The 72,089-nt window shown below is 43.9% G+C and overlaps 2 non-coding genes across 2 annotated transcripts; one reads left to right on the top strand and one right to left on the bottom strand.

Annotated features, from left to right (window-relative positions):
* The first annotated feature begins 37,364 nt into the window (after window positions 1–37,364).
* On the top strand, window positions 37,365–37,483 carry LOC138358493 (5S ribosomal RNA). The gene has a single exon (XR_011225421.1). It is a non-coding gene; the product is annotated as a 5S ribosomal RNA (ribosomal RNA).
* Window positions 37,484–53,858: 16,375 nt separating this feature from the next.
* Window positions 53,859–53,977, bottom strand: LOC138358495 (5S ribosomal RNA). The gene has a single exon (XR_011225423.1). It is a non-coding gene; the product is annotated as a 5S ribosomal RNA (ribosomal RNA).
* Window positions 53,978–72,089: the final 18,112 nt, after the last annotated feature.

The following is a 72,089-nucleotide window of genomic DNA, read 5'->3' as shown; positions in this document are numbered from 1 at the left end:
CAAACTGGCACACACCTCTTTTTCAGGCAACGACGGCTCTTCCTCTCGGCGTGTTCACGGTTTATGTTACAGCTCTATCAGTGATATAACGTGCAAAGATACATTACCCTAGTGGGCCAACCCGTACTGCCACCCTGAATAAAACCAGGGACAGCTGGATGGCCTAACTTACGTAATGTGTATTGCCGTGTATAGCACTCTTTCTCTCCTCTGCTAAACATTTCTTCCTCTTCAGGCCGGGACCTACCCCCTGTGCGGTGAAAGTGCAGTGGGGTATTCGTCCTTTCCTCCCAGGTGGGGTCACAGCACGTGCTTGCGCCCTGTGTCTCCCTGCCTGGCTTGTTTGCTATGCCGATCCAATGCTAGAACCTCGTGATAGTGCGAGTCAACTAGCAGTGGGGGTTGCCCTTGAGTAACACCTTCAGGACTCACGAATACTTTGTATTTGTGCCGAACCGGGTTCAATTAGCCTGCTAGGAACCCGGAATTACGCCTCTGACAACCGAGCTCCAACCCACAGCTCACGAGCACACTGACCCCCCCACTGAGCTAATGGAATCGCAGTGATTGGCACAAGACACGGGACTGTCAGTAGACAGTGAGTCACAATGGCTCACTGTCTACGGATGACCTACACTGGGAATACACCCATAGCCACAGTTGACTGCATCACTACCTTTTACAATGCCACTGGCACACCAGCCACTAACCATATAAAACATGCCAACACAAACACCATCAAATTTCTCATTGCCTCTGAAGACGACCTTTTTGCCTGTTTCAAGGAACCTACTTTCAGAAAACTCACACAAGCTTCACTTACTCCTGTTCTCACTATTGAACAAAAAACTAAATGCTCTGTACTTGTAAGAAATGTCGACAGCTCTGTCCTTTCAGCACCTACTACTATCAATCTCTCTCAAGACATCTCTCACAGGAATGCTATTACTGTAATGGAGATATACCCAGTGCCCAATACAAAACACCTCAAGATCCAATGTTCCTCCCCTACAGAAGCTCAAAAACTCTTGCACCATGGAATTAAAATCCTCAACACCAGCACTCCTCCCTATTTCATTAGTCCAGTTGACTATCTTCCTTTGCTGCAATGCTTTAAATGCTACAAATACAGTCATGAAACCCGGAAATGTAAAAGCCCACAAATTTGTTCAAAATGTTCTGCAGAAGGCCATTTTTACACTCAGTGCTCTGCCAACACTTTAAAATGCATCAATTGCCAAGGAGGTCATTCAGCAGTTGACAAATCTTGCCCTTTGAGAAAGCAAACCCTAAAATCTCTTCGCAATAACCAACCTCGCACTCAAGCACACCCTCATTCCTCTTCTTCAACCTCCCATAACCTATCTCATCACCAAACAGCATCAGCCACCTCAATGTCCTATGCCAGTGTCCTTAATGCTTCACCTCACCAGCAACATCATCATAATACTGCACAACAAACTCAGTCCTCTCCACCTCTCTTCCCTCACCCACCACCTCCACCTTATTCTCCTCTTCAGAACCTTGCATATGAACGAGTCACTGCCTGTGTACAAGCTGCTTACTTGAAGGCCAAGGACGATGGCCGTGACTTTGCTGACTATCTTCCAATCTTTCTCACTCATAACGGCCTTCCTAGTATCTCTGTTCCTCCTACTCAACTATTGCGCTCTGCTCCATTCTCTCCTACAGTCCTCACTCCACAAAACACCATGACTTCAGCTGAAGAAAATACTACAGTTCCCCCACAATCTCCTACCAACCCACTCCTGACTGCCACAGAAAACGGTGCCACTGACCAAACAGCACATCCTGGACTATCCCAAACTGAAGCATCCATGTCAAAGGCACTTTCAACCTCTTCTCCCAACATTGTCCTCTCCACTTCCAATCTGACTACTAACACCACAACCTCTGATACCTCTCACCCGGTCCCTGTCAACAAGCCTTCTGTCTCCCTCCATCCCCCAACAACTTCAGTCATTTCTTCTGTAACTCATCTTGTCTCGTCCCGAGCCCGTTCAGCAACCCGTTGTCTTACTCCCACCTCCCGCTGTAAATATCCTACAATTCCTACCACCATCCTCCAAGATGCACCCTCCTCAATAACTGCCCAACTCATTGAATCACGCAACCCTCATGCTCTTTTACATGCACAAAACCCCACCAACACCCCATCAAAACCTAAAAATTCATAAAGATCATACAGTTTAATGTGCGGGCATATTTCAACATTAGACACATGGTGTCAGATTTTATTGAGATCGAGAGACCTGATGTGCTATTATTAAATAGCACATATATCACGAACTCATATAAAATCAAACATTATGGCTACACCTCTTACCAGTCACCAGATGAAGCACATGAAGGAGTTGCAATACTCATCCGTTCTTCATACAAACACGAACTCTTACACACTCATTGGCTTCACAAACATTTCCTAGCCATTAAAGTTCATACACAAATGGGGTCTCTCATCATCTGCACAACCTACACCCGTCCTAACACCGACATTCCCATGCAAGATTTCATAACTCTCTTCAACAACTCTCACTTGCCTGTTTTTCTGCTTGCAGACCTCAATGCACAACACCCTACATTCCACCACAATACCACAAATCAGCATGGCAGACAGCTTCACCAAATATACACCCAAAAACATCTATTCTTTCTTGGCCCTGATTTCCCCACTTGTTTCACACATACAGGTTCTGGCCGGCCTGATCTCATATTCACCAACAGACACGGCAGCAACTTGCAACACTTCATTTCACCAGGGCCCATTACGGGCTCTGATCATATTCCCTTAATTCTCACAGTCTCCACAAATCCTATTCTCATCCCCAGCACTCCTCAATTCTCATACCATAGGGCAAACTGGGACATGTTCAAACAACACATTGATGACACTGATCTCACTTATGAATACAATGACAAACATCACACTGACATCGACACACAAGCACTCAACATACAAGACACCATCATTCATGCAGCAAACATCTCCATTCCTAAAACAGCACACAAACCACATTTCACTTTCACCCCCTCCATTCGCTCCAAACGCCTCTTAGCTTGCTATCACACTTGATTCTTACAAAACATACATCGACATGGACAAATACTATGGGACCTAACAGCATTAAAAAACCATATCCTTAACAGCCTAGATGAAGATCACACAAAACATTGGAAACACCTTATAGAACAAGCAGAACAATACAGAAAACTGACACCTCAAGAATTCTGGAAACGAATCAAACGATTACAAGGATCAACTCACACACCGTTTAAATACCTTCTACATAATAACAACAAAATCACTGATCCTGAAGCAGTTCTCAACATTTTTAAACACCACTGGGAACAAATCTTTCACCCACATCCTCCTGAACCATTTGCACGCCCCAACATTGAAATAGTCGAAGACTGGATACACCAAAATAGACAAGCAACTACACCAGACGACCTCATTCACCTTGAAAATCTCAATTCAAACACTGAACTACAGACTCCCCTAACTCTAGCTGATGTCAAGACAGCTCTCATGGGCACTCGTCGTAGAGCCCCTGGTGCGTCTGGCATTGGACATATCCTTCTTAGACAACTCCCTGCCTCTATCATTACTGCTATCACTAACCTATTCAACGCCTCCCTTGCCTCTGGATACTTTCCACTCAACTTTAAGTCTGCCACAGCCGTTCTTATTCCAAAACCTGGGAAACCCCACACTGACCCAAAGAACTATAGACCCATCAGCCTTCTAGAGACACTTGGCAAAGTCTTTGAAAGGCTGATCAACCAGAGACTTAGAACCCACCTTGAACACAATGACTTACTCACTAACAAACAGTTTGGATTTCGGCCTCACCGGTCCACTCACGACGCCTTAAACATCATGACTAACTACCTCAGTATCAATCAGCACCAAAGACTTAAGACTGCACTCATCACTAAGGACGTTGAGAAGGCCTTTGACACTGTTTGGCATGACGGCTTAAAATTCAAACTATGCAACAACTTTAATCTTCCTCTTATCACCACCAAACTTCTTTCGAACTACTTAGACAATAGGACAATGAGAATTAAGTTCCTCCAACAACACTCTGACTACTTCAACTTACACGCCGGTGTTCCCCAAGGCTCTGTTCTTGCCCCAACACTCTACATCCTATACATAAACGACATTCCTGACCCTGTTCATCACACTTCATTAACCATATGTTATGCTGATGATGTCTCTCACCTTGTCACCAGCAACACCATTGATACACTAACAAACAGAGCACAAACAGAACTTGATGTTGTCACTGAGTGGGAGTACAAATGGCGTATAAAAACCAACTCCAGCAAATCTAAAATCACCTACTTTTTCTGTAAAAGAACTATTCGCCCAATTCCTCTCAAACTCTATTCATACACTCAAAATCCTACTTATATCTCTGTATCTCCCTCCTCCACAGTCCTGGGACTCACATTTGATCGACAACTACTCTTTCACACACACATAACACAGAAACATGCGATAGCTCTTCAAGCCATGAAGAAACTATACAGACTTAGATTTGCAAAACCTGACACAAAAATGCACCTTTACAAAGCACTTATTAGACCTCTCCTAACATACGCTCCACTAGCTCTTTCTCTATCTGCACGCACTAACAAAATAAAACTTCAAAGAATACAGAACAGAGCACTAAGATGGGTACTCAACACCCGATGGCAAGAGTTAAATACCAGTCAAAGTCTCCATGAAAGTACTAACATTCCTGCCCTAAATACCTACTGGAAAACTCTATCAGACAAACAAATCGATAGACTACTCACTCATCATGAACAACATATTGATTTTCTCCTACACACTCTCAGACTACCACGAAACAATCATGACCTCTTCTCTACCATCCATGATCCTCTTCCTAACTCTGTATTTCGTTAAACTTTAGCTCTCAACACCCAGCATCCACTATCATTACATATTCAGCTCTCAACAACCAGCACAAACAATCCGTAAAAAAGTTCAGCCCTGACGCTCTTGAGCCAATCACTGTGATGTTGTGAGTTTGTGATGTCCCGATGTTGTCACTGAAAACACCCGACTGAGTCCCTGCCTCGAAAGCCGCAACCTAACGACACGCAGCTGGGTTTAGCCCTGGCACTTTTTCTCTTACAAATCTTCTTCCTCTCACCCCCCCTTATCTTCTTCTGTCCCCACTTCCAAGCTCGCCCCTATGGGCATCTTCTCCTGTATTATTCTGATTCTGAAACGACACGATCTTTTCATTGGCAACGGAAGCAGCAGCACGTCGCGCTCGCAGTGAGATCTAGGCGATACGCTGTTTGAGCGCCCCCGCACCTGCAACCACCTGCCTCTGCATTATTGCAGTTACATGGGACCACCGTTTTGAGGCATCTGACATCACAACCACCACAGTGATCCAACAGCATCGATTTAACAACAGCCAGAGATGCAGAGCGCTAGTAGCACCTGTTGCTAACTTGCAAGGTCAGGGCCGCTTGGTCGGCCCAGACGAGCATACTCTCGTGGTAACCCTACCTGGGGCCACATCCTTATCACAGCCATCTTCCATCCAAGGCAACACCCAGGCAAACTGGCACACACCTCTTTTTCAGGCAACGACGGCTCTTCCTCTCGGCGTGTTCACGGTTTATGTTACAGCTCTATCAGTGATATAACGTGCAAAGATACATTACCCTAGTGGGCCAACCCGTACTGCCACCCTGAATAAAACCAGGGACAGCTGGATGGCCTAACTTACGTAATGTGTATTGCCGTGTATAGCACTCTTTCTCTCCTCTGCTAAACATTTCTTCCTCTTCAGGCCGGGACCTACCCCCTGTGCGGTGAAAGTGCAGTGGGGTATTCGTCCTTTCCTCCCAGGTGGGGTCACAGCACGTGCTTGCGCCCTGTGTCTCCCTGCCTGGCTTGTTTGCTATGCCGATCCAATGCTAGAACCTCGTGATAGTGCGAGTCAACTAGCAGTGGGGGTTGCCCTTGAGTAACACCTTCAGGACTCACGAATACTTTGTATTTGTGCCGAACCGGGTTCAATTAGCCTGCTAGGAACCCGGAATTACGCCTCTGACAACCGAGCTCCAACCCACAGCTCACGAGCACACTGACCCCCCCACTGAGCTAATGGAATCGCAGTGATTGGCACAAGACACGGGACTGTCAGTAGACAGTGAGTCACAATGGCTCACTGTCTACGGATGACCTACACTGGGAATACACCCATAGACACAGTTGACTGCATCACTACCTTTTACAATGCCACTGGCACACCAGCCACTAACCATATAAAACATGCCAACACAAACACCATCAAATTTCTCATTGCCTCTGAAGACGACCTTTTTGCCTGTTTCAAGGAACCTACTTTCAGAAAACTCACACAAGCTTCACTTACTCCTGTTCTCACTATTGAACAAAAAACTAAATGCTCTGTACTTGTAAGAAATGTCGACAGCTCTGTCCTTTCAGCACCTACTACTATCAATCTCTCTCAAGACATCTCTCACAGGAATGCTATTACTGTAGTGGAGATATACCCAGTGCCCAATACAAAACACCTCAAGATCCAATGTTCCTCCCCTACAGAAGCTCAAAAACTCTTGCACCATGGAATTAAAATCCTCAACACCAGCACTCCTCCCTATTTCATTAGTCCAGTTGACTATCTTCCTTTGCTGCAATGCTTTAAATGCTACAAATACAGTCATGAAACCCGGAAATGTAAAAGCCCACAAATTTGTTCAAAATGTTCTGCAGAAGGCCATTTTTACACTCAGTGCTCTGCCAACACTTTAAAATGCATCAATTGCCAAGGAGGTCATTCAGCAGTTGACAAATCTTGCCCTTTGAGAAAGCAAACCCTAAAATCTCTTCGCAATAACCAACCTCGCACTCAAGCACACCCTCATTCCTCTTCTTCAACCTCCCATAACCTATCTCATCACCAAACAGCATCAGCCACCTCAATGTCCTATGCCAGTGTCCTTAATGCTTCACCTCACCAGCAACATCATCATAATACTGCACAACAAACTCAGTCCTCTCCACCTCTCTTCCCTCACCCACCACCTCCACCTTATTCTCCTCTTCAGAACCTTGCATATGAACGAGTCACTGCCTGTGTACAAGCTGCTTACTTGAAGGCCAAGGACGATGGCCGTGACTTTGCTGACTATCTTCCAATCTTTCTCACTCATAACGGCCTTCCTAGTATCTCTGTTCCTCCTACTCAACTATTGCGCTCTGCTCCATTCTCTCCTACAGTCCTCACTCCACAAAACACCATGACTTCAGCTGAAGAAAATACTACAGTTCCCCCACAATCTCCTACCAACCCACTCCTGACTGCCACAGAAAACGGTGCCACTGACCAAACAGCACATCCTGGACTATCCCAAACTGAAGCATCCATGTCAAAGGCACTTTCAACCTCTTCTCCCAACATTGTCCTCTCCACTTCCAATCTGACTACTAACACTACAACCTCTGATACCTCTCACCCGGTCCCTGTCAACAAGCCTTCTGTCTCCCTCCATCCCCCAACAACTTCAGTCATTTCTTCTGTAACTCATCTTGTCTCGTCCCGAGCCCGTTCAGCAACCCGTTGTCTTACTCCCACCTCTCGCTGTAAATATCCTACAATTCCTACCACCATCCTCCAAGATGCACCCTCCTCAATAACTGCCCAACTCATTGAATCACGCAACCCTCATGCTCTTTTACATGCACAAAACCCCACCAGCACCCCATCAAAACCTAAAAATTCATAAAGATCATACAGTTTAATGTGCGGGCATATTTCAACATTAGACACATGGTGTCAGATTTTATTGAGATCGAGAGACCTGATGTGCTATTATTAAATAGCACATATATCACGAACTCATATAAAATCAAACATTATGGCTACACCTCTTACCAGTCACCAGATGAAGCACATGAAGGAGTTGCAATACTCATCCGTTCTTCATACAAACACGAACTCTTACACACTCATTGGCTTCACAAACATTTCCTAGCCATTAAAGTTCATACACAAATGGGGTCTCTCATCATCTGCACAACCTACACCCGTCCTAACACCGACATTCCCATGCAAGATTTCATAACTCTCGTCAACAACTCTCACTTGCCTGTTTTTCTGCTTGCAGACCTCAATGCACAACACCCTACATTCCACCACAATACCACAAATCAGCATGGCAGACAGCTTCACCAAATATACACCCAAAAACATCTATTCTTTCTTGGCCCTGATTTCCCCACTTGTTTCACACATACAGGTTCTGGCCGGCCTGATCTCATATTCACCAACAGACACGGCAGCAACTTGCAACACTTCATTTCACCAGGGCCCATTACGGGCTCTGATCATATTCCCTTAATTCTCACAGTCTCCACAAATCCTATTCTCATCCCCAGCACTCCTCAATTCTCATACCATAGGGCAAACTGGGACATGTTCAAACAACACATTGATGACACTGATCTCACTTATGAATACAATGACAAACATCACACTGACATCGACACACAAGCACTCAACATACAAGACACCATCATTCATGCAGCAAACATCTCCATTCCTAAAACAGCACACAAACCACATTTCACTTTCACCCCCTCCATTCGCTCCAAACGCCTCTTAGCTTGCTATCACACTAGATTCTTACAAAACATACATCGACATGGACAAATACTATGGGACCTAACAGCATTAAAAAACCATATCCTTAACAGCCTAGATGAAGATCACACAAAACATTGGAAACACCTTATAGAACAAGCAGAACAATACAGAAAACTGACACCTCAAGAATTCTGGAAACGAATCAAACGATTACAAGGATCAACTCACACACCGTTTAAATACCTTCTACAAAATAACAACAAAATCACTGATCCTGAAGCAGTTCTCAACATTTTTAAACACCACTGGGAACAAATCTTTCACCCACATCCTCCTGAACCATTTGCACGCCCCAACATTGAAATAGTCGAAGACTGGATACACCAAAATAGACAAGCAACTACACCAGACGACCTCATTCACCTTGAAAATCTCAATTCAAACACTGAACTACAGACTCCCCTAACTCTAGCTGATGTCAAGACAGCTCTCATGGGCACTCGTCGTAGAGCCCCTGGTGCGTCTGGCATTGGACATATCCTTCTTAGACAACTCCCTGCCTCTATCATTACTGCTATCACTAACCTATTCAACGCCTCCCTTGCCTCTGGATACTTTCCACTCAACTTTAAGTCTGCCACAGCCGTTCTTATTCCAAAACCTGGGAAACCCCACACTGACCCAAAGAACTATAGACCCATCAGCCTTCTAGAGACACTTGGCAAAGTCTTTGAAAGGCTGATCAACCAGAGACTTAGAACCCACCTTGAACACAATGACTTACTCACTAACAAACAGTTTGGATTTCGGCCTCACCGGTCCACTCACGACGCCTTAAACATCATGACTAACTACCTCAGTATCAATCAGCACCAAAGACTTAAGACTGCACTCATCACTAAGGACGTTGAGAAGGCCTTTGACACTGTTTGGCATGACGGCTTAAAATTCAAACTATGCAACAACTTTAATCTTCCTCTTATCACCACCAAACTTCTTTCGAACTACTTAGACAATAGGACAATGCGAATTAAGTTCCTCCAACAACACTCTGACTACTTCAACTTACACGCCGGTGTTCCCCAAGGTTCTGTTCTTGCCCCAACACTCTACATCCTATACATAAACGACATTCCTGACCCTGTTCATCACACTTCATTAACCATATGTTATGCTGATGATGTCTCTCACCTTGTCACCAGCAACACCATTGATACACTAACAAACAGAGCACAAACAGAACTTGATGTTGTCACTGAGTGGGAGTACAAATGGCGTATAAAAACCAACTCCAGCAAATCTAAAATCACCTACTTTTTCTGTAAAAGAACTATTCGCCCAATTCCTCTCAAACTCTATTCATACACTCAAAATCCTACTTACATCTCTGTATCTCCCTCCTCCACAGTCCTGGGACTCACATTTGATCGACAACTACTCTTTCACACACACATAACACAGAAACATGCAATAGCTCTTCAAGCCATGAAGAAACTATACAGACTTAGATTTGCAAAACCTGACACAAAAATGCACCTTTACAAAGCACTTATTAGACCTCTCCTAACATACGCTCCACTAGCTCTTTCTCTATCTGCACGCACTAACAAAATAAAACTTCAAAGAATACAGAACAGAGCACTAAGATGGGTACTCAACACCCGATGGCAAGAGTTAAATACCAATCAAAGTCTCCATGAAAGTACTAACATTCCTGCCCTAAATACCTACTGGAAAACTCTATCAGACAAACAAATCGATAGACTACTCACTCATCATGAACAACACATTGATTTTCTCCTACACACTCTCAGACTACCACGAAACAATCATGACCTCTTCTCTACCATCCATGATCCTCTTCCTAACTCTGTATTTCGTTAAACTTTAGCTCTCAACACCCAGCATCCACTATCATTACATATTCAGCTCTCAACAACCAGCACAAACAATCCGTAAAAAAGTTCAGCCCTGACGCTCTTGAGCCAATCACTGTGATGTTGTGAGTTTGTGATGTCCCGGTGTTGTCACTGAAAACACCCGACTGAGTCCCTGCCTCGAAAGCCGCAACCTAACGACACGCAGCTGGGTTTAGCCCTGGCACTTTTTCTCTTACAAATCTTCTTCCTCTCACCCCCCCTTATCTTCTTCTGTCCCCACTTCCAAGCTCGCCCCTATGGGCATCTTCTCCTGTATTATTCTGATTCTGGAAACGACACAAATCCTACTAGCAAACAACTTCCCTCCAATAGTCATCCCTCCCAGCTTGGCGTCACAAACAGTACAACCCCTAACACCTCACCCCATCACCCCACAAGCACTTACACCACCACCACCACCACCCCTTATTACTCCCCAGACACCAAACCCAGTATCACCCCCACCCCCTATCACACTCCAGGCATCAAACCAAGTGCCACCCCTACCCCTCATCACCTCCCAGACAAAAAACCCAGCACCACCCCTACCCCCTTCCCCACCCCCTATCACCCCCCAGGCATCAAACCCAGTACAACCCCTACACTGGCCCCCACCCCTCACCACCTCCCAGACAACAAACCCAACCACCTCCCAGACAACAAACCCAACACCACCCCCTCCCCCCATCACCCCCCAAACACCAAACCCAGAACCATCTACACCCTCCCCTGACACCCAGGCCTCTAACTGCTTCTCACAGACCATGCTCCCCATGACAGCTACCCCTCTTCAGTCAAAAAGATCAAGTTCACCAAAACACAAAACAACTCTTCAAGTGAAAAGAACAAACTCACCTAAACAAAACAAAAAATTTCTGCATGCAAGACGAACAACCCCAATACACAAGAAAACCAACCCATCAATTAAAAAGAAATCAGATACCAAGAAACATGTAACCTCCCTCACCTTAGCCCACACGCCCAACACGTCAACTCACCTCACGCCCAACACGCTAGCCAACCTCACGCCCCTAACCCAATACCACACAGGTACAAAGCCCAAAATCCCACAAAATTTGCCCCAAAACGTGTCTTTCTCAGCCAAGAGGACTAACACCTCCCCAGACCACTCCCTCACCCCTACACCAAAACTTCCTAAATTCATACCAGACACCATGCAAAACGGACGCCATACATATCTCCTACCCAAATCTATAATTACCAAATCTGTCTACACAACGAATCAATCCACAAAGGAGAACCCCTCCGGTTCAAATGCCACAAACACTCCCCCAACAAGTCAATAAATATGAAAATCACACAATTTAACGTTAGAGCATATTACAACATCAGACACCTAATTGCTAACTTTGTGGAGAATGAAAGACCGGATGTGCTGCTACTAAACAGCATATGCGTGACGAACTCTCACAAAATTAGACATTTTGGCTTCACAACATACCAATCTCCTGATGAAGCTTACGAAGGGGTTGCTATTCTAATAAAGAACACCTATAAACATGACCTCCTCACTACCAACTGGCAACACAAACACTTCCTAGCAGTCCGCATTCACACTCAACACGGGCAGATGATCATTGGTACCACATACATTCGTCCAAACTTGGGTCTCCCCCTCCAGGACCTAAACACTCTCTTCAACCACACACACATACCAGTCTTCCTCCTAGCAGACCTAAATGCAAAACACCAAACATTCAACCATCGCCAACACAACATGCACGGTCAACAACTACACCAACTCCACCAAAACAAACACCTCACCTTCCTTGGCCCTGACTTCCAAACAACCTACACACACAATGGAACTGGGAGACCAGATCTAATCCTCACCAACAGAGCAGGCACCCACCTACAACACTACATCACACCCGGACCCCTCACTGGCTCAGATCACATACCCATATCACTCACACTCTCCAGCAACCCCATACTCATCCCAGCCACCCCACAATATGACTATTAAAATGCAGACTGGGAAGCCTTCAAACAACACCTAACTGCCAGCACACAGCCCTACAACTTCCAAGACAAACCACACACAGACATAGATTCCCAAGTCCTCACCATCCAGAATAACATCATACAAGCAGCTGATGCTACCATTCCAAAAACAACCCACAAAACTAGATACTCCTTTTTTCCTTCGATCAGAACAAAAAGGCTACTCTCCTGCTATCACAACAGATTCACCCACAACCTTCACAGATACAATCAAGTAAACACAGACCTCACTATACTCAAAAACCACATACTCAACAGCCTTGACCAAGACCATGCTAACAACTGGGAGAAACTCATACATAAAGCTGAAATACAAAGAAAAACAAGTCCACAACAATTCTGGAACTTCATAAAGAGGATCAGAGGAAACTCCTCCTCTTCTGCCTTTACATACATCACTCACAACAATCAAAACTACACCGATCCCTCAGAAGTAATAGGCATATTCAAACAACACTGGCAGGACATCTTCAATCCCCACCCCCCATAACCAACAGCAATACAAAACATAAACAGAGTAGAAACATGGATACGACACAACCCTCATGCCATCACACACTACCCTACCATTGACCTCACGACACTAGACGACTTAGAAAGTGACCTCACAGAATCAATACTACCTGAAGAAGTTAAACTCATGCTCAAGAACACCAGACGTAAAGCCCCAGGAGCCTCTGGCATTGGCCAAGCTCTCCTCAAGCAACTTCCAGACCCCCTAATCTTTGCACTCACAGACGTCTACAACGCCTCACTAGCATCAGGATATTTCCCAAGCCCATTCAAAGAAGCCACAGCAATCCTCATTCCAAAACCCCAAAAATCCCCGACAGACCCTAAGAACTACAGACCGATCAGCTTACTAGAGACATTAGGAAAAGTATACGAAAAACTCATTAATCATAAACTCAGGAATCACCTAGAACACAAAAACATATTGACAGACAAACAATTTGGCTTCAGACAACACCGCTCAACACAAGACGCACTGAACATAATAACAAACTACCTCTCCATAAATAAACACCAAAGGGCCAAGACGGCCCTCATTGCAAAGGACGTCGAAAAAGCTTTTGACACCGTATGGCACGACGGCCTGCGTTACAAACTCTGCACTCTGTTTCAACTATCTGATAACATGCAGAGGCTACTTTGCAGCTTTCTAACAAATAGAAAGATGCAGATCAAGTTCCTCAGCAAGCTGTCGGGTTATTTCAACCTAAATGCAGGTGTCCCTCAGGGCTCAGTTCTTTCACCAACCTTATACATACTCTATATAAACGACATCCCTGACCCAGTATACTGGACATCAATGACCCTTTGCTACGCTGACGACGTAACCCAACTGATCACAGACTATACGATTAACGCCCTCACACGGAAAGCACAACAAGAAATAGACAAAGTCACCCTCTGGGAACACGACTGGCGAATAAAAACAAACCCCAACAAGTCAAAAATAACATACTTTTTCTACAACAAACGACGTAACCCTGACCCAGTAAAACTCTACTCTCAATCACCAGATGCAACCCAGATCCCAAGAGTCAACAAAACCACAGTACTTGGACTCACACTAGACTTTAACCTTCGCTTTCACACACACATAACACCCAAGAAAGCTATAGCCTCAAACGCCCTATCAAAACTCTACCCACTTAAACATGCCTCCCAAGCCACCAAGCTCTACTTATACAAAACACTTATTCTCCCACTCCTAACATATGCACCGATCCCACTCACACTTGCAGCACCAACAAATAGGAAGAAACTCCAGCGTACCCAGAACAGGGCTCTGAGATGGGTGTTCGATACCCATTGGCAGGACTTCACCACCAGTGAGGCCCTGCATGAAAGGGCGAACATCCCACCTCTGAACATAACCTGGGATACTATGGGGAAGAAACAGATTGACAGAATTCTCACCTATCATGACAACTACGACACGTTCCTCAGAAACGTCCTAAGCAGACCCAGACATACGCACAACCTCTTTAACCTGATCGACGATCCACCTCCTGCTCCGTCCTTTACATAACCCCTCTCCTATAATATCACTACTCAAATCACCAAACTTCCAACTATAACCTCCTAACTCTTCTCCCCCCTCTTTAGGGGGGGACCAACTAGCTCCCGTTTTCTGGTGCCTTGGGTGGGCCGCGATGCTGATTAACAGATCAAAGACCACATCTGGTGTGAGCCTCCAGGGCACACCCAGCTGAGGACTGCTGTCTCCGTGGGTGCTCAGAAAAGACGAAATGTTGTCACAGATCCGATTCCTTGCCTTCACTGCCTAGTCTGGTCATAACGTTTTCAATGCCATGCAGCTGGGTCTAGCCCTGGCACTTTACCTCATACTGAAAACCCTTCCTCTCACCCCCACTAATTCTTCCCCTATCCCCACTTCCACGCTCACCCATTAGGGTATCTTGACCTATATTTAAATGGAATGGAATGGAAACGACATCCCTGATCCAGTATACTGGACATCAATGACCCTTTGCAACGCTGACGACGTAACCCAACTGATCACAGACTATACGATTAACGCCCTCACACGGAAAGCACAACAAGAAATAGACAAAGTCACCCTCTGGGAACACGACTGGCGAATAAAAACAAACCCCAACAAGTCAAAAATAACATACTTTTTCTACAACAAACGACGTAACCCTGACCCAGTAAAACTCTACTCTCAATCACCAGATGCAACCCAGATCCCAAGAGTCAACAAAACCACAGTACTTGGACTCACACTAGACTTTAACCTTCGCTTTCACACACACATAACACCCAAGAAAGCTATAGCCTCAAACGCCCTATCAAAACTCTACCCACTTAAACATGCCTCCCAAGCCACCAAGCTCTACTTATACAAAACACTTATTCTCCCACTCCTAACATATGCACCGATCCCACTCACACTTGCAGCACCAACAAATAGGAAGAAACTCCAGCGTACCCAGAACAGGGCTCTGAGATGGGTGTTCGATACCCATTGGCAGGACTTCACCACCAGTGAGGCCCTGCATGAGAGGGCGAACATCCCACCTCTGAACATAACCTGGGATACTATGGGGAAGAAACAGATTGACAGAATTCTCACCTATCATGACAACTACGACACGTTCCTCAGAAACGTCCTAAGCAGACCCAGACATACGCACAACCTCTTTAACCTGATCGACGATCCACCTCCTGCTCCGTCCTTTACATAACCCCTCTCCTATAATATCACTACTCAAATCACCAAACTTCCAACTATAACCTCCTAACTCTTCTCCCCCCTCTTTAGGGGGGGACCAACTAGCTCCCGTTTTCTGGTGCCTTGGGTGGGCCGCGATGCTGATTAACAGATCAAAGACCACATCTGGTGTGAGCCTCCAGGGCACACCCAGCTGAGGACTGCTGTCTCCGTGGGTGCTCAGAAAAGACGAAATGTTGTCACAGATCCGATTCCTTGCCTTCACTGCCTAGTCTGGTCATAACGTTTTCAATGCCATGCAGCTGGGTCTAGCCCTGGCACTTTACCTCATACTGAAAACCCTTCCTCTCACCCCCACTAATTCTTCCCCTATCCCCACTTCCACGCTCACCCATTAGGGTATCTTGACCTATATTTAAATGGAATGGAATGGAAACGACATCCCTGATCCAGTATACTGGACATCAATGACCCTTTGCAACGCTGACGACGTAACCCAACTGATCACAGACTATACGATTAACGCCCTCACACGGAAAGCACAACAAGAAATAGACAAAGTCACCCTCTGGGAACACGACTGGCGAATAAAAACAAACCCCAACAAGTCAAAAATAACATACTTTTTCTACAACAAACGACGTAACCCTGACCCAGTAAAACTCTACTCTCAATCACCAGATGCAACCCAGATCCCAAGAGTCAACAAAACCACAGTACTTGGACTCACACTAGACTTTAACCTTCGCTTTCACACACACATAACACCCAAGAAAGCTATAGCCTCAAACGCCCTATCAAAACTCTACCCACTTAAACATGCCTCCCAAGCCACCAAGCTCTACTTATACAAAACACTTATTCTCCCACTCCTAACATATGCACCGATCCCACTCACACTTGCAGCACCAACAAATAGGAAGAAACTCCAGCGTACCCAGAACAGGGCTCTGAGATGGGTGTTCGATACCCATTGGCAGGACTTCACCACCAGTGAGGCCCTGCATGAGAGGGCGAACATCCCACCTCTGAACATAACCTGGGATACTATGGGGAAGAAACAGATTGACAGAATTCTCACCTATCATGACAACTACGACACGTTCCTCAGAAACGTCCTAAGCAGACCCAGACATACGCACAACCTCTTTAACCTGATCGACGATCCACCTCCTGCTCCGTCCTTTACATAACCCCTCTCCTATAATATCACTACTCAAATCACCAAACTTCCAACTATAACCTCCTAACTCTTCTCCCCCCTCTTTAGGGGGGGACCAACTAGCTCCCGTTTTCTGGTGCCTTGGGTGGGCCGCGATGCTGATTAACAGATCAAAGACTACATCTGGTGTGAGCCTCCAGGGCACACCCAGCTGAGGGCTGCTGTCTCCGTGGGTGCTCAGAAAAGACGAAATGTTGTCACAGATCCGATTCCTTGCCTTCACTGCCTAGTCTGGTCATAACGATTTCAATGCCATGCAGCTGGGTCTAGCCCTGGCACTTTACCTCATACTGAAAACCCTTCCTCTCACCCCCACTAATTCTTCCCCTATCCCCACTTCCACGCTCACCCATTAGGGTATCTTGACCTATATTTAAATGAATGAATGAATGGCAATCTTTTCATTGGCAACGGAAGCAGTAGCACGTCGCGCTCGCAGTGAGATCTAGGCGATACGCTGTTTGAGCGCCCCCGCACCTGCAACCACCTGCCTCTGCATTATTGCAGTTACATGGGACCACCGTTTTGAGGCATCTAACATCACAACCACCACAGTGATCCAACAGCATGGATTCAACAGCCAGAGATGCAGAGCGCTAGTAGCACCTGTTGCTAACTTGCAAGGTCAGGGCCGCTTGGTCGGCCCAGACGAGCATACTCTCGTGGTAACCCTACCTGGGGCCACATCCTTATCACAGCCATCTTCCATCCAAGGCAACACCCAGGCAAACTGGCACACACCTCTTTTTCAGGCAACGACGGCTCTTCCTCTCGGCGTGTTCACGGTTTATGTTACAGCTTTATCAGTGATATTGCGTGCAAAGATACATTACCCTAGTGGGCCAACCCGTACTGCCACCCTGAATAAAACCAGGGACAGCTGGATGGCCTAACTTACGTAATGTGTATTGCCGTGTATAGCACTCTTTCTCTCCTCTGCTAAACATTTCTTCCTCTTCAGGCCGGGACCTACCCCCTGTGCGGTGAAAGTGCAGTGGGGTATTCGTCCTTTCCTCCCAGGTGGGGTCACAGCACGTGCTTGCGCCCTGTGTCTCCCTGCCTGGCTTGTTTGCTATGCCGATCCACTGCTAGAACCTCGTGATAGTGCGAGTCAACTAGCAGTGGGGGTTGCCCTTGAGTAACACCTTCAGGACTCACGAATACTTTGTATTTGTGCCGAACCGGGTTCAATTAGCCTGCTAAGAACCCGGAATTACGCCTCTGACAACCGAGCTCCAACCCACAGCTCACGAGCCTAAGATCCACAGCTCCACGGAGATCGCAGCTACCCAGCTGAGTCAACCCACACCACCTCCTCCACCAGACCACTACCTCACCTAAAATGCACTGCCTTCGCCTCCTCTCTGCTCTTGATCCCCCCCTTGACCCTGACGGAATAGGACAGAAAATCTACATGATCACCCAGACTCCTTACACCTCCATCACCCCCATTGACAAAGGAATAAAGCTCTTTCTACCCTCTGAATCTGACCTCTATGCTTGCCTCACCCCCAAAGCCCGAACAGGACTACAGACACTTGGACTCACCCCTGCACTGACACTGGAACAGAAACATAATTGCACTGCTGTTGCCTTCAACGTAGACACCACCCTCCTCTCCACGATTACAACTTTAGACAAACAACGTACTGCCGACATCGGAAAAGCCAACAACATCATCATTGAAGATCTCTTCCACCCACCAAACACAAAGATCCTCAGAATCCGATGCTCCTCCCCCACTGAAGCTGAATCCCTCCTCACACATGGCTTTAAAGCAGACCACATTTCCATCCCACATTATAACTTCAAGATGAGCACATACCAATCCATTACACAATGCTTCAGGTGCTATGGATTCAACCATACCACCAGGCAATGCAAGGAAAAGGAACAAGCCTGCTCCTTATGCGCCAACAAAGGACATTTCTGGAAAGATTGCACAGAAGGTTCACGATGCTGTATAAACTGTGGTGAAAACCATCCTGCCACCCACCACAATTGCAAAATCAGAGTGCAACTCATCAAGGCAATGAAGAATAAGACCCAAAACACACTACCCCAATATCAGGCCCAGACAGCACGCCAGCTCTATCCCCAAAACCTCACTAACCAGCTTCACCGCCCCAACACACTTCCCCAAAACGCTCAAACAATACCCATCAACCCTCAAGGTAGAGGTGCCCTGCTCCCCACCCCCCCAGGTTTCCCACCTCTCCAAACCCACACCACCAGTGGACACCATCTCGCAAACCACCATACTCAGGCCCCCCCTCCTCCCCCTCACCCACCAACAGACGACACCCCGAGAATAGTGGCAGCTATCATAATAGCGCAGATATCAGCACAAGGAGACACGAGGAAGGCAATTTCCAACATCCAACAAATCCTACTAGCAAACAACCTCCCTCCAATAGTCATCCCTCCCAGCTTGGCGTCACAACCAGTACAACCCCTAACACCTCCCCCCATCACCCCACAAGCACTTACACCACCACCACCACCCCTTATTACTCCCCAGACACAAAACCCAGGATCACCCCCACCCCCTATCACACTCCAGGCATCAAACCCAGTACCACCCCCACCCCTCATCTCCTCCCAGACAAAAAACCCAGCACCACCCCCACCCCCACCCCCTATCACAACCCAGGCAGCAAACCCAGTACAACCCCCACCTCTCATCACCTCCCAGACAAAAAACCCAGCACCACCCCCAATCTCTTCCCCACCCCCCACCACCCCCCAGGCATCAAACCCAGTACCACCCCTACACTCGCCCCCACCCCTCACCACCTCCCAGACAACAAACCCAACACCACCCCCTCCCCCCATCACCCCCAAAACACCAAACCCAGAACCATATACACCCTCCCCTGACACCCAGGCCTCTAACTGCTTCTCACAGACCATGCTCCCCATGACAGCTACCCCTCTTCAGTCAAAAAGATCAAGCTCACCAAAACACAAAAGAACTCTCCAAGTGAAAAGAACAAACTCACCAAAACAAAACAAAAAATTTCTGCATGCAAGACGAACAACCCCAATACACAAGAAAACCAACCCATCAATAAAAAGGACATCAGATACCAAGAAACATGTAACCTCCCTCACCTTAGCCCACACGCCCAACACGTCTACTCACCTCACGCCCAACACGCTAGCCAACCTCACGCCCCTAACCCAATACCACACAGGTACAAAGCCCAAAATCCCACAAAATTTGCCCCAAAACGTATCTTTCTCAGCCAAGAGGACTAACACCTCCCCAGACCACTCCCTCACCCCTACACCAAAACTTCCTAAATTCATACCAGAAACCATGCAAAACGGACGCCATACATATCTCCTACCCAAATCTATAATTACCAAATCTGTCTACACAACGAATCAATCCACAAAGGAGAACCCCTCCGGTTCAAATGCCACAAACACTCCCCCAAAAAGTCAGTAAATATGAAAATCACACAATTTAACGTTAGAGCATATTACAACATCAGACACCTAATTGCTAACTTTGTGGAGAATGAAAGACCGGATGTGCTGCTACTAAACAGCACATGCGTGACGAACTCTCACAAAATTAGACATTTTGGCTTCACAACATACCAATCTCCTGATGAAGCTTACGAAGGGGTTGCTATTCTAATAAAGAACACCTATAAACATGACCTCCTCACTACCAACTGGCAACACAAACACTTCCTAGCAGTCCGCATTCACACTCAACACGGGCAGATGATCATTGGTACCACATACATTCGTCCAAACTTGGGTCTCCCCCTCCAGGACCTAAACACTCTCTTCAACCACACACACATACCAGTCTTCCTCCTAGCAGACCTAAATGCAAAACACCAAACATTCAACCATCGCCAACACAACATGCACGGTCAACAACTACACCAACTCCACCAAAACAAACACCTCACCTTCCTTGGCCCTGACTTCCAAACAACCTACACACACAATGGAACTGGGAGACCAGATCTAATCCTCACCAACAGAGCAGGCACCCACCTACAACACTACATCACACCCGGACCCCTCACTGGCTCAGATCACATACCCATATCACTCACACTCTCCAGCAACCCCATACTCATCCCAGCCACCCCACAATATGACTATCAAAATGCAGACTGGGAAGCCTTCAAACAACACCTAACTGCCAGCACACAGCCCTACAACTTCCAAGACAAACCACACATAGACATAGATTCCCAAGTCCTCACCCTCCAGAATAACATCATACAAGCAGCTGATGCTACCATTCCAAAAACAACCCACAAAACCAGATACTCCTTTTTTCCTTCGATCAGAACAAAAAGGCTACTCTCCTGCTATCACAACAGATTCACCCACAACCTTCACAGATACAATCAAGTAAACACAGACCTCACTATACTCAAAAACCACATACTCAACAGCCTTGACCAAGACCATGCTAACCACTGGGAGAAACTCATACATAAAGCTGAAATACAAAGAAAAACAAGTCCACAACAATTCTGGAACTTCATAAAGAGGATCAGAGGAAACTCCTCCTCTTCTGCCTTTACATACATCACTCACAACAATCAAAACTACACCGATCCCTCAGAAGTAATAGGCATATTCAAACAACACTGGCAGGACATCTTCAATCCCCACCCCCCACAGCCAACAGCAATACAAAACATAAACAGAGTAGAAACATGGATACGACACAACCATCATGCCATCACACACTACCCTACCATTGACCTCACGACACTAGACGACTTAGAAAGTGACCTCACAGAATCAATACTACCTGAAGAAGTTAAACTCATGCTCAAGAACACCAGACGTAAAGCCCCAGGAGCCTCTGGCATTGGCCAAGCTCTCCTCAAGCAACTTCCAGACCCCCTAATCTTTGCACTCACAGACGTCTACAACGCCTCACTAGCATCAGGATATTTTCCAAGCCCATTCAAAGAAGCCACAGCAATCCTCATTCCAAAACCCCAAAAATCCCCGACAGACCCTAAGAACTACAGACCGATCAGCTTACTAGAGACATTAGGAAAAGTATACGAAAAACTCATTAATCATAAACTCAGGAATCACCTAGAACACAAAAACATATTGACAGACAAACAATTTGGCTTCAGACAACACCGCTCAACACAAGACGCACAGAACATAATATCAAACTACCTCTCCATAAATAAACACCAAAGGGCCAAGACGGCCCTCATTGCAAAGGACGTCGAAAAAGCTTTTGACACCGTATGGCACGACGGCCTACGTTACAAACTCTGCACTCTGTTTCAACTATCTGATAACATGCAGAGGCTACTTTGCAGCTTTCTTACAAATAGAAAGATGCAGATCAAGTTCCTCAGCAAGCTGTCAGGTTATTTCAACCTAAATGCAGGTGTCCCTCAGGGCTCAGTTCTTTCACCAACCTTATACATACTCTATATAAACGACATCCCTGACCCAGTATACTGGACATCAATGACCCTTTGCTACGCTGACGACGTAACCCAACTGATCACAGACTATACGATTAACGCCCGCACACGGAAAGCACAACAAGAAATAGACAAAGTCACCCTCTGGGAACACGACTGGCGAATAAAAACAAACCCCAACATGTCAAAAATAACATACTTTTTCTACAACAAACGACGTAACCCTGACCCAGTAAAACTCTACTCTCAATCACCAGATGCAACCCAGATCCCAAGAGTCAACAAAACCACAGTACTTGGACTCACACTAGACTTTAACCTTCGCTTTCACACACACATAACACCCAAGAAAGCTATAGCCTCAAACGCCCTATCAAAACTCTACCCACTTAAACATGCCTCCCAAGCCACCAAGCTCTACTTATACAAAACACTTATTCTCCCACTCCTAACATATGCACCGATCCCACTCACACTTGCAGCACCAACAAATAGGAAGAAACTCCAGCGTACCCAGAACAGGGCTCTGAGATGGGTGTTCGATACCCATTGGCAGGACTTCACCACCAGTGAGGCCCTGCATGAGAGGGCGAACATCCCACCTCTGAACATAACCTGGGATACTATGGGGAAGAAACAGATTGACAGAATTCTCACCTATCATGACAACTACGACACGTTCCTCAGAAACGTCCTAAGCAGACCCAGACATACGCACAACCTCTTTAACCTGATCGACGATCCACCTCCTGCTCCGTCCTTTACATAACCCCTCTCCTATAATATCACTACTCAAATCACCAAACTTCCAACTATAACCACCTAACTCTTCTCCCCCCTCCTTAGGGGGGGACCAACTAGCTCCCGTTTTCTGGTGCCTTGGGTGGGCCGCGATGCTGATTGACAGATCAAAGACCACATCTGGTGTGAGCCTCCAGGGCACACCCAGCTGAGGGCTGCTGTCTCCGTGGGTGCTCAAAAAAGACGAAATGTTGTCACAGATCCGATTCCTTGCCTTCACTGCCTAGTCTGGTCATAACGATTTCAATGCCATGCAGCTGGGTCTAGCCCTGGCACTTTACCTCATACTGAAAACCCTTCCTCTCTCCCCCACTAATTCTTCCCCTATCCCCACTTCCACGCTCACCCATTAGGGTATCTTGACCTATATTTAAATGAATGAATGAATGGCAGGAACTTCATAAAGAGGATCAGAGGAAACTCCTCCTCTTCTGCCTTTACATACATCACTCACAACAATCAAAACTACACCGATCCCTCAGAAGTAATAGGCATATTCAAACAACACTGGCAGGACATCTTCAATCCCCACCCCCCACAGCCAACAGCAATACAAAACATAAACAGAGTAGAAACATGGATACGACACAACCCTCATGCCATCACACACTACCCTACCATTGACCTCACGACACTAGACGACTTAGAAAGTGACCTCACAGAATCAATACTACCTGAAGAAGTTAAACTCATGCTCAAAAACACCAGACGTAAAGCCCCAGGAGCCTCTGGCATTGGCCAAGCTCTCCTCAAGCAACTTCCAGACCCCCTAATCTTAGCACTCACAGACGTCTACAACGCCTCACTAGCATCAGGATATTTCCCAAGCCCATTCAAAGAAGCCACAGCAATCCTCATTCCAAAACCCCAAAAATCCCCGACAGACCCTAAGAACTACAGACCGATCAGCTTACTAGAGACATTAGGGAAAGTATACGAAAAACTCATTAATCATAAACTCAGGAATCACCTAGAACACAAAAACATATTGACAGACAAACAATTTGGCTTCAGACAACACCGCTCAACACAAGACGCACTGAACATGATAACAAACTACCTCTCCATAAATAAACACCAGAGGGCCAAGACGGCCCTCATTGCAAAGGACGTCGAAAAAGCTTTTGACACTCTATGGCACGACGGCCTACGTTACAAACTCTGCACTCTGTTTCAACTAGCTGACAACATGCAGAGGCTACTCTGCAGCTTTCTAACAAATAGAAAGATGCAGATCAAGTTCCTCAGCAAGCTGTCAGGTTATTTCAACCTAAATGCAGGTGTCCCTCAGGGCTCAGTTCTTTCACCAACCTTATACATACTCTATATAAATGACATCCCTGACCCAATATACTGGACATCAATGACCCTTTGCTACGCTGACGACGTAACCCAACTGATCACAGACTATACGATTAACGCCCTCACACGGAAAGCACAACAAGAAATAGACAAAGTCACCCTCTGGGAACACGACTGGCGAATTAAAACAAACCCCAACAAGTCAAAAATTACATACTTTTTCTACAACAAACGACGCAACCCTGACCCAGTAAAACTCTACTCTCAATCACCAGATGCAACCCAGATCCCAAGAGTCAACAAAACCACAGTACTTGGACTCACACTAGACTTTAACCTTCGCCTTCACACACACATAACACCCAAGAATGCTATAGCCTCAAACGCTCTATCAAAACTCTACCCACTCAAACATGCCTCCCAAGCCACCAAGCTCTATTTATACAAAACACTTATTCTCCCACTCCTAACATATGCACCGATCCCACTCACACTTGCAGCACCAACAAATAGGAAGAAACTCCAGCGTACCCAGAACAGGGCTCTGAGATGGGTGTTCGATATCCATTGGCAGGACTTCACCACCAGTGAGGCCCTGCATGAGTGGGCGAACATCCCACCTCTGAACATAACCTGGGATACTATGGGGAAGAAACAGATTGACAGAATTCTCACCTATCATGACAACTACGACACGTTCCTCAGAAACGTCCTAAGCAGACCCAGACATACGCACAACCTCTTTAACCTGATCGACGATCCACCTCCTGCTCCGTCCTTTACATAACCCCTCTCCTATAATATCACTACTCAAATCACCAAACTTCCAACTATAGCCTCCTAACTCTTCTCCCCCCTCTTTAAGGGGGGACCAACTAGCTCCCGTTTTCTGGTGCCTTGGGTGGGGCGCGATGCTGTTTAACAGATCTAAGACCACATCTGGTGTGAGCCTCCAGGGCACACCCAGCTGAGGGCTGCTGTCTCCGTGGGTGCTCAGAAAAGACGAAATGTTGTCACAGAGATCCGTTTCCTTGCCTTCACTGCCTAGTCTGGTCATAACGATTTCAATGCCATGCAGCTGGGTCTAGCCCTGGCACTTTACCTCATACTGAAAACCCTTCCTCTCACCCCCACTAATTCTTCCCCTATCCCCACTTCCACGCTCACCCATTAGGGTATCTTGACCTATATTTAAATGAATGAATGGCACACGCTAGCCAACCTCACGCCCCTAACCCAATACCACACAGGTACAAAGCCCAAAATCCCACAAAATTTGCCCCAAAACGTGTCTTTCTCAGCCAAGAGGACTAACACCTCCCCAGACCACTCCCTCACCCCTACACCAAAACTTCCTAAATTCATACCAGAAACCATGCAAAACGGACGCCATACATATCTCCTACCCAAATCTATAATTACCAAATCTGTCTACACAACGAATCAATCCACAAAGGAGAACCCCTCCGGTTCAAATGCCACAAACACTCCCCCAACAAGTCAATAAATATGAAAATCACACAATTTAACGTTAGAGCATATTACAACATCAGACACCTAATTGCTAACTTTGTGGAGAATGAAAGACCGAATGTGCTGCTACTAAACAGCACATGCGTGACGAACTCTCACAAAATTAGACATTTTGGCTTCACAACATACCAATCTCCTGATGAAGCTTACGAAGGGTTTGCTATTCTAATAAAGAACACCTATAAACATGACCTCCTCACTACCAACTGGCAACACAAACACTTCTTAGCAGCCCGCATTCACACTCAACACGGGCAGATGATCATTGGTACCACATACATTCGTCCAAACTTGGGTCTCCCCCTCCAGGACCTAAACACTCTCTTCAACCACACACACATACCAGTTTTCCTCCTAGCAGACCTAAATGCAAAACACCAAACATTCAACCATCGCCAACACAACATGCACGGTCAACAACTACACCAACTCCACCAAAACAAACACCTCACCTTCCTTGGCCCTGACTTCCAAACAACCTACACACACAATGGAACTGGGAGACCAGATCTAATCCTCACCAACAGAGCAGGCACCCACCTACAACACTACATCACACCCGGACCCCTCACTGGCTCAGATCACATACCCATATCACTCACACTCTCCAGCAACCCCATACTCATCCCAGCCACCCCACAATATGACTATCAAAATGCAGACTGGGAAGCCTTCAAACAACACCTAACTGCCAGCACACAGCCCTACAACTTCCAAGACAAACCACACACAGACATAGATTCCCAAGTCCTCACCATCCAGAATAACATCATACAAGCAGCTGATGCTACCATTCCAAAAACAACCCACAAAACCAGATACTCCTTTTTTCCTTCGATCAGAACAAAAAGGCTACTCTCCTGCTATCACAACAGATTCACCCACAACCTTCACAGATACAATCAAGTAAACACAGACCTCACTATACTCAAAAACCACATACTCAACAGCCTTGACCAAGACCATGCTAACCACTGGGAGAAACTCATACATAAAGCTGAAATACAAAGAAAAACAACTCCACAACAATTCTGGAACTTCATAAAGAGGATCAGAGGAAACTCCTCCTCTTCTGCCTTTGCATACATCACTCACAACAATCAAAACTACACCGATCCCTCAGAAGTAATAGGCATATTCAAACAACACTGGCAGGACATCTTCAATCCCCACCCCCCACAGCCAACAGCAATACAAAACATAAACAGAGTAGAAACATGGATACGACACAACCCTCATGCCATCACACACTACCCTACCATTGACCTCACGACACTAGACGACTTAGAAAGTGACCTCACAGAATCAATACTACCTGAAGAAGTTAAACTCATGCTCAAGAACACCAGACGTAAAGCCCCAGGAGCCTCTGGCATTGGCCAAGCTCTCCTCAAGCAACTTCCAGACCCCCTAATCTTTGCACTCACAGACGTCTACAACGCCTCACTAGCATCAGGATATTTCCCAAGCCCATTCAAAGAAGCCACAGCAATCCTCATTCCAAAACCCCAAAAATCCCCGACAGACCCTAAGAACTACAGACCGATCAGCTTACTAGAGACATTAGGGAAAGTATACGAAAAACTCATTAATCATAAACTCAGGAATCACCTAGAACACAAAAACATATTGACAGACAAACAATTTGGCTTCAGACAACACCGCTCAACACAAGACGCACAGAACATAATAACAAACTACCTCTCCATAAATAAACACCAAAGGGCCAAGACGGCCCTCATTGCAAAGGACGTCGAAAAAGCTTTTGACACCGTCTGGCACGACGGCCTACGTTACAAACTCTGCACTCTGTTTCAACTATCTGATAACATGCAGAGGCTACTTTGCAGCTTTCTAACAAATAGAAAGATGCAGATCAAGTTCCTCAGCAAGCTGTCAGGTTATTTCAACCTAAATGCAGGTGTCCCTCAGGGCTCAGTTCTTTCACCAACCTTATACATACTCTATATAAACGACATCCCTGACCCAGTATACTGGACATCAATGACCCTTTGCTACGCTGACGACGTAACCCAACTGATCACAGACTATACGATTAACGCCCTCACACGGAAAGCACAACAAGAAATAGACAAAGTCACCCTCTGGGAACACGACTGGCGAATAAAAACAAACCCCAACAAGTCAAAAATAACATACTTTTTCTACAACAAACGACGTAACCCTGACCCAGTAAAACTCTACTCTCAATCACCAGATGCAACCCAGATCCCAAGAGTCAACAAAACCACAGTACTTAGACTCACACTAGACTTTAACCTTCGCTTTCACACACACATAACACCCAAGAAAGCTATAGCCTCAAACGCCCTATCAAAACTCTACCCACTTAAACATGCCTCCCAAGCCACCAAGCTCTACTTATACAAAACACTTACTCTCCCACTCCTAACATATGCACCGATCCCACTCACACTTGCAGCACCAACAAATAGGAAGAAACTCCAGCGTACCCAGAACAGGGCTCTGAGATGGGTGTTCGATACCCATTGGCAGGACTTCACCACCAGTGAGGCCCTGCATGAGAGGGCGAACATCCCACCTCTGAACATAACCTGGGATACTATGGGGAAGAAACAGATTGACAGAATTCTCACCTATCATGACAACTACGACACGTTCCTCAGAAACGTCCTAAGCAGACCCAGACATACGCACAACCTCTTTAACCTGATCGACGATCCACCTCCTGCTCCGTCCTTTACATAACCCCTCTCCTATAATATCACTACTCAAATCACCAAACTTCCAACTATAACCACCTAACTCTTCTCCCCCCTCCTTAGGGGGGGACCAACTAGCTCCCGTTTTCTGGTGCCTTGGGTGGGCCGCGATGCTGATTGACAGATCAAAGACCACATCTGGTGTGAGCCTCCAGGGCACACCCAGCTGAGGGCTGCTGTCTCCGTGGGTGCTCAGAAAAGACGAAATGTTGTCACAGATCCGATTCCTTGCCTTCACTGCCTAGTCTGGTCATAACGATTTCAATGCCATGCAGCTGGGTCTAGCCCTGGCACTTTACCTCATACTGAAAACCCTTCCTCTCTCCCCCACTAATTCTTCCCCTATCCCCACTTCCACGCTCACCCATTAGGGTATCTTGACCTATATTTAAATGAATGAATGAATGAATGGGCATTCGTCTCCTAAAATTCTTCCGTTTCTGACACTGCCGAGCCAGTTGTGGAATCTCGTGATCGTGCGAGCCCACCATAACTGGGGGTTGCAACCTTCCGGAACACGGTGTTTGTTCGTGGTGAGACCCTTAGGCCAGGTCTTAGACCTGCCATACACACTGACCCCCACTGAGCTTATGGAATCACAGTGATTGGCACAAGACACGGGACTGTCAGTAGATAGTGAGTCACAATGGCTCACTGTCTACGGATGACCTACACTGGGAATACACCCATAGACACTATTGACTGCATCACTACCTTCTACAATGCCACTGGCACACCAGCCACTAACCATATCAAACACGCCAACACAAACACCATCAAATTTCTCATTGCCTCAGAAGACGACCTTTTTGCCTGTTTTAAGGAACCTACTTTCAGAAAACTCACACAAGCTTCACTTACTCCTGTTCTCACTATTGAACAAAAAACTAAATGCTCTGTACTTGTAAGAAATGTCGACAGCTCTGTCCTTTCAGCACCTAATACTATCAATCTCTCTCAAGACATCTCTCACAGGAATGCTATTACTGTAATGGAGATATACCCAGTGCCCAATACAAAACACCTCAAGATCCAATGTTCCTCCCCTACAGAAGCTCAAAAACTCTTGCACCATGGAATTAAAATCCTCAACACCAGCACTCCTCCCTATCTCATTAGTCCAGTTGACTATCTTCCTTTACTACAATGTTTCAAGTGTTATAAGTATAATCACGAAACAAGAAAATGTAAAAGCCCACAAATTTGCTCCAAATGCTCTGCTGAAGGTCATTTCTATACTCAGTGCTCTGCCCCTATCTTAAAATGCACCAATTGCCAAGGTGCTCAACCAGCAGTTGACAAATCTTGCCCTTTGAGAAAGCAAACCCTAAAATCTCTTCGAAATAACCAACCTCGCACTCAAGCACACCCTCATTCCTCTTCTTCAACCTCCCATAACCTACCTCTTCACCAAACAGCATCAGCCACCTCAATGTCCTATGCCAGTGCCCTTAATGCTTCACTTCACCAGCAACATCATCATAATACTGCACAACAAACTCAGTCCTCTCCACCTCTCTTCCCTCACCCACCACCTCCACCTTATTCTCCTCTTCAGAACCTTTCATACGAACGAGTCACTGCCTGTGTACAAGCTGCTTACTTGAAGGCCAAGGACGATGGCCGTGACTTTGCTGACTATCTTCCAATCTTTCTCACTCATAACGGCCTTCCTAGTATTTCTGTTCCTCCTACTCAACTATTGCGCTCTGCTCCATTCTCGCCTACAGTCCTCACTCCACAAAACACCATGACTTCAGCTGAAGAAAATACTACAGTTTCCCCACAATGTTCTCCCAACCCACTCCTGACTGCTACAGAAAACGGTGCCACTGACCAAACAGCACATCCTGGACTATCCCAAACTGAACCATCCATGTCAAAAGCACCTTCACCCTCTTCTCCCAACAATGTCCCCTCCATTTCTAATCTGACATCAAACACTACAACCTCTGACACCTCTCACCCGGTTCCTGCCAACAAGCCTTCTGCCATCCTCCATCCCCCAACAACTCCAGCGATTTCTTCTGTAACTCATCTCATCTCGTCCCGAGCCCGTTCAGCAACCCGTTGTCTTACTCCCACCTCCCGCTGTCAATTTCCCACAATTCCTACCACCCTCCTCCAAGATGCACCCTCCTCAGTAACTGCCCAAGTCATTGAATCACGCAAACCTCATGCTCCTGTACATGCACAAAACCCCACCAGCACCCCATCAAAACCTAAAAATTCATAAAGATCATCCAATTTAATGTGCGGGCATATTTCTCCATTAGACACATGGTGTCAGATTTTATTGAGATCGAGAGACCTGATGTGCTATTATTAAATAGCACATACATTACGAACTCATATAAAATCAAACATTATGGCTACTCCTCTTACCAGTCACCAGATGAAGCACATGAAGGAGTTGCAATACTCATCCGTTCTTCATACAAACACGAACTCTTACACACTCATTGGCTTCACAAACATTTCCTAGCCATTAAAGTTCATACACAAATGGGGTCTCTCATCATCTGCACAACCTACACCCGTCCTAACACCGACATTCCCATGCAAGATTTCATAACTCTTCAACAACTCTCACTTGCCTGTTTTTCTGCTTGCAGACCTCAATGCACAACACCCTACATTCCACCACAATACCACAAATCAGCATGGCAGACAGCTTCACCAAATATACACCCAAAAACATCTATTCTTTCTTGGCCCTGATTTCCCCACTTGTTTCACACATACAGGTTCTGGCCGGCCTGATCTCATATTCACCAACAGACACGGCAGCAACTTGCAACACTTCATTTCACCAGGGCCCATTACGGGCTCTGATCATATTCCCTTAATTCTCACAGTCTCCACAAATCCTATTCTCATCCCCAGCACTCCTCAATTCTCATACCATAGGGCAAACTGGGACATGTTCAAACAACACATTGATGACACTGATCTCACTTATGAATACAATGACAAACATCACACTGACATCGACACACAAGCACGCAACATACAAGACACCATCATTCATGCAGCAAACATCTCCATTCCTAAAACAGCACACAAACCACATTTCACTTTCACCCCCTCCATTCGCTCCAAACGCCTCTTAGCTTGCTATCACACTAGATTCTTACAAAACATACATCGTCATGGACAAATACTATGGGACCTAACAGCATTAAAAAACCATATCCTTAACAGCCTAGATGAAGACCACACAAAACATTGGAAACACCTAATAGAACAAGCAGAACAATACAGAAAACTGACACCTCAAGAATTCTGGAAACGAATCAAACGATTACAAGGATCAACTCACACACCGTTTAAATACCTTCTACATAATAACAACAAAATCACTGATCCTGAAGCAGTTCTCAACATTTTTAAACACCACTGGGAACAAATCTTTCACCCACATCCTCCTGAACCATTTGCACGCCCCAACATTGAAATAGTCGAAGACTGTATACACCAAAATAGACAAGCAACTACACCAGACGACCTCATCCACCTTGAAAATCTCAATTCAAACACTGAACTACAGACTCCCCTAACTCTAGCTGATGTCAAGACAGCTCTCATGGGCACTCGTCGTAGAGCCCCTGGTGCGTCTGGCATTGGACATATCCTTCTTAGACAACTCCCTGCTTCTATCATTACTGCTATCACTAACATATTCAACGCCTCCCTTGCCTCTGGATACTTTCCACTCAACTTTAAGTCTGCCACAGCCGTTCTTATTCCAAAACCTGGGAAACCCCACACTGACCCAAAGAACTATAGACCCATCAGCCTTCTAGAGACACTTGGCAAAGTCTTTGAAAGGCTGATCAACCAGAGACTTAGAACCCACCTTGAACACAATGACTTACTCACTAACAAACAGTTTGGATTTCGGCCTCACCGGTCCACTCACGACGCCTTAAACATCATGACTAACTACCTCAGTATCAATCAGCACCAAAGACTTAAGACTGCACTCATCACTAAGGACGTTGAGAAGGCCTTTGACACTGTTTGGCATGACGGCTTAAAATTCAAACTATGCAACAACTTTAATCTTCCTCTTATCACCACCAAACTTCTTTCGAACTACTTAGACAATAGGACAATGAGAATTAAGTTCCTCCAACAACACACTGACTACTTCAACTTACACGCCGGTGTTCCCCAAGGTTCTGTTCTTGCCCCAACACTCTACATCCTATACATAAACGACATTCCTGACCCTGTTCATCACACTTCATTATCCATATGTTATGCTGATGATGTCTCTCACCTTGTCACCAGCAACACCATTGATACACTAACAAACAGAGCACAAACAGAACTTGATGTTGTCACTGAGTGGGAGTACAAATGGCGTATAAAAACCAACTCCAGCAAATCTAAAATCACCTACTTTTTCTGTAAAAGAACTATTCGCCCAATTCCTCTCAAACTCTATTCATACACTCAAAATCCTACTTATATCTCTGTATCTCCCTCCTCCACAGTCCTGGGACTCACATTTGATCGACAACTACTCTTTCACACACACATAACACAGAAACATGCAATAGCTCTTCAAGCCATGAAGAAACTATACAGACTTAGATTTGCAAAACCTGACACAAAAATGCACCTTTACAAAGCACTTATTAGACCTCTCCTACCATACGCTCCACTAGCTCTTTCTCTATCTGCACGTACTAACAAAATAAAACTTCAAAGAATACAGAATAGAGCACTAAGATGGGTACTCAACACCCGATGGCAAGAGTTAAATACCAGTCAAAGTCTCCATGAAAGTACTAACATTCCTGCCCTAAATACCTACTGGAAAACTCTATCAGACAAACAAATTGATAGACTACTCACTCATCATGAACAACACATTGATTTTCTCCTACACACTCTCAGACTACCACGAAACAATCATGACCTCTTCTCTTTCATCCATGATCCTCTTCCTAACTCTGTATTTCGTTAAACTTTAGCTCTCAACACCCAGCATCCACTATCATTACATATTCAGCTCTCAACAACCAGCACAAACAATCCGTAAAAAAGTTCAGCCCTGACGCTCTTGAGCCAATCACTGTGATGTTGTGAGTTTGTGATGTCCCGATGTTGTCACTGAAAACACCCGACTGAGTCCCTGCCTCGAAAGCCGCAACCTAACGACACGCAGCTGGGTTTAGCCCTGGCACTTTTTCTCTTACAAATCTTCTTCCTCTCACCCCCCCTTATCTTCTTCTGTCCCCACTTCCAAGCTCGCCCCTATGGGCATCTTCTCCTGTATTATTCTGATTCTGATTTTCTGGCATTCGTCAATTCGATTCACACAACTACAACACCATGACTGGACGCGGCAAGGGAGGCAAGGGACTCGGAAAGGGTGGCGCCAAGCGTCATCGTAAGGTGCTACGTGACAACATCCAGGGCATCACCAAGCCCGCTATTCGTCGCTTAGCTCGTCGTGGCGGCGTGAAGCGTATTTCGGGTCTCATCTACGAAGAGACCCGTGGCGTCCTGAAGGTGTTCCTCGAGAACGTCATCCGTGATGCTGTAACCTACACGGAACACGCCAAGAGGAAGACCGTCACTGCCATGGACGTAGTGTACGCTCTGAAGCGCCAGGGTCGTACCCTCTACGGATTCGGCGGATAAGAGCTTGGCTAATCCATCGATTCCACCCACCACCACCTCAAAACGGGACCTAATTAGGTCCCTATACTTTTTTACTGAAGGGCTTAATAGACGATAACATAAATTGTTTTGATATCAGCTAGCACATTGGGTCTTATGAAATCTATTTTTTATCCTTGCATGCTTAAAGGGACTCTGATTGGGGAGGGAGGGGGGGGGGGAAGGTTTGTTACGTTATATACTAGCAGAGCAGGATCATTGGTGGTGGGGGTGGGGGGGTGAGAGAGAGAGAGAGAGAGAGAGAGAGAGAGAGAGAGAGAGAGAGAGAGAGAGAGAGAGAGAGAGAGAGAGAGAGAGAGAGAGAGAGAGAGAGAGAGAGAGAGAGAGAGAGAGAGAGAGACAGAGAGACAGAGAGACAGAGAGAGAGAGAGAGAGAGAGAGAGAGAGAGAGAGAGAGAGAGAGAGAGAGAGAGAGAGAGAGAGAGAGAGAGAGAGAGAGAGAGAGAGAGAGAGAGACAGAGAGAGAGAGAGAGAGAGAGAGAGAGAGAGAGAGAGAGAGAGAGAGAGAGAGAGAGAGAGAGAGAGAGAGAGAGAGAGAGAGAGAGAGAGAGAGAGAGACAGAGACAGAGAGAGAGAGAGAGAGAGAGAGAGACAGAGAGAGAGAGAGAGAGAGAGAGAGACAGAGAGAGAGAGAGAGAGAGAGACAGAGAGAGAGAGAGAGAGAGAGAGAGAGAGAGAGAGAGAGAGAGAGAGAGAGAGAGAGAGAGAGAGAGAGAGAGAGAGAGAGAGAGAGAGAGAGAGACAGAGAGAGAGAGAGAGAGAGAGAGAGAGAGAGAGAGAGAGAGAGAGAGAGAGAGAGAGAGAGAGAGAGAGAGAGAGAGAGAGAGAGAGAGAGAGAGAGAGAGAGAGAGAGAGAGAGAGAGAGAGAGAGAGAGAGAGAGAGAGAGAGAGAGAGAGAGATCTTTCCCAACTCTTCCTTTTTACATGAGTGAGCTACCCGTTTTATTCATTTCATCCTTCTCAGAGCTGTTTTGATAGTATCCAAATGATGGTAAATGAAAAGGGAGGAAACGAATATCTACCCAGAATTTAGGACTGGCAATCGATATGCATGTTTGAGTGCGAATCTTTTTCTCTCTCAACTTAGGTATACGTTTATGTCGTACCTAAAAGCGAGAACCACACTTTTGGGACAAGTATGCAAGGCCCAATTTTCCTAACAAGCACAGTTAATTTTGTTATTTTCGAACATTTCTTTCCAAATTGGTTTATCCAATTAACAGTATTATATTAAGATCATGAATTGCTGGGTTAGGTTAGGTTAGGTTAGGTTAGGTTAGGTTAGGTTAGGTTAGGTTAGGTTAGGTTAGGTTAGGTTAGCTTAGCTTGGATTAGCTTAGGTTAGGTTAGGTTAGCTTAGCTTGGGTTAGCATAGGTTAGGTTAGGTTTGATTACATTTCTATGTTAGATTTAACTCAAATTCAAAACAATTGCAGTCATTCGGCTTGTTAGTCAACTTGCCTCTAATAGGGGCAATTTGTCTAACAAGACTATTTAGTTTTGTGTGCATATATATATATATATATATATATATATATATATATATATATATATATATATATATATATAATATACAGAGTAAATCTACCCCAAAAGTAATGATTTATTTGTCTACAAAACTAAACTCTTTTTGGAATCATATGAGGCCCCTCCACTGAGGGGGGAGGCCTGGATGTTTATTGTCATGTGTATTCATGCTGCTTGCATGTCGTCGTTTATTTTGCCTTTGTTGTTTTCTTGACAGCTTTCTTTGCCTTGGGTGGTTTGGGAGATTTTGAAGCTCTCTTTATTTTGGGCTTTTTGTTCCCAACAACAAGCTGCTGCTGCTTCTTTTTCAAGGCTGTAGGTGGTTTGTTGCTTGTGGCGGCTTTCTTGGGAGTTACCACGGCCTTCTTTGCTGCTGTAGATGGTTTCTTGGTTGTGGTGGCTTTCTTGGGAGTTAGAACGGCCCTCTTCTCTGCTACGGCCAGCTTGAATGATCCACTAGCTCCACTTCCCTTGGTCTGAACAAGAATGCCGTCAGCCACTGCTTTCTTGAGAAATCTTCGGATGTAAATGGCGATCTTGGCAGCCTCGACTTTGTTGTTGGCAACAACGTACTTCTTGATTGCTTGTAGAGACGAGCCCTTACGGTCTTTGAGTGCTGCGACCGCGGCTAGAACCATTTGACTAGTTTTCGGGTGAGCAACCTGGACGCGAGGTTTCCTGGTGGTGGCTACCACAGCAGCAGCAGCCGCAGCCTTCTTGGTAGGCTTTGCTTCTACCATGATGATGATGAACCAACCAAGGTGATGAGAGACGCTCAGACAGTCACGGGGGAATGATGCTGCCGCCGCTTGAGCCGAACCTATTTATGTGCCGGCACGGTACAGAAGCTGCAACCTGGCAACTCGTCCACCAATCACGACGGTTGGTTTTACGGCTCCGAAACCTGGATCCCATATCTTCTCTAAAATAGATGCATTTGTTCATGTTCTTTGTAAAAGTATCATAAAGCAGGACAGATGAGACAAATATCATAAAAACTGAAGAGCAGATGAGCACACACATGTTTGTATTACAAAAGAAAATCCACAAATTCATTAGAAATTGGCAGGGCAGGCTGAGGAAGTAGGTAGATGTAAAATGTCTGTAAATGGCGAAAGAACATAAACCCAAGACTGAATAAACGATGTTAAATATCCATGCCAAGGAGACAAAAATATGTTAGGATACAATTACCATTAAGACACCACAAGCAGGTCCGTATCCTGCCGCGATGACTTAAAAGAGTTGGTTATTAGCCACAATGTGTAGGCAGTCTCATGCCAACGGTCATACCACGTTGAGAACACCGCTTCTCGTCCGATCAGCGAAGTTAAGCAACGTTGGGTTTGGTTAGTACTTGGATGGGTGACCGCCTGGGAACACCAAATGCTGTTGGCAATAATGTTTTTTGTTTTGTTTTGTTTCGTTTGTTTTTGTTTGAATGGCTGGCTCCACGGGAAATTCACGGAGTTGTGTGGAATAAGGCATGGTAAAATGAATTAATATGTATGTCATGTTTAAAACAAACTCGCTTAATATAGATAGTGTGTGAGGCTTTATACAAAAACCAACAACCAAAACCAAACATGTTGTATATATATATATATATATATATATATATATATATATATATATATATATATATATATATATCTTAATCCGGGTTTGAACTCGCAACTCCAAGAATACGCATCACTTATATAAACTTTACCACTGGACCACTGCAGGACACTAGCTTGATGCTGAGGTATCAATTTAATGACGTAAATGCCATTTCCACAAATAAATGATAATTAAAAAGTATTTGTATGTACAAATCTTTTCTGTTTAAAAGGCTACAATATCAGTTACTGATATAATTTGTGTTAATGTTTTTATACCCACAGGAAGGCATATTTTTGCTTATATGTAAAGGGTACGGAGAAGGAATCCACAGACCATCATTCCCCTCCCCCCCCCCAACTCCCACCTACTACCACTACCACCACCACCACTCACCACCAATCACCACCAATCACCACCACCAATCACCACCACCACATCTAACCGAAAACCCCCCTAACACATCAACCCTTCCCCCAATCAACAGGCGAAATAATAACCCTCAAATGCCTGCCTGCCTGCCTGCCTGCCTGCCTGCCAGCCAATACTAACGGTCTTCTCAGAAAAAAAATCTCTTTGTATCTGTATTACTTGATGAAATGTATGATTCTAATAATGAAAATAAATTTTGATGTCGGTTGTATGAGCATAATGACCAATATGCACATGATATGAATGAATTAAATAGTGTAGTTTTAAGTAATTAGGTTGTAGACACATTAAGCGGATATGATATTTGACGCGTCCAGAACTGGTGATTTTTGGTTTAGTTTTAAATGCACCACCACCACCACTACCACCATTGCTTCCCCAGAGCCTAATTAAGGACCGGTAAAAGGAGTCAATATGTATGTCATCTATAAAACTAAAGAATGAATAAAAAAACACACACACAAACCTACATAATAGTATTAGGAAGATTGAATGGCAAAAAAAAAAAAGTATTATTCCCATTGGGTCGTTTGAACTCGCGACTTCCAAAACACCAGCCACACACCTTACCACCCAGCCACCATAGAGTTGATATAATTGTGCAACTTTAGTTATAGAAGTAAAGTTTTCTCAAATTGTATTGATAACTTAAAGGATTTTTTTTTTTTGCATGTACAAATCTTATTGTCTGTTCTATGAAAAGGCTTGATGTAAATTATGTATTTTTTGAATGATTGAATTGTAGGCACATTAAGCGGATTCGATATTTGATATATCCAGAAAAGGCGATTTATGTTCAGTTTTAAAATGCATCACCGTTAACGCTAAAGGACTGGTAAAATGACTCGATGTTTGTCATTTTTAAAATAAACACTAAAACAAGGCCCTTAACATAAATAATGTTTGAATATAAATTGAATGCATATAAATACAAAGTGGGAGTGGCTGGCTGGCTGGCTGGCTGGCTGGCTGGCTGGCTGGCTGCCTGCCTGCCTGCCTGCCTGGCTGGCTGGCTGGCTGGCTGGCTGGCTGGCTGGCTGGCTGGCTGGCTGCCTGCCTGCCTGGCTGGCTGGCTGGCTGGCTGGCTGGCTGGCTGGCTGGCTGCCTGCCTGCCTGCCTGCCTGCCTGGCTGCCTGCCTGCCTGCCTGCCTGCCTTGCCTTGCCTTTGCCTTTGCCTTGCCTTGCCTGGCCTGTCCTGTCCTGTCCTGTCCTGTTATTGCCTTGCCTTGCCTTGCCTTGTCTTGCCTTGCCTGGCCTGGCCTGGCCTGGCCTGGCCTGTCCTGTCCTGTCCTGTTATTGCCTTGCCTTGCCTTACCTTGCCTTGCCTTGCCTTGCCTTGCCTTGCCTTGCCTTGCCTTGCCCTGCCTTGGCTGCAGCTGGCTGGCCGTAAATCAACTCTTAACAACACCACACCACACCACACCACACCATCACTCATCACCCATCACCCACCACCGGCCCCAGAATCAGAATCAGAATAATACAGGAGAACATGCCCATAGGGGCGAGCTTGGAAGTGGGGACAGAAGAAGATAAGGGGGGGTGAGAGGAAGAAGATTTGTAAGAGAAAAAAGTGCCAGGGCTAAACCCAGCTGCGTGTCGTTAGGTTCATTCCTGTAGCATTCAAGTCAGCCAAGATGATATTCATTCCCAAACCCAAGAAAGACCCCCACCAACCTGGCAACTACCGACCAATCTCCCTCTTAGACACGATAGGCAAGTGCTTTGAAAAAATCATGTCAAACCGTCTTAACTACTACATGGAGTACAACAACCTCTTCACAGAAAAGCAGTTTGGCTTTCGAGCACATAGATCAACCCAGCACGCAATTAACATCATCTACGACGCCGTAAGCTCAATTCGAAAGCAAAAACAGGTAGCTTTGATTGCAACGAGGGACGTACACAAGGCCTTCGACAGCTTGTGGCACGATGGTCTTGTGTACAAATTAGCAGACTTACCAGCGCAAAACTGGACCCTCCTCAGGCTGATCAGAAATTTCCTTAAGAATAGGCAAGTTACCCCCAGCTTCAAGGCAAAAGAGGCCGCAGCCTTCACCCCAACAGCTGGAGTCCCCCAAGGATCATGCTTGAGCCCGGTTCTCTTCAACATCTTTATAAATGACCTACCCCAACCAGAGTATAGGGACACCATTATCGTACAATTTGCGGACGACGTAACACACGTAATAACATCTAACCCTAGCATCCAAGCGGCCAAGCATGCAACTGTAACCCGTAAGGCAAACGTAGAACTAGCAAGGACTGCTAACTGGGAAAGGAAATGGAGGATCACCACTAACCCAGAAAAGATCCAATTAAGCACTGTCGGCTGTATGGCCTTCTCTATTGAAAATGAGGGGGGAATAAGAATCAGGGGTGAACCCATAGCCATCTCAAACTCCAACACAGTGCTCGGGTACAACTTCAACAGGCTACTCAACTCCTCCCAGTACGTATCCCAGAAGACAGCGATGGCCCAGGGCTCACTGGCGAGGCTCTTCCGTTTCAACCAAGCCCCATCCCACATCAAGCTCCACCTGTACAGAATGATCATAAGGCCTAGCTTGGAATACCCCTACGTTCCCCTGAACCTCACCAACAAATCCAACATGTTGAAGATTCAACGAGTACAAAACAAAGCACTTCGCTTTGCAGAGGGCCTGACTCTGAGGGACAGGGTAAGAACTGACCTGATCCATGAGACGCTCAACATGAAGCCAATGAACATTAGGCTCAGCTACCTGGCCAGAAGACAGCTGTACCGTATGAAGAACATGTATGTCCCAGACCCAGAAGATCCCTTCGTAGCAGAAAACACCACCAGCGACTACGAGATCCACGAACCACCACACAGAACCAGAAGAATCACTCTCCAACAAAAAGTGATCAGACATATCCATGATGAGGCCTTCCCAAGCCCTCAGATACTAAGCGGTCTGCCAGACGATCCAGATGAGTGGCCCATCCCGGACCCAATCTACACCAAATGAAGAATAAAGAAAGAAAGAAAAGAAAAAAAAAAAAATAAATAAATAAATAAATAAATAAAAAAAAATAATAAAAAAAAAAAAAAAAAAAAAAATATATATATATATATAAATAAATAAAACACCTACAAAAAAAATATAAAACCAAAAAACCATTTGTCGTGGCGTCAGAAGTGTAACAACCCTGATGTTTTTTAGATTAGCCTCCTTCAGCCAACTCCATCGGCTCTAGTGCTTTAGGACACCAACAAGGTCACAAACACTAGCCCCCCCAGCCAATGTACTGACAACCCAACATAACACATACGCAAACAAACAACACATACAAAAATGTCAACCCATGGTGGACAGGCCACCGAACTTTCAAACCTCCTCTCTCTCTACACCCGCATCCTCTTCCTGAATTTCATCTCCCCATCCCTCTACCTCCCCCATCCTTTCCATTCCCTATGGACATCAATCCGAAATCCCGCATAAAACACCACAAACCCACAACAGCAGCAGCAATGTCAGGACGCGGCAAGGGAGGCAAGGTGAAGGGCAAGTCAAAGTCTCGCTTCAGCAGGGCCGGACTTCAGTTCCCCGTGGGCAGAATTCACCGTCTGCTGCGTAAGGGCAACTACGCCGAACGCGTCGGTGCTGGCGCTCCTGTCTACCTGGCAGCCGTCATGGAATACCTCGCTGCCGAAGTTCTGGAGCTCGCCGGTAACGCCGCACGTGACAACAAGAAGACCCGTATCATCCCACGTCACTTGCAGTTGGCCATCCGCAACGACGAAGAACTCAACAAACTTCTGTCTGGCGTAACCATTGCACAGGGAGGTGTTCTTCCAAACATTCAGGCAGTTCTTTTGCCAAAGAAGACAGAGAAGAAGTAAGCACTTCTGCCACCCACCACGACAAATACCATAACCAGGCTCCATCCGGAGCCACACACACTTTAATAGAGAGATTCAAGTAGACAATCAACTTTTGTGGGAAATTTTTACCCACCATATCTAATAATCATCTAAGAAATGTATAATTTCTATATCATATCTAAATCATATCAAAATCATATCTAATCGTATCAAAATCATAAGAATCATTAAAGATTCATTATAGCTTGATCCTGGATGACAATGGCACCATGAACACGTACGCAACAGGGGCCCTTTTGATGCCTACGTGACTTTGTACATGATCTTTCAAGGATCCAGTAGCTTCTAGAAGGACTTCTTAATTAAAAAACTATTGGAACATTGATTCAACATCCGGTAGGATTAAAAATCGAATCCTTAATAAGATTCAGTGGTACTTTCAAATACTACTTATAATCTTTAAATCTTATATCTAATTATATTATAATCACATCTTATCTTAATCATAAGTCTAGACTGTAAAAATAATCAATCAATATTCATAGAAGGCTACCGTGCTCAGAGAGCATGGCAGGGCAGGGGGGAGAGTGAAGCGCACCAACGATGCCTCGCGGCACTCCGCGTTTGTTTACAAATGAGTGAACAAGTGACTGATCCTTAGCGAACATTACCAGCTCAAGGACACCTTATCTAATATTTTTTATCGCCAGTGAATACTCTCTAGAACTGGGGGAGTACCTGGACAATATCTACAAGGAAAATCCTGGAACATTACATAAAATAGAGTGTATAGTGGAGATCAGTGACACGGTTTCCTCCACCTTCATTCATAAACTTTTATCTCGAATCATTCTTCTGCAACTGCAGGATAATCACGTAGCAACGCTACCAGATCATCATACAGCAAAGCTGTAGCAAAATATCGTGCCTAAACTCAACAAGAGAGTTAATCAGTCTGGCAAACTTGTCAGACAGGCACCCCGACTGGCAGAGAAGTATATTGAAGGTTATTTGGTATATGATTGGCCAATTGTATGCTTGTGTAGCTTTAATATCCTATAAATCTGTCTGTTGGTTAAAAAGCGAGGCAAAGCCTCATTCATCGGTACGTTTATTAAAATTGTAGTGTAGCTGTGAATCTTATCCAAGCACTGAACCTCATGAGTGTCCATTCTGTCAGAAAAGAATTCAGCCTCAATAAGTAAAAACCTCATAAGTGTCCATATTGTTGGAAAAGATTCAGTCAAGCTAACTGTATCATATAAATTGAATATGTCTGCATATATATTTGAATATATAAATTAAGTTATCAATTGCTTGCTTAGTTATTTTTAAGTTATCATATAAGTTCATTTAATTGAATATAATATCTAGTACTTAGTTAAGTGTTTAGACTACATTTAAGGTCATTTATTATACTTTTACAATTTAATTTGTTGTTTATAGTATAAGTACATATTGGCTGTTAAGTTATGGTGCTAGGTTAGACTATGTATGTTTAAATCCCTGATTTAAACAGAGCCAGTGTTCAGTCATATAACTGAATTTATCAAATCTTATCCTTGTATAAAATACAAGCTGATGTGAGATCCCTGTCTACAGGTGGATTGGAACTTCTATCAACTAAGTCATTCACCCCACCTGTCCCTTACAGCCCACAATCTGTCATTAGGAAAAGAGGATCTAGGATTTACAACCCTAGCTAGAGATTTTAATTGAATTAATTTGCAGACAGTAATTTTTTAATTTAGTTCAGTACAAGTCCCTGGTAGTCTCCTCTTATATCAATCCCAGCAGGTTTTTCCCACATTAATGGTCCTTCGAACCTAGATAATAATGGTCCTTTATACCTAGATATTTATGATCATTCGTTTACCGAATATTTCAATGCCAAATACATAAGAAACTTCTTGATTTTGCATTGGAATAATTCTTACATATTCTAGCCTAACCTGGCTATCAGCCAATATTTATCATAGCTATATATCTAAGTAAACAAATAGTTGCAGTGGCTTAAGCCACCATATCCATTAACTAGTAAGCATTCATAGTATTCATAGCATACTAATATTGTTTTGAGTTAAGAAACCACAGTAATTAAGTATATCAGTGTCAAAGACACTGCACTGCATCTTAATCATAAAATACCATTATCTACCTCATTGTGGTAACAATACATATATATTTAAGTGTATTATCTAGCATTATCTCCAATCTACTGATTTTCAGAGCTGCTCATTACATAATATTCTTTAAAAAAGTGATATCATCACTGTAAGAGCATTCCTTACAATCTAACCATAATCAACTATATCATACCCTATTCAAGGTAAAACCAGTAGACATTCTACTGTATTTTATCTAACAATTATTATGGTAACAGATTTTGTAATAACTTTGCAAAAATAGTGCCATTTACTATTTTTAAAAAATTATTACAAGATTTACCAACTTGGTGCATTCGTGCATTCGGGTCACAAATCAAATTATTACAATACTTTTGATAATTGAACACCTGCTACAACCAGATTCCAGGGAGAAAATGAAGGACGATCTTTGGAATCATTACCTAAGTAGACAGGAAAGCTCATTTATCAAAATACATTAACATCATACATATTCATCAGAAAAAAGAGAAAAATCTCGGAATCTCCGAAACTCGGAAAAGGTCAAAATGGCTAACAGCATTCCACCTGCAGCTGAAACAGAAAAGAAAAGGACACAAAGTGTCTAAAAATCACTTGAATCTACAGCCTACAGACCATTTAAATCAGGTGATAGACAAATGTCATCATCACTTGGCTACAATAGTCTACAATTGGGAATTAAGACCAATCTTAATCTCACATCACAATCTGAAAGGCTAACAGCCCATTGACAATGTCAATACAAATATTATCATCCATCTAAGATAACTATCTTAATTCAAGAATATAGTCTTGATCACCTAATCTCATGCTTTCACTGGAGTGAAAGCAGCCTCAGAAAATCTGAAGTTAATCAAGCATCTCAAAGAGACTTACTTAATAGAAAAGGCAAAGCCGAGAAAAAAGCAAAAGCAAAATGCTTCATCACATCATGAATAATGTAGATACACATTATTACAGATACAATTCATCCTTTAAGGAAATCCTTGGAGGAGTACAAGTGTTACATGCTTGTATAACCTACTTGCATGTAATTACTTACCTACAAGTGTTACATACTTGTAACAATATCTTATCACAAAGCCAAATCTTTGATGGACTTCGAGCTTACGTACAAAGATTACGAAGCCGAGGAAAATTTAGATCTCAAGAAAAAATCCACAAAGGTGAATCCACGGACAAAAGCAAAAATGTCCAGAATGGCAGTCAAAAATCAAGGCAACAAAATTCCTATTCTGCAAAGTGGAAACAGAATAATGTTGGCTCTTATGCTATATCTCCCACAGTTAACAGAACTGTAGGAAACCAAGCTCCTAAGACAGATAAGACAAAAGGAGCTACAAGTGCCCCAAAATGTTTATTCTGTCAAGAAGCACATACCATTTATCAATGCACAGTTTATGTAGGCCGTGCCAGTCGAATCGATCGACTGAAATCTCTGAACAGGTGCATCCGTTGTCTACGGAAGCACGATACAAGTGAGTGTATCACTCAATTGCAGAACTGCCAATATTGTCATAAAAGTGTACATCACACAGCACTCTGTAGTGATATTAACACTCAATCCAGATCACAGACTTCCAATAATCAACCTGCATCTCAGGCAAAGCCCAAAGATGATAATACCACAACAGCCGTACAATTCTGTACAGTAATGAGCAATGTCAACGACTTGGATACAGAAATTGTTACAGCAGCCATATTGCCTACTGCACAGCTAGAACTATGCAATCAAGGAATTTGTATTCCAACTAGAGGCTTTTTTGATCAAGGGTCACAGAAAACCTTTATCAGTAAAAAGATGGCAGAAGATTTACAACTTAAATCTTCAAAGCAAGTATCTACCTCCATATCAGGGTTTTTTACTAATTCTGGTCGTAGAACCTTTCCAGTAGTAAAACTCAATGTCTGTCTAGGTACATCCCAAAGGACAGTAGAAGCCATAGTAGTTGATAAAATTCCTACTGAAATGGAAGTGACTGGTCTGACAGCAACTATTAAATTCCTAAAAGAAAAAGGAATCCAATTAGCAGATCCTCTACTCGATTCTGACCTCATAGGGGATATCGGAATCCTGATTGGAGCTGACTACTATCATCGATTCATTCTGGGATCAGAAGAATCTATGGGTATGAATATACTCAAATCAGCAGGAGGCATATTGATGACAGGACCTATACTAGATCTTGAACCTTCAACTCCTGAAAAATCACATCATACAGAAACTGTAATAGTGGCATGACTAGGCAAAGAACAGTCACCACTTAAAATCCCCCACATGATTGATGATGGATTGGAATCTGTACATCAATTGTGGGAACTTGATGCCATAGGAATAATTCCTGAACAACCAAGTCCTGATGATGTCTGTGCATATAATCAATACTTAGAAACTGTACAGTACTATGATGGACAGTACTGGGTAAGGCTACCATGGAAAATCAATCATAAAACCTTACCTACCAATTATCACATGGCTTATAGTCAATTTAAATCTCAACTAGCAAAGCTAAGAAAAAGGCCTGAGCATTTAAAACTCTATCATGAGATTATTGCTCAACAATTAAAGAATAAATTCATCGAAGTCGTGAAACATGACAATAAGCAAACAGGCCATTTTTTACCACACATGGCTGTAAAGAGAGAATCAAAAACGACTCCTTTACGGATAGTTTTTAATTGTAGCTCTAAATCTGGACCCCAAGGAACCAGTCTAAATGATTGTTTACAAACAGGTCCAAGTCTAACTCAGAAATTGTATGACATACTGTTGAAGTTTAGACTTAACAAATATGCGTATTCAGCAGATATAAGTAAGGCCTTTCTAAGAGTTGGCTTACAAGAAGAAGATAGAGACTTCACTAAGTTTCTATGGGTAGAGAACCCAGAAGATGTCAATAGTCCTGTAGTGACTTTCAGATTCTCTTCAGTTCTTTTCGGCGCGACAAGCAGTCCATTTCTATTGCAAGCAACTCTAGATACTCATCTGAAGAAATCATCAAGTCCCTGTAAGACTGAAATCAGTCAAAATCTATATGTAGATAATTTTCAAGGGACAGTTAACAGTACTACTGAACTGTTACAATTATATCAAGAGGCTAACAAGGAGCTACAAGGTGCAAACATGCCACTACAATCTTGGGCCTCTAATAATGCAACATTGAATAATCAAATAGCAAGAGATTACCCTGAATATCACGTACCAGAATCACAAAAGGTGTTAGGCATGGATTGGGATTTAATCTCGGACACAATATCGATCAAATCTGTGCCAGTAAATTACAACATCACTACAAAAAGGGATTTGCTTTCACAAGTTAGCAAAGTATTCGACCCACTTGGTCTACTAAATCCTTTGACTATCAAGTGGCGTTTATTGGTGCAACAAGCATGGAAAGCTAAGGTTGGTTGGGATGATCCACTACCAATCCAGTTACAAAAAGCTTGGATGGAAGTGGCTCAAGAACAAACTTTAGTTGAAAAGATAATCTTTCCGAGACACATAGTCGAGGAAAATGAAGAAGTATCACTACATGTATTCGCAGACTCGTCAGCCAAAGCTTTTGGAGCTTGTGCTTACTTAGTGACTTCTAATCAATCATATCTTATCACCTCTAAGGCCAGAGTCGCTCCATTAAAAAAGAGGACTTTGCCTCAGATGGAACTAACAGCACTGCTAACTGGTACACGCTTAGCTGTGCATATCAAACAAGTCTTGTCTACCATGAACATCAAGGATGTCATCATATGGTCTGACAATGAAGCTGTCTTACAATGGGTACGAAACGACAACTGTCCAACTCCATATGTAAAAAATCGCGTCTCGGAAATTAAAGAAATTTCCGCAGGCTTTCAATTGTTGCATGTACCAACAAAGGATAATCCAGCTGATCTCTTATCAAGAGGTATGACATTTAAACAGTTTGCAAAGGCAGATATTTGGTTTCATGGGCCTCGATGGTTAGTGAATGGTAGTTGGCCTGAACAAAAGCCACACGTCATTACGACACAAACCATAACTACCACCAGGCAGCAAGCTCAAATATCAGTCTTGGATTGTACTCGTTACTCCTCGCTCATCAAATTAATCAATGTAACACAGAACGTGTTTCATTATCTCAGGAAAAAAGGTATAAAATACACTTTTCCTGATGCACTTATCTATTGGGTAAGACAAGCCCAGAGAGAAACTTATGGGAATAACTATGAAAATCTTCCGCATAAGTTAAAACACAATCTCGGTCTGTGGATAGACCAAGAAAATCACAACATTCTGCGTTGTGGAGGGAGACTTAAACACGCAGATATCAATCTAGATACCGTGCATCCATGGCTTTTACCAAAAAATCATTGGATCACAAGGTTGATTGTGTTGCATACACATCAACAAATCATCAAACATGGAGGAGTGTTAGACACACTCACACAAATCAGACAGCAGTACTGGATTCCTCAGGGAAGACAGTCAGTCAAATCAATCTTGAAGAATTGCATGATATGCCGAAGGTACGATGCAAGAACTTGCTCTTATCCAGGGCCACCACCCCTACCAAAGGAACGAGTGGTCCATCTACAACCTTTCGAAACGACAGGAGTAGATTATACAGGAGCAATATATCTAACAGGGACTGCAGATAAGCAACCTATCAAGGCATACATCTGTCTGTTCACCTGTGCTACCACCAGGGCAGTACATCTAGAGGTAACACCCGATATGACTGCTCAATCATTTATTCAAGCTTTCCGCAGATTCGCAGCACGCCGATCATGCCCTAAGTTGATGATTTCAGATAACGGAGCAAACTTGGTAGCTGGAGAAGCATGTCTACGGGAAATCTGTTCCCATCCTGCAGTTACTTCCACACTGGAACAGCGTCATTGCAGATGGAAATTTATCCCTCCGAGAGCCCCATGGCACGGAGGATTTTATGAACGGTTAATAGGAACTGTAAAAAGATCCTTGAGAAAATCTCTACACCGTCAGAAAATCAATCTTCAAGAGCTCCAGACAGTAATCACAGAAATAGAATCAAGGGTGAATAACCGGCCGTTGACTTACTTGTCTGAGGATCCTACTCAACATGAGCCATTAAGTCCTGCCCACCTAATGTATGGAAGACTTCTGACTCCAGTACCATCTCTAGTGGATGATGAGATCAGAGATCCCTCATATGTGGGTCAGAGCGAGTTGGTTCAGGGGTATAAGCATCTGTCCAGCATAATCCAAAAATGGAATGATATTTGGACAAAAGAATATCTTACATCTCTACGAGAACATCACTATGGGGCCAATGTCCCACATAATATAGCTAATCTCCAACCTGGCGATATTGTCTTGGTAGACAGTGATGGCCCTAGGGCTGACTGGCCATTAGGTAAAGTTGTCTCAGTCCATCCAGATAGTCAGGGGATTTTGAGAATAGTCAAAATCCTGTCCAAAGGAACAACTTCCCTGAAGACATTGGACAAACTCATCCACATGGAATCAGTGAGCCAGCTGCAGTTAGATCCTGAGAGACCTCAAGACACTCTAACTCCACAAGACCCACAGACTCCTAACAGACACAATCGTCCACAACGGACAGCAGCAGAAAAGTGCAAGCAAAATCTGCACTTGTATTATCAATCCAATGGAGAGTAAATAAATACATATGGTTACTATTGTCCTAAGTATTGGACTCTGTGCCAGTTCTCTCCCTCTGGAAGATGTGGGAAATTTTTACCCACCATATCTAATAATCATCTAAGAAATGTATAATTTCTATATCATATCTAAATCATATCAAAATCATATCTAATCGTATCAAAATCATAAGAATCATTAAAGATTCATTATAGCTTGATCCTGGATGACAATGGCACCATGAACACGTACGCAACAGGGGCCCTTTTGATGCCTACGTGACTTTGTACATGATCTTTCAAGGATCCAGAAGCTTCTAGAAGGACTTCTTAATTAAAAAACTATTGGAACATTGATTCAACATCCGGTAGGATTAAAAATCGAATCCTTAATAAGATTCAGTGGTACTTTCAAATACTACTTATAATCTTTAAATCTTATATCTAATTATATTATAATCACATCTTATCTTAATCATAAGTCTAGACTGTAAAAATAATCAATCAATATTCATAGAAGGCTACCGTGCTCAGAGAGCATGGCAGGGCAGGGGGGAGAGTGAAGCGCACCAACGATGCCTCGCGGCACTCCGCGTTTGTTTACAAATGAGTGAACAAGTGACTGATCCTTAGCGAACATTACCAGCTCAAGGACACCTTATCTAATATTTTTTATCGCCAGTGAATACTCTCTAGAACTGGGGGAGTACCTGGACAATATCTACAAGGAAAATCCTGGAACATTACATAAAATAGAGTGTATAGTGGAGATCAGTGACACGGTTTCCTCCACCTTCATTCATAAACTTTTATCTCGAATCATTCTTCTGCAACTGCAGGATAATCACGTAGCAACGCTACCAGATCATCATACAGCAAAGCTGTAGCAAAATATCGTGCCTAAACTCAACAAGAGAGTTAATCAGTCTGGCAAACTTGTCAGACAGGCACCCCGACTGGCAGAGAAGTATATTGAAGGTTATTTGGTATATGATTGGCCAATTGTATGCTTGTGTAGCTTTAATATCCTATAAATCTGTCTGTTGGTTAAAAAGCGAGGCAAAGCCTCATTCATCGGTACGTTTATTAAAATTGTAGTGTAGCTGTGAATCTTATCCAAGCACTGAACCTCATGAGTGTCCATTCTGTCAGAAAAGAATTCAGCCTCAATAAGTAAAAACCTCATAAGTGTCCATATTGTTGGAAAAGATTCAGTCAAGCTAACTGTATCATATAAATTGAATATGTCTGCATATATATTTGAATATATAAATTAAGTTATCAATTGCTTGCTTAGTTATTTTTAAGTTATCATATAAGTTCATTTAATTGAATATAATATCTAGTACTTAGTTAAGTGTTTAGACTACATTTAAGGTCATTTATTATACTTTTACAATTTAATTTGTTGTTTATAGTATAAGTACATATTGGCTGTTAAGTTATGGTGCTAGGTTAGACTATGTATGTTTAAATCCCTGATTTAAACAGAGCCAGTGTTCAGTCATATAACTGAATTTATCAAATCTTATCCTTGTATAAAATACAAGCTGATGTGAGATCCCTGTCTACAGGTGGATTGGAACTTCTATCAACTAAGTCATTCACCCCACCTGTCCCTTACAGCCCACAATCTGTCATTAGGAAAAGAGGATCTAGGATTTACAACCCTAGCTAGAGATTTTAATTGAATTAATTTGCAGACAGTAATTTTTTAATTTAGTTCAGTACAAGTCCCTGGTAGTCTCCTCTTATATCAATCCCAGCAGGTTTTTCCCACAACTTTCAAACATTAATAATAACATTTATATTGATTTCATTTGGAATGTGTACATAACAAACAAACAAAACAAAATTATAGGGGATATTCAGCATCACTTGGAATATTAACCAATCATATAAATCCAATATATATTTTATATTTTACTTTAAGCGAGGAATTCTTATTCTATCAATTTTTAATCATACAAATGAACAAAAGCAATTCTTCACTAGACGTAATAAATGAATAAATGATCAAGGTTTTAATGTGTTTCATGAATATATATATATATATATATATATATATATATATATATATATATATATATATATATATATATATATATATATATATATATATATATTATAATATATATATTTTAATACTTGTGAACCAGAATATGTTTGAGCAGCAGCGATCGTGCCATTGGCCGAAGTGCAACAATTCAAATAATTTAAAGGGCCTGCTCGGGTATATAAGAGAGGCTGGGAGACTGGGGCCGGTGGTGGGTGATGGGTGGGTGATGGGTGATGGTGTGGTGTGGTGTGGTGTTGTTAAGAGTTGATTTACGGCCGGCCAGCCAGCCAGCCAGCCAGCCAGCCAGCCAGCCAGCCAGCCAGCCAGCTGCAGCCAAGGCAGGGCAAGGCAAGGCAAGGCAAGGCAATAACAGGACAGGACAGGACAGGACAGGACAGGCCAGGCAAGGCAAGGCAAGGCAAGGCAAGGCAAGGCAGGCAGGCAGGCAGGCAGGCAGGCAGCCAGGCAGGCAGGCAGGCAGGCAGCCAGCCAGCCAGCCAGCCAGCCAGCCAGCCACTCCCACTTTGTATTTATATGCATTCAATTTATATTCAAACATTATATATGTTAAGGGCCTTGTTTTAGTGTTTATTTTAAAAATGACAAACATCGAGTCATTTTACCAGTCCTTTAGCGTTAACGGTGATGCATTTTAAAACTGAACATAAATCGCCTTTTCTGGATATATCAAATATTGAATCCGCTTAATGTGCCTACAATTCAATCATTCAAAAAATACATAATTTACATCAAGCCTTTTCATAGAACAGACAATAAGATTTGTACATGCAAAAAAAAAAAATCCTTTAAGTTATCAATACAATGTGAGAAAACTTTACTTTTATAACTAAAGTTGCACAATTATACCAACTCTATGGTGGCTGGGTGGTAAGGTGTGTGGCTGGTGTTTTGGAAGTCGCGAGTTCAAACGACCCAATGGGAATAATACTTTTTTTTTTTTTTGCCATACAATCTTCCTAATACTATTATGTAGGTTTGTGTGTGTGTTTTTTTATTCATTCTTTGGTTTTATAGATGACATACATATTGACTCCTTTTACCGGTCCTTAATTAGGCTCTGGGGAAGCAATGGTGGTGGTGGTGGTGGTGGTGCATTTAAGACTAAACCAAAAATCACCAGTTCTGGACGCGTCAAATATCATATCCGCTTAATGTGTCTACAACCTAATTACTTAAAACTACACTATTTAATTCATTCATATCATGTGCATATTGGTCATTATGCTCATACAACCGACATCAAAATTTATTTTCATTATTAGAATCATACATTTCATCAAGTAATACAGATACAAAGAGATTTTCTTTCTGAGAAGACCGTTAGTATTGGCTGGCAGGCAGGCAGGCAGGCATTTGAGGGTTATTATTTCGCCTGTTGATTGGGGGGAGGGTTGACGTGTTAGGGGTTTTCGGTTAGGTGTGGTGGTGGTGATTGGTGGTGGTGGTGATTGGTGGTGAGTAGTGGTGAGTGGTGGTGGTGGTGGTGGTGGTGGTGGTAGTAGGTGGGAGTTGGGGGGGGGGAGGGAAGGGGAGGGGAATGATGGTCTGTGGATTCCTTCTCCGTACCCTTTACATATAAGCAAAAATATGCCTTCCTGTGGGTATAGAAACATTAACACAAATTATATCAGTAACTGATATTTTAGCCTTTTAAACAGAAAAGATTTGTACATACAAATACTTTTTAATTATCATTTATTTGTGGAAATGGCATTTACGTCATTAAATTGATACCTCAGGATCAAGCTAGTGTCCTGCAGTGGTCCAGTGGTAAAGTGTATATAAGTGATGCGTATTCTTGGAGTTGCGAGTTCAAACCCGGATTAAGCTATATACATATACAACATGTTTTGTTTTGGTTGTTTGTTTTTGTATAAAGCCTCACACAATATCTATATTAAGCGAGTTTGTTTTAAACATGACATACATATTAATTCATTTTACCAGGCCTTGTTCCACACAACTCCGTGAATTTCCCGTGGAGCCAGCCATTCAAACAAAAACAAACGAAACAAAACAAAACAAAACAAAAAACATTATTGCCAACAGCATTTGGTGTTCCCAGGCGGTCACCCATCCAAGTACTAACCAAACCCAACGTTGCGTAACTTCGCTGATCGGACGAGAAGCGGTGTTCTCAACGTGGTATGCCCGTTGGCATGAGACTGCCTACACATTGTAGCTAATAACCAACTCTTTTAAGTCATCGCGGCAGGATACGGACCTGCTTGTGGTGTCTTAATGGTAATTGTATCCTAACATATTTTTGTCTCCTTGGCATGGATATTTAACATCGTTTATTCAGTCTTGGGTTTATGTTCTTTCGCCATTTACAGACATTTTACATCTACCTACTTCCTCAGCCTGCCCTGCCAATTTCTAATGAATTTGTGGATTTTCTTTTGTAATACAAACATGTGTGTGCTCATCTGCTCTTCAGTTTTTATGATATTGTCTCATCTGTCCTGCTTTATGATACTTTTACAAAGAACATGAACAAATGCTTCTATTTTAGAGAAGATATGGGATCCAGGTTTCGGAGCCGTAAAACCAACCGACGTGATTGGTGGACGAGTTGCCAGGTTGCAGCTTCTGTACCGTGCCGGCACATAAATAGGTTCGGCTCAAGCGGCGGCAGCATCATTCCCCCGTGACTGTCTGAGCGTCTCTCATCACCTTGGTTGGTTCATCATCATCATGGTAGAAGCAAAGCCTACCAAGAAGGCTGCGGCTGCTGCTGTGGTGGCCACCACCAGGAAACCTCGCGTCCAGGTTGCTCACCCGAAAACTAGTCAAATGGTTCTAGCCGCGGTCGCAGCACTCAAAGACCGTAAGGGCTCGTCTCTACAAGCAATCAAGAAGTACGTTGTTGCCAACAACAAAGTCGAGGCTGCCAAGATCGCCATTTACATCCGAAGATTTCTCAAGAAAGCAGTGGCTGACGGCATTCTTGTTCAGACCAAGGGAAGTGGAGCTAGTGGATCATTCAAGCTGGCCGTAGCAGAGAAGAGGGCCGTTCTAACTCCCAAGAAAGCCACCACAACCAAGAAACCATCTACAGCAGCAAAGAAGGCCGTGGTAACTCCCAAGAAAGCCGCCACAAGCAACAAACCACCTACAGCCTTGAAAAAGAAGCAGCAGCATCAGCTTGTTGTTGGGAACAAAAAGCCCAAAATAAAGAGAGCTTCAAAATCTCCCAAACCACCCAAGGCAAAGAAAGCTGTCAAGAAAACAACAAAGGCAAAATAAACGACGACATGCAAGCAGCATGAATACACATGACAATAAACATCCAGGCCTCCCCCCTCAGTGGAGGGGCCTCATATGATTCCAAAAAGAGTTTAGTTTTGTAGACAAATAAATCATTACTTTTGGGGTAGATTTACTCTGTATATTATATATATATATATATATATATATATATATATATATATATATATATATATATATATATATATATATATATATATATATATATATATATACATGGGTGAGGTGATATGGTACCAAAGTTTTGGGTAAGGTGATTGACATTTACACAAGATAAAATACGAACCAATGGGAATAAAAACATAAGAATGGAAGTAACTGCAGAAGGCCTATTGGCCCATAACACAAGCACTTCCTCTTGATGCTTCTATATTGGTTCGGAGTCTTGAAGCTATAATATATATATATATATATATATATATATATATATATATATATATATATATATATATATATATATATATATATATATATATGCACACAAAACTAAATAGTCTTGTTAGACAAATTGCCCCTATTAGAGGCAAGTTGACTAACAAGCCGAATGACTGCAATTGTTTTGAATTTGAGTTAAATCTAACATAGAAATGTAATCAAACCTAACCTAACCTATGCTAACCCAAGCTAAGCTAACCTAACCTAACCTAAGCTAACCCAAGCTAAGCTAACCTAACCTAACCTAACCTAACCTAACCTAACCTAAGCTAAGCTAACCTAACCTAACCTAACCTAACCTAACCTAACCCAGCAATTCATGATCTTAATATAAATAGTGTGGTTCTCGCTTTTAGGTACGACATAAACGTATACCTAAGTTGAGAGAGAAAAAGATTCGCACTCAAACATGCATATCGATTGCCAGTCCTGAATTCTGGGTAGATATTCGTGTCCTCCCTTTTCATTTACCATCATTTGGATACTATCAAAACAGCTCTGAGAAGGATAAAATGAATAAAACGGGTAGCTCACTCATGTAAAAAGGAAGAGTTGGGAAAGATCTCTCTCTCTCTTCTCTCTCTCTCTCTCTCTCTCCCTCACCCCCCCCCCCACCAATGATACTGCTCTGCTAGTATATAACGTAACAAACCTTCCCCCCCCCTCCCTCCCCAATCAGAGTCCCTTTAAGCATGCGAGGATAAAAAATAGATTTCATAAGACCCAATGTGCTAGCTGATATCAAAACAATTTATGTTATCGTCTATTAAGCCCTTCAGTAAAAAAGTATAGGGACCTAATTAGGTCCCGTTTTGAGGTGGTGGTGGGTGGAATCGATGGATTAGCCAAGCTCTTATCCGCCGAATCCGTAGAGGGTACGACCCTGGCGCTTCAGAGCGTACACCACGTCCATGGCAGTGACGGTCTTCCTCTTGGCGTGTTCCGTGTAGGTTACAGCATCACGGATGACGTTCTCGAGGAACACCTTCAGGACGCCACGGGTCTCTTCGTAGATGAGACCCGAAATACGCTTGACGCCGCCACGACGAGCTAAGCGACGAATAGCGGGCTTGGTGATGCCCTGGATGTTGTCACGTAGCACCTTACGATGACGCTTGGCGCCACCCTTTCCGAGTCCCTTGCCTCCCTTGCCGCGTCCAGTCATGGTGTTGAAGTTGTGTGAATCGAATTGACGAATGCCAGAATCAGAATCAGAATAATACAGGAGAAGATGCCCATAGGGGCGAGCTTGGAAGTGGGGACAGAAGAAGATAAGGGGGGGTGAGAGGAAGAAGATTTGTAAGAGAAAAAAGTGCCAGGGCTAAACCCAGCTGCGTGTCGTTAGGTTGCGGCTTTCGAGGCAGGGACTCAGTCGGGTGTTTTCAGTGACAACATCGGGACATCACAAACTCACAACATCACAGTGATTGGCTCAAGAGCGTCAGGGCTGAACTTTTTTACGGATTGTTTGTGCTGGTTGTTGAGAGCTGAATATGTAATGATAGTGGATGCTGGGTGTTGAGAGCTAAAGTTTAACGAAATACAGAGTTAGGAAGAGGATCATGGATGGTAGAGAAGAGGTCATGATTGTTTCGTGGTAGTCTGAGAGTGTGTAGGAGAAAATCAATGTGTTGTTCATGATGAGTGAGTAGTCTAACAATTTGTTTGTCTGATAGAGTTTTCCAGTAGGTATTTAGGGCAGGAATGTTAGTACTTTCATGGAGACTTTGACTGGTATTTAACTCTTGCCATCGGGTGTTGAGTACCCATCTTAGTGCTCTATTCTGTATTCTTTGAAGTTTTATTTTGTTAGTACGTGCAGATAGAGAAAGAGCTAGTGGAGCGTATGTTAGGAGAGGTCTAATAAGTGCTTTGTAAAGGTGCATTTTTGTGTCAGGTTTTGCAAATCTAAGTCTGTATAGTTTCTTCATGGCTTGAAGAGCTATTGCATGTTTCTGTGTTATGTGTGTGTGAAAGAGTAGTTGTCGATCAAATGTGAGTCCCAGGACTGTGGAGGAGGGAGATACAGAGATATAAGTAGGATTTTGAGTGTATGAATAGAGTTTGAGAGGAATTGGGCGAATAGTTCTTTTACCGAAAAAGTAGGTGATTTTAGATTTGCTGGAGTTGGTTTTTATACGCCATTTGTACTCCCACTCAGTGACAACATCAAGTTCTGTTTGTGCTCTGTTTGTTAGTGTATCAATGGTGTTGCTGGTGACAAGGTGAGAGACATCATCAGCATAACATATGGTTAATGAAGTGTGATGAACAGGGTCAGGAATGTCGTTTATGTATAGGATGTAGAGTGTTGGGGCAAGAACAGAACCTTGGGGAACACCGGCGTGTAAGTTGAAGTAGTCAGAGTGTTGTTGGAGGAACTTAATTCTCATTGTCCTATTGTCTAAGTAGTTCGAAAGAAGTTTGGTGGTGATAAGAGGAAGATTAAAGTTGTTGCATAGTTTGAATTTTAAGCCGTCATGCCAAACAGTGTCAAAGGCCTTCTCAACGTCCATAGTGATGAGTGCAGTCTTAAGTCTTTGGTGCTGATTGATACTGAGGTAGTTAGTCATGATGTTTAAGGCGTCGTGAGTGGACCGGTGAGGCCGAAATCCAAACTGTTTGTTAGAGAGTAAGTCATTGTGTTCAAGGTGGGTTCTAAGTCTCTGGTTGATCAGCCTTTCAAAGACTTTGCCAAGTGTCTCTAGAAGGCTGATGGGTCTATAGTTCTTTGGGTCAGTGTGGGGTATCCCAGGTTTTGGAATAAGAACGGCTGTGGCAGACTTAAAGTTGAGTGGAAAGTATCCAGAGGCAAGGGAGGCGTTGAATAGGTTAGTGATAGCAGTAATGATAGAAGCAGGGAGTTGTCTAAGAAGGATTTGTCCAATGCCAGACGCACCAGGGGCTCTACGACGAGTGCCCATGAGAGCTGTCTTGACATCAGCTAGAGTTAGGGGAGTCTGTAGTTCAGTGTTTGAATTGAGATTTTCAAGGTGAATGAGGTCGTCTGGTGTAGTTGCTTGTCTATTTTGGTGTATCCAGTCTTCGACTATTTCAATGTTGGGGCGTGCAAATGGTTCAGGAGGATGTGGGTGAAAGATTTGTTCCCAGTGGTGTTTAAAAATGTTGAGAACTGCTTCAGGATCAGCGATTTTGTTGTTATTATGTAGAAGGTATTTAAAGGGTGTGTGAGTTGATCCTTGTAATCGTTTGATTCGTTTCCAGAATTCTTGAGGTGTCAGTTTTCTGTATTGTTCTGCTTGTTCTATAAGGTGTTTCCAATGTTTTGTGTGATCTTCATCTAGGCTGTTAAGGATATGGTTTTTTAATGCTGTTAGGTCCCATAGTATTTGTCCATGACGATGTATGTTTTGTAAGAATCTAGTGTGATAGCAAGCTAAGAGGCGTTTGGAGCGAATGGAGGGGGTGAAAGTGAAATGTGGTTTGTGTGCTGTTTTAGGAATGGAGATGTTTGCTGCATGAATGATGGTGTCTTGTATGTTGCGTGCTTGTGTGTCGATGTCAGTGTGATGTTTGTCATTGTATTCATAAGTGAGATCAGTGTCATCAATGTGTTGTTTGAACATGTCCCAGTTTGCCCTATGGTATGAGAATTGAGGAGTGCTGGGGATGAGAATAGGATTTGTGTAGACTGTGAGAATTAAGGGAATATGATCAGAGCCCGTAATGGGCCCTGGTGAAATGAAGTGTTGCAAGTTGCTGCCGTGTCTGTTGGTGAATATGAGATCAGGCCGGCCAGAACCTGTATGTGTGAAACAAGTGGGGAAATCAGGGCCAAGAAAGAATAGATGTTTTTGGGTGTATATTTGGTGAAGCTGTCTGCCATGCTGATTTGTGGTATTGTGGTGGAATGTAGGGTGTTGTGCATTGAGGTCTGCAAGCAGAAAAACAGGCAAGTGAGAGTTGTTGAAGAGAGTTATGAAATCTTGCATGGGAATGTCGGTGTTAGGACGGGTGTAGGTTGTGCAGATGATGAGACCCCATTTGTGTATGAACTTTAATGGCTAGGAAATGTTTGTGAAGCCAATGAGTGTGTAAGAGTTCGTGTTTGTATGAAGAACGGATGAGTATTGCAACTCCTTCATGTGCTTCATCTGGTGACTGGTAAGAGGAGTAGCCATAATGTTTGATTTTATATGAGTTCGTAATGTATGTGCTATTTAATAATAGCACATCAGGTCTCTCGATCTCAATAAAATCTGACACCATGTGTCTAATGTTGAAATATGCCCGCACATTAAACTGTATGATCTTTATGAATTTTTAGGTTTTGATGGGGTGCTGGTGGGGTTTTGTGCATGTACAAGAGCATGAGGGTTGCGTGATTCAATGAGTTGGGCAGTTATTGAGGAGGGTGCATCTTGGAGGAGGGTGGTAGGAATTGTAGGATATTTACAGCGGGAGGTGGGAGTAAGACAACGGGTTGCTGAACGGGCTCGGGACGAGACAAGATGAGTTACAGAAGAAATGACTGAAGTTGTTGGGGGATGGAGGGAGACAGAAGGCTTGTTGACAGGGACCGGGTGAGAGGTATCAGAGGTTGTAGTGTTAGTAGTCAGATTGGAAGTGGAGAGGACAATGTTGGGAGAAGAGGTTGAAAGTGCCTTTGACATGGATGCTTCAGTTTGGGATAGTCCAGGATGTGCTGTTTGGTCAGTGGCACCGTTTTCTGTAGCAGTCAGGAGTGGGTTGGTAGGAGATTGTGGGGGAACTGAAGTATTTTCTTCAGCTGAAGTCATGGTGTTTTGTGGAGTGAGGACTGTAGGCGAGAATGGAGCAGAGCGCAATAGTTGAGTAGGAGGAACAGAGATACTAGGAAGGCCGTTATGAGTGAGAAAGATTGGAAGATAGTCAGCAAAGTCACGGCCATCGTCCTTGGCCTTCAAGTAAGCAGCTTGTACACAGGCAGTGACTCGTTCATATGCAAGGTTCTGAAGAGGAGAATAAGGTGGAGGTGGTGGGTGAGGGAAGAGAGGTGGAGAGGACTGAGTTTGTTGTGCAGTATTATGATGATGTTGCTGGTGAGGTGAAGCATTAAGGACACTGGCATAGGACATTGAGGTGGCTGATGCTGTTTGGTGATGAGATAGGTTATGGGAGGTTGAAGAAGAGGAATGAGGGTGTGCTTGAGTGCGAGGTTGGTTATTGCGAAGAGATTTTAGGGTTTGCTTTCTCAAAGGGCAAGATTTGTCAACTGCTGAATGACCTCCTTGGCAATTGGTGCATTTTAAGATAGGGGCAGAGCACTGAGTATAGAAATGACCTTCAGCAGAGCATTTGGAGCAAATTTGTGGGCTTTTACATTTTCTTGTTTCGTGATTATACTTATAACACTTGAAACATTGTAGTAAAGGAAGATAGTCAACTGGACTAATGAGATAGGGAGGAGTGCTGGTGTTGAGGATTTTAATTCCATGGTGCAAGAGTTTTTGAGCTTCTGTAGGGGAGGAACATTGGATCTTGAGGTGTTTTGTATTGGGCACTGGGTATATCTCCATTACAGTAATAGCATTCCTGTGAGAGATGTCTTGAGAGAGATTGATAGTATTAGGTGCTGAAAGGACAGAGCTGTCGACATTCTTTACAAGTACAGAGCATTTAGTTTTTTGTTCAATAGTGAAAACAGGAGTAAGTGAAGCTTGTGTGAGTTTTCTGAAAGTAGGTTCCTTGAAACAGGCAAAAAGGTCGTCTTCTGAGGCAATGAGAAATTTGATGGTGTTTGTGTTGGCGTGTTTGATATGGTTAGTGGCTGGTGTGCCAGTGGCATTGTAGAAGGTAGTGATGCAGTCAATAGTGTCTATGGGTGTATTCCCAGTGTAGGTCATCCGTAGACAGTGAGCCATTGTGACTCACTATCTACTGACAGTCCCGTGTCTTGTGCCAATCACTGTGATTCCATAAGCTCAGTGGGGGTCAGTGTGTAGGCCAGGTCTAAGACCTGGCCTAAGGGTCTCACCACGAACAAACACCGTGTTCCGGAAGGTTGCAACCCCCAGTTATGGTGGGCTCGCACGATCACGAGATTCCACAACTGGCTCGGCAGTGTCAGAAACGGAAGAATTTTAGGAGAGGAGAAAAAGAATGCACCTATGCCATGACGCAACTGCAAAAGGTGAACTTCCGTCTTCTCACCTGGGCCTGTTCTGGCTCGAAGTGGGGCTGTTCACCTAAATGCAGTCCGACCTGGACACAAGCACATTGGACAACACACAGAAGATGCCACGAGGAAGATGTCACTGCTTAGGACTAGATGCTGGCTGGGAAGCGCCTGGTTCTGCTCCAATATCTGCTGGCTGGAACTAGTTTTTGGCTGCACCGAAGTGCTCGTCGAGGCTGGAGATAACAGCTGCTGTAGTGACAGCGAGACGATGCTGGCTTGCTTTATGGCTGGCGAGCTGATCGATCCATCCACTCACGCACTCTAAGGAATCAGACGTTGGTAGAGTGAGGTGCGTAGCGCTCAAGCAGAGGGCCGCCTAAGTCACACTGCGAGCGAGACGATGCTACTCTTGCAACGATGCTGATTGGTTTGATCTGAGTGCCATTCATTCATTCATTTAAATATAGGTCAAGATACCCTAATGGGTGAGCTTGGAAGTGGGATAGGGGAAGAATTAGTGGGGGTGAGAGAGGAAGGGTTTTCAGTATGAGGTAAAGTGCCAGGGCTAGACCCAGCTGCATGGCATTGAAATCGTTATGACCAGACTAGGCAGTGAAGGCAAGGAATCGGATCTGTGACAACATTTCGTCTTTTCTGAGCACCCACGGAGACAGCAGCCCTCAGCTGGGTGTGCCCTGGAGGCTCACACCAGATGTGGTCTTTGATCTGTTAATCAGCATCGCGGCCCACCCAAGGCACCAGAAAACGGGAGCTAGTTGGTCCCCCCCTAAAGAGGGAGGAGAAGAGTTAGGAGGTTATAGTTGGAAGTTTGGTGATTTGAGTAGTGATATTATAGGAGAGGGGTTATGTAAAGGACGGAGCAGGAGGTGGATCGTCGATCAGGTTAAAGAGGTAGTGCGTATGTCTGGGTCTGCTTAGGACGTTTCTGAGGAACGTGTCGTAGTTGTCATGATAGGTGAGAATTCTGTCAATCTGTTTCTTCCCCATAGTATCCCAGGTTAGGTTCAGAGGTGGGATGTTCGCCCTCTCATGCAGGGCCTCACTGGTGGTGAAGTCCTGCCAATGGGTATCGAACACCCATCTCAGAGCCCTGTTCTGGGTACGCTGGAGTTTCTTCCTATTTGTTGGTGCTGCAAGTGTGAGTGGGATCGGTGCATATGTTAGGAGTGGGAGAATAAGTGTTTTGTATAAGTAGAGCTTGGTGGCTTGGGAGGCATGTTTAAGTGGGTAGAGTTTTGATAGGGCGTTTGAGGCTATAGCTTTCTTGGGTGTTATGTGTGTGTGAAAGCGAAGGTTAAAGTCTAGTGTGAGTCCAAGTACTGTGGTTTTGTTGACTCTTGGGATCTGGGTTGCATCTGGTGATTGAGAGTAGAGTTTTACTGGGTCAGGGTTACGTCGTTTGTTGTAGAAAAAGTATGTTATTTTTGACTTGTTGGGGTTTGTTTTTATTCTCCAGTCGTGTTCCCAGAGGGTGACTTTGTCTATTTCTTGTTGTGCTTTCCGTGTGAGGGCGTTAATCGTATAGTCTGTGATCAGTTGGGTTACGTCGTCAGCGTAGCAAAGGGTCATTGATGTCCAGTATACTGGGTCAGGGATGTCGTTTATATAGAGTATGTATAAGGTTGGTGAAAGAACTGAGCCCTGAGGGACACCTGCATTTAGGTTGAAATAACCTGACAGCTTGCTGAGGAACTTGATCTGCATCTTTCTATTTGTTAGAAAGCTGCAAAGTAGCCTCTGCATGTTATCAGATAGTTGAAACAGAGTGCAGAGTTTGTAACGTAGGCCGTCGTGCCATACGGTGTCAAAAGCTTTTTCGACGTCCTTTGCAATGAGGGCCGTCTTGGCCCTTTGGTGTTTATTTATGGAGAGGTAGTTTGTTATTATGTTCAGTGCGTCTTGTGTTGAGCGGTGTTGTCTGAAGCCAAATTGTTTGTCTGTCAATATGTTTTTGTGTTCTAGGTGATTCCTGAGTTTATGATTAATGAGTTTTTCGTATACTTTTCCTAATGTCTCTAGTAAGCTGATCGGTCTGTAGTTCTTAGGGTCTGTCGGGGATTTTTGGGGTTTTGGAATGAGGATTGCTGTGGCTTCTTTGAATGGGCTTGGGAAATATCCTGATGCTAGTGAGGCGTTGTAGACGTCTGTGAGTGCAAAGATTAGGGGGTCTGGAAGTTGCTTGAGGAGAGCTTGGCCAATGCCAGAGGCTCCTGGGGCTTTACGTCTGGTGTTCTTGAGCATGAGTTTAACTTCTTCAGGTAGTATTGATTCTGTGAGGTCACTTTCTAAGTCGTCTAGTGTCGTGAGGTCAATGGTAGGGTAGTGTGTGATGGCATGAGGGTTGTGTCGTATTCATGTTTCTACTCTGTTTATGTTTTGTATTGCTGTTGGCTGTGGGGGGTGGGGATTGAAGATGTCCTGCCAGTGTTGTTTGAATATGCCTATTACTTCTGAGGGATCGGTGTAGTTTGAGTGCCAGAATCAGAATCAGAATAATACAGGAGAAGATGCCCATAGGGGCGAGCTTGGAAGTGGGGACAGAAGAAGATAAGGGGGGGTGAGAGGAAGAAGATTTGTAAGAGAAAAAGTGCCAGGGCTAAACCCAGCTGCGTGTCGTTAGGTTGCGGCTTTCGAGGCAGGGACTCAGTCGGGTGTTTTCAGTGACAACATCGGGACATCACAAACTCACAACATCACAGTGATTGGCTCAAGAGCGTCAGGGCTGAACTTTTTTACGGATTGTTTGTGCTGGTTGTTGAGAGCTGAATATGTAATGATAGTGGATGCTGGGTTTTGAGAGCTAAAGTTTAACGAAATACAGAGTTAGGAAGAGGATCATGGATGGTAGAGAAGAGGTCATGATTGTTTCGTGGTAGTCTGAGAGTGTGTAGGAGAAAATCAATGTGTTGTTCATGATGAGTGAGTAGTCTATCGATTTGTTTGTCTGATAGAGTTTTCCAGTAGGTATTTAGGGCAGGAATGTTAATACTTTCATGGAGACTTTGACTGGTATTTAACTCTTGCCATCGGGTGTTGAGTACCCATCTTAGTGCTCTGTTCTGTATTCTTTGAAGTTTTATTTTGTTAGTGCGTGCAGATAGAGAAAGAGCTAGTGGAGCGTATGTTAGGAGAGGTCTAATAAGTGCTTTGTAAAGGTGCATTTTTGTGTCAGGTTTTGCAAATCTAAGTCTGTATAGTTTCTTCATGGCTTGAAGAGCTATTGCATGTTTCTGTGTTATGTGTGTGTGAAAGAGTAGTTGTCGATCAAATGTGAGTCCCAGGACTGTGGAGGAGGGAGATACAGAGATATAAGTAGGATTTTGAGTGTATGAATAGAGTTTGAGAGGAATTGGGCGAATAGTTCTTTTACAGAAAAAGTAGGTGATTTTAGATTTGCTGGAGTTGGTTTTTATACGCCATTTGTACTCCCACTCAGTGACAACATCAAGTTCTGTTTGTGCTCTGTTTGTTAGTGTATCAATGGTGTTGCTGGTGACAAGGTGAGAGACATCATCAGCATAACATATGGTTAATGAAGTGTGATGAACAGGGTCAGGAATGTCGTTTATGTATAGGATGTAGAGTGTTGGGGCAAGAACAGAACCTTGGGGAACACCGGCGTGTAAGTTGAAGTAGTCAGAGTGTTGTTGGAGGAACTTAATTCGCATTGTCCTATTGTCTAAGTAGTTCGAAAGAAGTTTTGTGGTGATAAGAGGAAGATTAAAGTTGTTGCATAGTTTGAATTTTAAGCCGTCATGCCAAACAGTGTCAAAGGCCTTCTCAACGTCCTTAGTGATGAGTGCAGTCTTAAGTCTTTGGTGCTGATTGATACTGAGGTAGTTAGTCATGATGTTTAAGGCGTCGTGAGTGGACCGGTGAGGCCGAAATCCAAACTGTTTGTTAGTGAGTAAGTCATTGTGTTCAAGGTGGGTTCTAAGTCTCTGGTTGATCAGCCTTTCAAAGACTTTGCCAAGTGTCTCTAGAAGGCTGATGGGTCTATAGTTCTTTGGGTCAGTGTGGGGTTTCCCAGGTTTTGGAATAAGAACGGCTGTGGCAGACTTAAAGTTGAGTGGAAAGTATCCAGAGGCAAGGGAGGCGTTGAATAGGTTAGTGATAGCAGTAATGATAGAAGCAGGGAGTTGTCTAAGAAGGATATGTCCAATGCCAGACGCACCAGGGGCTCTACGACGAGTGCCTATGAGAGCTGTCTTGACGTCAGCTAGAGTTAGGGAAGTTTGTAGTTCAGTGTTTGAATTGAGATTTTCAAGGTGAATGAGGTCGTCTGGTGTAGTTGCTTGTCTATTTTGGTGTATCCAGTCTTCGACTATTTCAATGTTGGGTCGTGCAAATGGTTCAGGAGGATGTGGGTGAAAGATTTGTTCCCAGTGGTGTTTAAAAATGTTGAGAACTGCTTCAGGATCAGTGATTTTGTTGTTATTATGTAGAAGGTATTTAAACGGTGTGTGAGTTGATCCTTGTAATCGTTTGATTCGTTTCCAGAATTCTTGAGGTGTCAGTTTTCTGTATTGTTCTGCTTGTTCTATAAGGTGTTTCCAATGTTTTGTGTGGTCTTCATCTAGGCTGTTAAGGATATGGTTTTTTAATGCTGTTAGGTCCCATAGTATTTGTCCATGACGATGTATGTTTTGTAAGAATCTAGTGTGATAGCAAGCTAAGAGGCGTTTGGAGCGAATGGAGGGGGTGAAAGTGAAATGTGGTTTGTGTGCTGTTTTAGGAATGGAGATGTTTGCTGCATGAATGATGGTGTCTTGTATGTTGCGTGCTTGTGTGTCGATGTCAGTGTGATGTTTGTCATTGTATTCATAAGTGAGATCAGTGTCATCAATGTGTTGTTTGAACATGTCCCAGTTTGCCCTATGGTATGAGAATTGAGGAGTGCTGGGGATGAGAATAGGATTTGTGTAGACTGTGAGAATTAAGGGAATATGATCAGAGCCCGTAATGGGCCCTGGTGAAATGAAGTGTTGCAAGTTGCTGCCGTGTCTGTTGGTGAATATGAGATCAGGCCGGCCAGAACCTGTATGTGTGAAACAAGTGGGGAAATCAGGGCCAAGAAAGAATAGATGTTTTTGGGTGTATATTTGGTGAAGCTGTCTGCCATGCTGATTTGTGGTATTGTGGTGGAATGTAGGGTGTTGTGCATTGAGGTCTGCAAGCAGAAAAACAGGCAAGTGAGAGTTGTTGAAGAGAGTTATGAAATCTTGCATGGGAATGTCGGTGTTAGGACGGGTGTAGGTTGTGCAGATGATGAGAGACCCCATTTGTGTATGAACTTTAATGGCTAGGAAATGTTTGTGAAGCCAATGAGTGTGTAAGAGTTCGTGTTTGTATGAAGAACGGATGAGTATTGCAACTCCTTCATGTGCTTCATCTGGTGACTGGTAAGAGGAGTAGCCATAATGTTTGATTTTATATGAGTTCGTAATGTATGTGCTATTTAATAATAGCACATCAGGTCTCTCGATCTCAATAAAATCTGACACCATGTGTCTAATGTTGAAATATGCCCGCACATGAAACTGTATGATCTTTATGAATTTTTAGGTTTTGATGGGGTGCTGGTGGGGTTTTGTGCATGTACAAGAGCATGAGGGTTGCGTGATTCAATGAGTTGGGCAGTTATTGAGGAGGGTGCATCTTGGAGGATGGTGGTAGGAATTGTAGGATATTTACAGCGGGAGGTGGGAGTAAGACAACGGGTTGTTGAACGGGCTCGGGACGAGACAAGATGAGTTACAGAAGAAATGACTGAAGTTGTTGGGGGATGGAGGGAGACAGAAGGCTTGTTGACAGGGACCGGGTGAGAGGTATCAGAGGTTGTAGTGTTAGTAGTCAGATTGGAAGTGGAGAGGACAATGTTGGGAGAAGAGGTTGAAAGTGCCTTTGACATGGATGCTTCAGTTTGGGATAGTCCAGGATGTGCTGTTTGGTCAGTTGCACCGTTTTCTGTAGCAGTCAGGAGTGGGTTGGTAGGAGATTGTGGGGGAACTGTAGTATTTTCTTCAGCTGAAGTCATGGTGTTTTGTGGAGTGAGGACTGTAGGCGAGAATGGAGCAGAGCGCAATAGTTGAGTAGGAGGAACAGAGATACTAGGAAGGCCGTTATGAGTGAGAAAGATTGGAAGATAGTCAGCAAAGTCACGGCCATCGTCCTTGGCCTTCAAGTAAGCAGCTTGTACACAGGCAGTGACTCGTTCATATGCAAGGTTCTGAAGAGGAGAATAAGGTGGAGGTGGTGGGTGAGGGAAGAGAGGTGGAGAGGACTGAGTTTGTTGTGCAGTATTATGATGATGTTGCTGGTGAGGTGAAGCATTAAGGACACTGGCATAGGACATTGAGGTGGCTGATGCTGTTTGGTGATGAGATAGGTTATGTGAGGTTGAAGAAGAGGAATGAGGGTGTGCTTGAGTGCGAGGTTGGTTATTGCGAAGAGATTTTAGGGTTTGCTTTCTCAAAGGGCAAGATTTGTCAACTGCTGAATGACCTCCTTGGCAATTGATGCATTTTAAAGTGTTGGCAGAGCACTGAGTGTAAAAATGGCCTTCTGCAGAACATTTTGAACAAATTTGTGGGCTTTTACATTTCCGGGTTTCATGACTGTATTTGTAGCATTTAAAGCATTGCAGCAAAGGAAGATAGTCAACTGGACTAATGAGATAGGGAGGAGTGCTGGTGTTGAGGATTTTAATTCCATGGTGCAAGAGTTTTTGAGCTTCTGTAGGGGAGGAACATTGGATCTTGAGGTGTTTTGTATTGGGCACTGGGTATATCTCCATTACAGTAATAGCATTCCTGTGAGAGATGTCTTGAGAGAGATTAATAGTAGTAGGTGCTGAAAGGACAGAGCTGTCGACATTTCTTACAAGTACAGAGCATTTAGTTTTTTGTTCAATAGTGAGAACAGGAGTAAGTGAAGCTTGTGTGAGTTTTCTGAAAGTAGGTTCCTTGAAACAGGCAAAAAGGTCGTCTTCAGAGGCAATGAGAAATTTGATGGTGTTTGTGTTGGCGTGTTTGATATGGTTAGTGGCTGGTGTGCCAGTGGCATTGTAGAAGGTGGTGATGCAGTCAATAGTGTCTATGGGTGTATTCCCAGTGTAGGTCATCCGTAGACAGTGAGCCATTGTGACTCACTATCTACTGACAGTCCCGTGTCTTGTGCCAATCACTGTGATTCCATAAGCTCAGTGGGGGTCAGTGTGTAGGCCAGGTCTAAGACCTGGCCTAAGGGTCTCACCACGAACAAACACCGTGTTCCGGAAGGTTGCACCCCCAGTTATGGTGGGCTCGCACGATCACGAGATTCCACAACTGGCTCGGCAGTGTCAGAAACGGAAGAATTTTAGGAGAGGAGAAAAAGAATGCACCTATGCCATGACGCAACTGCAAAAGGTGAACTTCCGTCTTCTCACCTGGGCCTGTTCTGGCTCGAAGTGGGGCTGTTCACCTAAATGCAGTCCGACCTGGACACAAGCACATTGGACAACACACAGAAGATGCCACGAGGAAGATGTCACTGCTTAGGACTAGATGCTGGCTGGGAAGCGCCTGGTTCTGCTCCAATAACTGCTGGCTGGAACTGGTTTTTGGCTGCACCGAAGTGCTCGTCGAGGCTGGAGATAACAGCTGCTGTAGTGACAGCGAGACGATGCTGGCTTGCTTTATGGCTGGCGAGCTGATCGATCCATCCACTCACGCACTCTACGACTTTTGCGAAATCAGAATCAGAATAATACAGGAGAAGATGCCCATAGGGGCGAGCTTGGAAGTGGGGACAGAAGAAGATAAGGGGGGGTGAGAGGAAGAAGATTTGTAAGAGAAAAAGTGCCAGGGCTAAACCCAGCTGCGTGTCGTTAGGTTGCGGCTTTCGAGGCAGGGACTCAGTCGGGTGTTTTCAGTGACAACATCGGGACATCACAAACTCACAACATCACAGTGATTGGCTCAAGAGCGCCAGGGCTGAACTTTTTTACGGATTGTTTGTGCTGGTTGTTGAGAGCTGAATATGTAATGATAGTGGATGCTTGGTGTTGAGAGCTAAAGTTTAACGAAATACAGAGTTAGGAAGAGGATCATGGATGGTAGAGAAGAGGTCATGATTGTTTCGTGGTAGTCTGAGAGTGTGTAGGAGAAAATCAATGTGTTGTTCATGATGAGTGAGTAGTCTATCGATTTGTTTGTCTGATAGAGTTTTCCAGTAGGTATTTAGGGCAGGAATGTTAGTACTTTCATGGAGACTTTGACTGGTATTTAACTCTTGCCATCGGGTGTTGAGTACCCATCTTAGTGCTCTGTTCTGTATTCTTTGAAGTTTTATTTTGTTAGTGCGTGCAGATAGAGAAAGAGCTAGTGGAGCGTATGTTAGGAGAGGTCTAATAAGTGCTTTGTAAAGGTGCATTTTTGTGTCAGGTTTTGCAAATCTAAGTCTGTATAGTTTCTTCATGGCTTGAAGAGCTATCGCATGTTTCTGTGTTATGTGTGTGTGAAAGAGTAGTTGTCGATCAAATGTGAGTCCCAGGACTGTGGAGGAGGGAGATACAGAGATATAAGTAGGATTTTGAGTGTATGAATAGAGTTTGAGAGGAATTGGGCGAATAGTTCTTTTACAGAAAAAGTAGGTGATTTTAGATTTGCTGGAGTTGGTTTTTATACGCCATTTGTACTCCCACTCAGTGACAACATCAAGTTCTGTTTGTGCTCTGTTTGTTAGTGTATCAATGGTGTTGCTGGTGACAAGGTGAGAGACATCATCAGCATAACATATGGTTAATGAAGTGTGATGAACAGGGTCAGGAATGTCGTTTATGTATAGGATGTAGAGTGTTGGGGCAAGAACAGAGCCTTGGGGAACACCGGCGTGTAAGTTGAAGTAGTCAGAGTGTTGTTGGAGGAACTTAATTCTCATTGTCCTATTGTCTAAGTAGTTCGAAAGAAGTTTGGTGGTGATAAGAGGAAGATTAAAGTTGTTGCATAGTTTGAATTTTAAGCCGTCATGCCAAACAGTGTCAAAGGCCTTCTCAACGTCCTTAGTGATGAGTGCAGTCTTAAGTCTTTGGTGCTGATTGATACTGAGGTAGTTAGTCATGATGTTTAAGGCGTCGTGAGTGGACCGGTGAGGCCGAAATCCAAACTGTTTGTTAGTGAGTAAGTCATTGTGTTCAAGGTGGGTTCTAAGTCTCTGGTTGATCAGCCTTTCAAAGACTTTGCCAAGTGTCTCTAGAAGGCTGATGGGTCTATAGTTCTTTGGGTCAGTGTGGGGTTTCCCAGGTTTTGGAATAAGAACGGCTGTGGCAGACTTAAAGTTGAGTGGAAAGTATCCAGAGGCAAGGGAGGCGTTGAATAGGTTAGTGATAGCAGTAATGATAGAGGCAGGGAGTTGTCTAAGAAGGATATGTCCAATGCCAGACGCACCAGGGGCTCTACGACGAGTGCCCATGAGAGCTGTCTTGACATCAGCTAGAGTTAGGGGAGTCTGTAGTTCAGTGTTTGAATTGAGATTTTCAAGGTGAATGAGGTCGTCTGGTGTAGTTGCTTGTCTATTTTGGTGTATCCAGTCTTCGACTATTTCAATGTTGGGGCGTGCAAATGGTTCAGGAGGATGTGGGTGAAAGATTTGTTCCCAGTGGTGTTTAAAAATGTTGAGAACTGCTTCAGGATCAGTGATTTTGTTGTTATTTTGTAGAAGGTATTTAAACGGTGTGTGAGTTGATCCTTGTAATCGTTTGATTCGTTTCCAGAATTCTTGAGGTGTCAGTTTTCTGTATTGTTCTGCTTGTTCTATAAGGTGTTTCCAATGTTTTGTGTGATCTTCATCTAGGCTGTTAAGGATATGGTTTTTTAATGCTGTTAGGTCCCATAGTATTTGTCCATGTCGATGTATGTTTTGTAAGAATCTAGTGTGATAGCAAGCTAAGAGGCGTTTGGAGCGAATGGAGGGGGTGAAAGTGAAATGTGGTTTGTGTGCTGTTTTAGGAATGGAGATGTTTGCTGCATGAATGATGGTGTCTTGTATGTTGAGTGCTTGTGTGTCGATGTCAGTGTGATGTTTGTCATTGTATTCATAAGTGAGATCAGTGTCATCAATGTGTTGTTTGAACATGTCCCAGTTTGCCCTATGGTATGAGAATTGAGGAGTGCTGGGGATGAGAATAGGATTTGTGGAGACTGTGAGAATTAAGGGAATATGATCAGAGCCCGTAATGGGCCCTGGTGAAATGAAGTGTTGCAAGTTGCTGCCGTGTCTGTTGGTGAATATGAGATCAGGCCGGCCAGAACCTGTATGTGTGAAACAAGTGGGGAAATCAGGGCCAAGAAAGAATAGATGTTTTTGGGTGTATATTTGGTGAAGCTGTCTGCCATGCTGATTTGTGGTATTGTGGTGGAATGTAGGGTGTTGTGCATTGAGGT

Source organism: Procambarus clarkii, chromosome 83, assembly GCF_040958095.1.
Source record: "Procambarus clarkii isolate CNS0578487 chromosome 83, FALCON_Pclarkii_2.0, whole genome shotgun sequence".
Taxonomy (NCBI): Eukaryota; Metazoa; Arthropoda; class Malacostraca; order Decapoda; family Cambaridae; genus Procambarus; species Procambarus clarkii.
Note: the sequence above shows the minus strand (reverse complement) of the source record. Positions and strands in the feature narration are given on the sequence as shown.